The sequence below is a fragment of the Heterocephalus glaber genome, unplaced genomic scaffold, assembly GCF_053883595.1.
Source record: "Heterocephalus glaber isolate CG9 unplaced genomic scaffold, H.glaber_assembly_v1.0 deba00001553, whole genome shotgun sequence".
Lineage (NCBI taxonomy): Eukaryota > Metazoa > Chordata > Mammalia > Rodentia > Bathyergidae > Heterocephalus > Heterocephalus glaber.
The window spans coordinates 25,652,493-25,724,581 of record NW_028258344.1 but is presented as its reverse complement, the minus strand read 5'-3'; the positions used below and the strand labels follow the sequence as shown (position 1 = coordinate 25,724,581).

Here is a 72,089-nt window from a genome sequence, read left to right as displayed (position 1 = left end):
GATTTAGCTCAGTGGTTCTGCCACCTGCCTGGCAAGCTCAAGGACCTGAGTTTGATCCCTGGTACCAAAAAAAAAAAAAAAGAGTGAGAGCAAAACAGAATGTTAAAATAATATGATCTCACTTAAATATGTTAAAATTACAAATAGGTGATGAATGATACAAAGATGATAAAAGATAGATTGAGAAGAGATATTCCTATTATCCAATGATACATGTCTTTTGATTTCCTCCCCATGGCTTATTTTTTCTTTCTAAAAAGAAAACTAAGAAATAAACTAAGGGTCAAAAACTAAGAAATAAACATCTCCACGTCATCCTCACAGGTCTATTAAAGCTCCAGGACTAAATCCACTCCTGCCATATTAATTACAAAGTACATTTGACATTTACCATTTTAAAGCACTTTCACTAATTACCTGATCTGACCCTCACAATAACTACCATCTGTATGACTTAGAACAGTTCAACTCTATTAAAGTTATATCATCATTCCACTTTATACAGTCTACTATGAGCCAGGTTTTCAGAGTGTTATCACGTTAGAGAGATGAACTAAATTAGATAAAGAAGCAGCTAGAGTGCATTGCTGGTAGAGGTAGTTAAGTATTTAAATATGTGTATAAATAATGTTATTTAAAGAAAATGTGAGTAGGTGCTATTAGAAAGGTATAGAAAAAGGTGAAAACTGTTGTGTAAGTAATCTGTAAATTTTAAAGAGTCTTCTGTCATAGTTTAAACCCTGAATTTAAGTCATTCATATAACTGTCCCTGCTCATTTTTCAATAGTTCTTTTGAAATTTTATTGATTCTACAACATTCTGTGCTGCGAAATCAAGAGGCAAGGACATGTGGTTAGAGGCAAGTAGATTTGATTTCTGGGCAAAGCTGTTCCAATTACTAGCTCTTTCACTGGGAGAGGTACTTCTCTCCTTGAGCTTCTGTGTGGTAAACTATAACTTCTAAAAGTAGTCTCAGCAGAGTTTCTTTTCCAACCTTGCCAAACCTCCATTAAGTAAAATCGATTTCCCCTCTCCTTGAAATTGGCTATTCCTCATAGTCATTCAATAAATGGAATGTAGCAGAAGGTAATACTGCCATAATGTTTAAATCTGCTCCTAAAAACTGAGACCACTCCCCTCATACACCTTTTGTCTTTCTCTCTACTCTCAACATTAGTACTCACCTTGGTAATCCATCTGCTTTGTTTTTAGAGAATGAAAACTAGCCTATGTGAAAATATCACAAAGAAGCCTTAAGCATTCAACTAGCAGTAAGCTACTAGATTTATGGGAAAAGGAGCCTTCAGATGACCACAGACCCTGCCTTCAAGTCTTCCATCTGAGGTCTCTGATACTATAAAGAGACAAGCCAACGCTCTCTGAATTTCTGATTCATAAAAGTCACAACCATTAAAAAAAATCAGATCCATTTGTCTGAACTACATGGTTAGGTTGAGTCATAGCAACAAACCTACTTCTGTAGTACCAATTTTCTGTATTATTTTCCCTTCATTAGCACCAACTACTTGACACATACACTAGCAAAAGTCTAAAATAATGCAAGCAGTGCCTGAGACAAGGTTTATTATAGCTCATAGTTTCAGTCCATAGGTTTGACCAAGGCAGAAACATCATGTTGGAGGGGCATGGCAGAGGAATGCCACCCACCTCATGGTGGCTGGGAAAAGAGAGAGAAAGAACAGAGCCAGGGAGCATGAGAGAGTGGAAGCAGCAGGGGACAAGAATACATCCTTCTAGATCATGTCCTCAGTGACCATATCTTCCATCAAGACTCTAATTTTTTTGGCAGGGTGTGGTGACACATACCTGTAATCCCAGCACTCAGGAGCTTGAAGCAGGAGGATCTCCATGAATTTGGGGCCAGTCTGGGGTATATAGTGAGTTCAAGGCCAGCCTGAACTACATAGGGAAACCCTGTCTCAAAACAAGAGATTTTTTTAAGTGAACACCATTAACATAAAGGTAGTTTGATCATGACAAGGATGAGTCAATATCTGTCAATTATAACTATCAATGTCAATGGGCTCAATTCACCAAGCAAAAGAAATAGACTGGCAGAATGGATTAAGAAGCAAAACCCAACAATATGCTGTATACAGGAAACACACCTAACTCAAAAGGAAATCCATAGACTGAAAGAAAAGGATGGAAAACAGTACTCCACGCAACAGGAACCCAGAAAAAAGCAGGCAGAACAATCTTATTTGCAGACAAAATTGATTTCAAACCAAAACTAATTAAGAGAGACAAAGATGGTCACTACATTCTTGTGAAAGGAACAATCCAAGAGGAAGAGATGACAATCCTAAATATATATGCACCAAATACAAATGCCCCCAACTATACAAAACAAACATTAATGGACATGAAAAACCAAATAAGCACTAATACAATTGTAGTGGGGGACCTCAACACCCCTCTATCACAAATAGACAGATCATCTAGGAAAAAAATTAACAATGAAATTCTAAAACTGAATGAAGCTATTGAACAAATGGACTTAATAGATGTTTACAGAGTGTTCCACCCCACAAAATCAGAACACACATTCTTTTCAGCTGCACACAGGTCATTCTCCAAAATAGATCACATGCTAGCTCATAGGACATATCTAAGTAAATGTAAAAGAATCAAAGTTATCCCCTGTATATTATAAGATCATAGTGCAATACAATTGGAGATCAATAACATAAGAAACGGCAAAACACCCACAAACACATAGAAATTGAACAACACCCTCCGAACAACCAACGGGTCACAGAGGAAATTAAAGAAGAAATTAGACAGTTTCTGCAAGTAAATTAAAATGCCAGTAAAACATACAGGAATCTGTGGGACACAACGAAAGCAGTTCTACGCGGGAAATTCATAGCAGTGAATGCCCATATTAGGACAACAGAGAGAACTCAGTTAAATAACTTAATGCAGAACCTCAAGCTCCTAGAAAAAGAAGAGCATAACAAACCCAAAGCTCGTACACGAAAGGAAATGATATAGATCCAAGCAGAAATCAATGCAATGGAGACTAAGAGAATGATACAAAAAAAGCAATGAATCAAACAGTTGGTTTTTTGAAAGAATAAATAAAATTGATAAACCTTTAGCCAACCTTATCAAAAAAAGGAAAGAAAAGGCACAAATACATGCAATTAAGAATGAAAAATGCAAAGCCATAACAAATCCAGCAGAAATCCAGAGAATCATCAATACCTACTTTGAGAACTTGTACTCTAATAAAATGGAAAACACAGAAGAAATGGACAGATTCGTAGATACATACAAATTGCCAAAATTAAATGAAGAAGATACAGAAATTCTAAACACCCCAATTACAATGAGTGAAATTGAAAATGTAATAAAAAACTTACCAACAAAAAAAGAGCCCAGGTCCAGATGGCTTCACTGCTGAATTCTACAAGACATTTAAAGAAAAACTATCGCCACTACTATTTAAACTCATCAAGAAAATTGAAAGGGAAGCAAGGCTTCCAAATTCATGCCTGGAAGCAAGTGTTACTTTGATTCCAAAACCAGGGAAAGACCCAACCCGAAAAGAGAACTACAGACCAATCTCCCTAATGAACACAGATGCAAAAATCCTCAACAAGATACTGGCAAACAGAATATAGAGGGTCATCAAGAAGATCATACACCCTGACCAAGTCAGATTTCTCCCAGGGATGCAAGGATGATTCAACATCTGTAAATCAATAACTTTAATACACTATATTAACAGAGTCAAGGACAAAAACCACATGATCATCTCAATAGATGCAGAAAAAGCATTTGACAAAATCCAACACCAATTCATGATAAAAACGCTACAGAAAATTGGAATAGAAGGTCTTTATCTCAACCTGATTAAGGCTATCTATGAAAAACCAACAGCCAACATCATACTAAATGGTCAAAAACTGAAAACTTTCACACTAAAATCAGGAACAAGACAAGGATGCCCACTATAATCACTCCTGTTCAATATTGTTCTGGAAACATTAGCCATAGCAATTAGACTAGAGAAAGAAATAAAAGGAATAAAGATAGGAAAGGAAGAAGTGAAACTGTCATTATTTTCTGATGATATGATACTTTACATAGAAGACCTAAAAAACTCAGTCAAAAGTCTTCTAGACCTAATTGACAGATTCAGTAGAGTAGCTGGATACAAGATTAACACTCAAAAAACAATAGCCTTTTTATATGCAAATAGCAGAACCATTGAGAGAGAAATTCGGGAAATAATTCCTGTTACAATTGCATCTAAAAAAATGAAATATTTAGGAATCAACCTAACAAAGGAAGCAAAAGACCTCTACACTGAAAACTACAGCACTCTGATGAAGGAGATTGAAGAGGATATAAGAAAATGGAAAGATATCCCTTGATCCTGGGTAGGAAGAACCAATATAGTGAAAATGGCCATACTTCCAAAACTACTATATAGATTCAATGCAATGCCAATTGAAATGCCAACAATATACTTCAGAGAACTAGAGAAAACAATTCAAAAATTCATTTGGAAACAGAAGAAACCTAGAGTAGCAAAAGCAATTCTAGGCAACAGAGACATGGCTGGGGTATGACAATCCCCAACCTGAAACTATACTACAAAGCTACTGTGATAAAAACAGCATGGTACTGGCAAAGTAATAGACCCGAAGATCAGTGGAATAGATTAGAAGATGCAGAAACAACTCCAGACATACTCAGCCACCTCATCATTGACAAAGGAGCCAACCACCCTCATTGGAGGAAAGATAGCCTATTTAATAATTGATGTTGGAAAAACTGGATTTCAACCTGTCAGAAATTAAAACTAGACCCATACCTATCACCGCACACTAAACTAAGATCAAAGTGGATTAAAGATCTAAATATTAAGTCAGAAACACTAAACTTGCTGGAAGATAAGTTAATTAGAACTCTTGATGACATTGGCATAGGAAAAGACTTTATGAACAAATCTTCAGTAGCACAGGAGCTAGCACAAAGAATCAACAACTGGGATCTCATCATATTAAAAAGCTTCTGCACTGCAAGAGAAAGTACCAACAGAGCTAAGAGACAACCTACAATGTGGGAAGAAATATCTAGCAGCTATAGCTCAGACAAAGGTCTACTATCAAGAATATATAAAGAACTGAAAAAAATCAGACCTCCCAAATTCAAAGACCCAATTCAAAAATGAGCAACCGAAATGAACAGACACTTCTCAGACAAAGAAGTAAAAACAGCAAGTAAATATATGAAAAAATGTTCAACATCACTGGTCATTTGAGAGATGCAGATGAAAACAACACTGAGATTCTACCTCATCCCACAAAGAATGGCTGCTATCAAGAAATCAACCAATACAAATCCTGGCGGCAGTGTGGAGAGAAAGGAACCCTTCTCCATTGTTGGTGGGAATGTAGATTGGTGCAACCACTGTGGAAATCAGTATGGAGATACCTCAAAGAACTAGGACTACAGGCCCCATTTGACCCAGCTATTCCCCTACTGGGAATCTTCCCCAAAGAATTAAAAGAATCATACCACAGCAATATATGTGCACCTATGTTTATAACGGCACAATTTGTAATAGCTAAAGCTTGGAAACAGCCCAAATGTCCATTGACTGGAAACTGGATAAAGAAGATGTGGTTTTTTTATAAAATGGAGTACTACTCAGCCATAAAGAATGAGAAGCTGGAGACATTTATAGCTAAATGGATGCATATTGAGGCCATACTCTTAAGTGAAATAAATAGGACACACGTGTAAATACAGAATAGTTTCTCTAGTGTGAGAAATTGAAAGTGTAAATAAGGATGAAAATGATTAAAATGAATAATTGATAATTTGAAATAAGAAAAGGTCCAAGCATTTGGGAATGGTGGAAAGGAAAGGGAAAAGGGAAGAAGGGGAAAAAAAACATTATGAGAAAAAAAAAATGGAATCAAACTCTGTGTAGATAGGGAAGGGTGGAGGGGGTGAAGGGTGCACAGGTAATGGGAGAAAAGATAAAAACTAAGTTGCCTCACGTCCTGGTACAAACACCCAATGATAAATGTAAATGTATTTTATACCTAAAAGTACCAATAAATATATATATATTTTTAAAAAAGAATTGAAAAAAAAATAAAGGTAGTTTGGGGAAAAACTAATATATATATACATATATATATAAATATATATATGTATATATATGATGTGCATGCACATGTGTGTGCTTGAGACAGAAATTGAAAGAGAGATTATTACCCTAATTTATTTACTTTTTAATAAAATGCTCACTTCCCTGAGTAACTATAGTAGAATATGGTACCTGTTATGATTCCATCTAAAATGTCCCCCCAAAGGCTCATGTGTTCAGAGGTGGGGATTTGAGGAAGAGATTAGATTATCGGGTGTCATACATGTTAGTGCATTGAGTTCATAGCTGGATGTGCTGATAGGAGATAGAGTCTCTGTCTAAAGTGGAATGTCATGGACCCTAGAAGGGGGTTGTAATTTTGGGGGGAGTTGTTTTGAGACAGCATCTCATTATGCAGTTTAGGCTGGCCTCGAACTCACTATGTATCCTAGGCTGGCCTCAAACTCACAGTGATCTTTCTGCCTCAGCCTCCTGAGTGCTGGGATTACAAGCATGCACCACTACACCTGGCCCTAGAAGGGGTTTTAGGCATTACATGTGTTACTGGCATGGTCAAATCAGCTAATCAACTGTAGACAAAATATAGAATTAACAGCCTCTAGGCAAGAAGAGATAAACACTATAAACACATTTAGAATATATAACCCAAACAGAAGCATTAGGAATATGAGAAACAGGGGTCCTGGAAATGGGAGGAGTAAAGTCAGGACTTCCCTAAAGAGACTGGGTGGAGCCAATTTATTTCCTGTGACCTTGTCAGCTCACTCTTGGTGCTTTTTGAGATTTTGTTCTATTTGTACTGGATGATTCACATAGAAACAACACTCCATTTGTAGAGACACACAAATTTTTCCCTGAGCAGCCACTAAAAGATCAAGTGCTCTCTGGTTTTGTAAAATGATTGGAGCCAAGGAATTAACTTTTTGGTCTAGTGAGTCTAAAGCCCAGTGGATGATGCCTAAGGACAGGGCTAACTCTTGGGAGAAAATTGAACTGAGAGTTATCTCAGCAATTCGAGTGCCTGCCACACCAATGACTGCTATCCGAACAAGAGTGGGAGTTAAAGTAGGAAGTCACTTGAAACAGAGTAATATCTCACCACTGGCATAGCATAGGAGTTGCATCATTAGCAAGCATTAACATAGAAGTCACTGTGCTTATGGAGCTCACCCATCTTGGAGGCAAGGAAGAGTAATCCTGGATTCTAAAGATGAATTTAGTCCTGATGGAGGGGGGAGAACTGTGGTGAGTGGAATTTAAACTACCACCGTGTATTTGAGGCTTTGTTCCTCCTTGATGACTATGAAAGATTTGTAGGTGTTACTTGTCAGTCCTATGCCTCAAAGGTGGATAGCCTGACTGACCTTTCCTTGAGGAAATTCTGGGAAGGATTTTAGGTGTAACTACCTGGCCTGTTGGAGCTATCAAGAACTATACAATGATCTTCCCCAGGCTCCTAAGTTAAGGTGAAAATCCAGGGATATGATTATCATGGGAACTTCAACAAAAGTATTTGTTAGAAGAGTCTTTAGAGTAGGTAGCTTTACCCAGAACAGTGACAGTGTAAGACTTGAGTTTGTGGAGAGGTCATGTTTAGACACAGGGTACCCAAATTTGGGGTTGAGATGCTGGAGAATAAGGGACACCACAGGCTAACTTGGGGCTTGGGGTCCAAGGTGTGACTATGTAGGGTCAAAAGGTATAAGACTGGATAGGAGGTGGAATTTGCAAGCGAGCACAATGGGAAACCTGGAGACAATAAACTTAGGAAATCTAGACCATAACTTTTCTTGTGATTTTCTCTCAGATCCTTGCTGCTAGTTTCTTGCATCCAGCTCATGTCTGGCTCACCCACTGTATTATATTCTTGTCCCCAGTTCCTTGCTCTTTCTCTGGTTCTCATCTTGCTTCCAGCTACCATGAGGTAAGCAGTTTTTCTCTGCCATGCCTTTCTGCAATGATATTTCTGCCTTAGACCCAACCAACCATGGACTGAACCCTCTGAAACTGTGATCCAAAAGAAACTTCTCCTCCTTCAAGTTGTATATGTTGATATTTAGTCTCAGATATGAGAAAGCTAACACAGTTCCCAAAGCAGTTCCTAAACTGAAGTTACCTTAAATAGGTTCTCTCATAACCTACCTGGAAATCCATGTTTGCTCCTTTTCTCTTATACAATAGCATTTCTTCTGTTCATATTCAATGTAGGGTAGCATATGCAATCATTCCCTTGGTTTCACTAGTATCTGATGGAAACTAAAAATATAAAACATGTCTTAGTTACTTTTCTCTCATTGCTGTGACAAAATATGAAATATCAAATTAAAAGGGGAAAAGGTTTATTTAGCTCACGGTTTGTAGCCATAATCCATAATCAGCTGGCTCCAAGACAGGGTGGCACATGATGGAGGGTCAACAGTTCACAGTGGCAGAAGACACCAAAAGCAACAGGGGAAACCTAATAGTGTATTTCTGCCCCTTTTATCTTATCCATTCTACCAGGATTAGGGTGGTACTAAACCAAGCAGTGGACTGAATTAGTAATCACACACCTTTAGTCCCAGCATCACACACTCTTGATTCAGCTACATCAGAAAAAGCCCTACGACTGCAGGAGTCTTGGGGGAACATCTAGACACAGGCCGTAACAAAACATTCCCTTATTCAACCAATATATATTAGTCTAGCCTATACTACAGATACTAAAATAGACAATATTGTATAGTAGTTAAGAATATAAAGCCTGGAGCCAGATTGTTTAGACTCCAATAGTGGTTCCATTTCTTATTATCCACCTAATCTTTTGTATAATGCTTGTTAAGCCTAGATTTCCTCATATGTAAATGGATAAAATAATGTAACATTGTCATGGAGATTAAATAACTCAAAATAAAGGTCAGAGAAGAGTGTGTGCTATATTTAGCTATTTTATAAGGGTTGGCTATTATTAAGATCATTGTAAGGCTAAAATCATATTGGCAAGTTCCTTAACATGTTTCCTATCAGAAATGGGCTGGCCTTAGGGAAGCATTCTTAATGGATAGAATGTGGTGCCTTTCAAGGCTGGTTAGAAAAAGTGATACAACTTCATTGTATCCTCCTTCTCTCTTAAGATGTTCAACTTTGTAACCTAGTCATTATGTTATTAGGAAACAAGAGACAGGCACAAGGAAACGTCTACTCTGCCCAAAGGCCCCAGCCAAGTTTCCAAGGAACTTGAGCATTAACTGGCTGACATGCATGTGAATGAGCCTCCAGGTACCCCACTCCCCAGACTCCAAACCATCCCAGGTATTGCTGAGAACAAGGCTGAGCTGTGATTCTGAACTTGGTTGAGTTCATTGATGGGAAGCACATAGACAAGAGGCCTCACAAATCACCTCTCTTCCTTCAGTTTTGCCTCCCTACTATTTATTCATTACCTCAGAGACAGAATAATCTACCTGAAATGCGAGTCTGATGCTGGGTGTGTTTCCTTATTTTCCCATTGAGCATTCCCAACAGGTAATATTTAAGCTTCTCAGCCTAGCTTTCAAGGCCCTTGATGCTCTGATCCTCTCTTACCTCTGCTCTATTCTGAGTCTCCACATTCTATGCTCTGTGGATGCTCTGAACTTTTTTTCTATTTCTTTACTGATAGTTTCCATGTAGTGTTTCAGCCATGGACATGTGAGTTTTGTTTTCGAATGTTTGAAAATAGGGTAAATCTTTAAAATAGAATTATTAAAGGAGTGGCACAGGAATGATACAGGGAATCTCATAGAAAGCTACCTAGGCATCTCATTTATCTAGCTTCTTTCTCTGAAGAGCTGGTAAAAAGAATTTTCTGAGTAGCTGGCAAAAAACACTCTCTCTCTCTCTCTCTCTCTCTCTCTCTCTCTCTCTCTCTCTCTCTACCCCTCCACGATATCTAGTTCCCATCATTACTTCATTACTCCCCCTGGTGAGCCACCTCTCTTTTACCAAATTATGGTGTTTACTGCATCTTACAATTAGTGCACCATGTGATTAGTGATCTAGCTCTTCCCAATTATACTGTAAATGCAATGACAATAACAACTAATTCTGTTTTGGCCATCACTTTATCACTTAGTTCAGAGTGTGACAGCTACATGTGTTCAGTAAACACTTGTTGATAGTGGGAAAAATGAGATAATATTATCTTATTGACTATCTCAGTGACTACCACTGAAGCCTGACATGTAATCTTCAAGTACAATTGCTCCTCTCTTCATTATGCTGATCAGGTACTTTTTTGACAGACCTATCCTAGTATCTAGAATACATTCATATTTATTGATTTAAGTGCCTACCTCTACTTAACTGCTGACTGAAGTCAGTAAGTATAAAGCGTTTGTTTTTCATATGGCCAGGACCTGGAATTGTTCTTCACACATACAAGGTGCTTGAGAAATGTGGGCTGACCAAATCAATGGGGAGACAAATATGGAAACAATTTCAGTACAGTGTGATAAAGGTGAAAATCATACAAAGGTCAAATAGAAGCACATAGAAAGAAATGCCACATAAGCTTGAAAAGATGAAAAACCATAAGGGAGATTTAAAATGTGAGCTTTATAAATGGGGTTTGTCAAAGGAAACAGCATGGACTAAGGAAAGGAGGCATTTCACATTTATGACAAGTGATTCATCCAGGACCTGAACTAAGGGGAGAGAAAAAGAAAAGTAGGAATAATGAGATCTCAGACTAGTAGGCAGGACTAAATCATAAAGATCCTTGTATGCCAGCTACCAGGCTAAAGGGCTTTGCACTTCATCTCAAAAGTGACTGAAATAACAAAGAATATTTTCATTTCATCAAGAAATAGAATACTGAGAAGATGGATTATAATGCCTGCAGGCATGTGTTCCAGAATGGTCACTGTAGCAGCCAAGTGGAGAACAGATGTGCAATGCCGAGGAGAGCAATGTGAGTGTGAATGCCTAAGGGATGTATTCAGAGTGATGACAGAAGAGAAAGCAATTTTAGAAGATATTTAGCAAACAATCAACAGAGATTTCTTTTGACAAGGACTAAGGCATGGAAGAGTGGAAATCTACAACAATTCCTAGATTTTGGACTTTGGGTGGCCTGGTAGGTAGCAATACATCACCAACCAAAGTAGAGGGGCAAGGAACATCGAGGTAGAAAGGAGGACAATGAAGAAATGGTGACTTTAAAGTGCTAATGGGAACTATAGTTGGAAAAATTAGGCAACTTTTGGAAATAGACATAAGTGATACACTCTGGTTTCTGTTTCATAAGGTACATCTCTTCACTTCTAAGGAAGAAGGAACTGGGGGTATAGTTAATGTTACCATTTCTCCTGCTGAACTGTTATCAGCAGGCAGGCATTCCTTATCACGCAGCCACGATTAAGTCAGCCTCTCTGTCAATGAATCACTAGAAGGAGATACCTATCCTTAACCTGTTTTGGAACCAACTAATTTGATTTCTACAAATGAATACAGATCCCAATGAGAGTGTAAGAGGGTCTTTAATGATAAAGACTTCTCCGAAGCTATACAACCTTTCTTTCAAAGCTGCACATCTTTATCTATCAACTGGGACACTGTCCAAGTTCTTCTGCTTCTTATGTAGGATTCAAATACATCACCATTATTTATCACCTCTCATGAAGTCATCAACTCTCCTTGGAGAAAACATTATTGATTTTTTTTAGCATCCATTCCCTGTTCTTTCTTCTAATACTTTCATACTTTAACTTAGATATCCATCTCCATGCGCCATGCAACCTTGGGATAAGCTGACCCCAAGGCCCCAAACTTGGACACAGATAATGGTTGACTCTAGGAAGCAAACATTCTAGTTCTTTAACCTCAGTCACAGTCATTGTTGGGCATGTGATTTAAACTCAATCAGGATAAATGTCAGGATTCTTAGTTGGGATATTCAAGATGGAAGTTTTTCTTCCATTGGAATAAACAAGCAAAGACTTACCATGTACTAGATGACTTTTAGCAGCTGTCCTCACTCCATGAGGCTAATTAGCCTAATGCCATAGAACACAGAACAGAACCATTAAGTCTTTTTTTTTTTTTTGGTACTGGGGATCGAACTCGGGTCCTTGCGCTTGCGCAGCAGGCGGCGAAACCACTGAGCTAAATCCCTGGCCCCAGAACCATTAAGTCTTGCAATCACCCAAACATGAAATCTGTCCTCCTTCTGTCTTATCAGGTAACTGAGCCAATAAATTTCCTTATTTACATTTCAGCAAACTTCAAGCCATTGTTTCTCTTACTTATATCTCCTCAGTATGTATTAATCCACAACCTAGTTTCAGTTTTTAAAATATATATGAAATAAGCTTACTTATTAAAAAACAAAGTTTATAACTACATGGCTGTATAGTTGATTTATGTACTGTTGAAAAAAGATGCATAGAAACAAGAACATATAAAAACCAAAAGTCAATGAATACAAGATATATATCAACTTTGTATAAATCAAAAGGAATTAATGAACATCAACAGTAATATCAGACAAAATTTAAGGTAAAAAATAGGAGATAAAAGAGGATCTATACATGAGAAACAACTTGTGGAAATTGTAATTCTAAACTTAAATACAATAACCAAGCCTCCAAATAAAGTGAACTTTGGCAGAAAAAAATAGAAAATGAGAATGAGAACTATAGTTCTTAAAAAGCTATTAGTGTACTGAGAATAATACATTATTTGCAAAAACTATTAAAAATCCTATTTGCAAAAAAAAAGACAACTACAGTAAAAATTTATTGTTAAAGAACTGATGTTGTTATATAAGTTGCATTCATTAGTCACATGTAACCAAATTTGAAATAATACTGGAAAATTAACTAAAAAAGAAACACCTATAAATTTTATAAAACTTATAAATAACTCATAGATGCAAAGAGAGGTCATATAACAAATAGAAAAATAAAAATGTGATATGCATTTACTTTTTTATATTTGATTACATCACAACCTAGTTTTAAGATGTAAAATCTGGATGAGAGAAGAAGCATGGTTCAGTACGACATCTCCTGCAGAGTAGCTGGCCATCCTGATTACGAGTTGAAAAAATGCTGGTTAAACTATTAGTTGTGATAGGACATAAATGGCCTCTGTTCACAAACATAATGTTCTTCAAAGGGGCAAACCATCCTCCCTCCTCAGGCCTCCTTTGTTAACGTCTAGGTGCTCCCGGTGAGTGGGCAAGTTCACTGAACTGGCACCTCTCGAAGAAGAATTTTAGAGAATATTGTGGCTTCAACTACTTCTCCACTACATCCTTAAAACATGTAGTATTTAGCAATTTGTATCCTCAGCTTTGAGTTTTAGCTGCCCTTTCAAGACAACATAGAAATCTCATTTGTTGCATAGGTACACGTTTATATTCATACCTATAGCGACATCAATAGCCAAACCCATAGCTATACCAATAACTACATCTACGATGTCTGTACATCTGTATAACATATATCCATATATGTGCCCATGTCTACATCTCCTTACATATATGTAGCAATATCTATGTCTAACTACATCCAGCTGCATATGTAATACTTTATTTTTGTAACAGAGTTATTATGATGATTAAATGAGTTAATATATGTAGGTGCTCAATAAATATTTGTTATATAAAAAAAGTTTCTTCATCATTTTAAGTTTTCAATATACTCCTATTTGTACTTATTATAATAAAGCTATTATCAGTAGAAAGTCCAAAGCAATTTAATCTTGTGTATCATTAAGAAGTTGTAAAATGACTACCAGTGGCAATCAGAACTGTGTTTTCTTGCATAAATGTAATTAAAAAGAAAAGAATATTTTCCCCAAGCCCAAGAAATAAGTCCTTTCTCTCTCATGGTCTTTTTTCTTGAGCTGTTTCTTCTCATGTCCACGTGACAAGCTGTATCCAAATTTAAGAAGGATTTTTTTTTTTTAATATTGATAAGCTTACAGAAATTCAAGGAAGTTTGGGGACAAAGATTAAAGCCAAACCACAAAATTGGTCTCCATGCAGATGTTCCTACCACTAACCACAGGATCCTGCATCCCAGGTAACAGTGGGAAACCGTTCAGCTGATTAGCAATGCTTGCAGCATTTTTTCATACATTAGCTTTAAAGGGGGCCAAGAAAGTGAGTATATGATGCTTGAAAAATTTATAATGGGACATGAGCTTAGACTTCTCACCAAGACTTGTAGGGCAGGAATGCCCAGACACAGAGAGACTCAGAGAGTTGGCAGCCAGTAAGGTCCTCTATGGAACCGTTACCCAAGCTTCTGTCACGTGAGCCTCCCACATGCTGTGGCCCTCCCCGGGGAAAAGAGGACTGAGAACAAAACTGAAAAAGGCTAGGCCAGCATATTCTATGGCACTTCAGGATTCAAACAAAAGTGCAGGAAGCTTCTTCATTTCAAGTAGCAGCAGGTTGCTGCACTGTGGGTCTCTGGTTCAGCAGAATCAGGTAGCATTACTGCAAGATCTCCAGCTTGCAGCTGTGGAGTCAGAGCTTAAGTCAAAAGACACTGTACACCTAATCTCTGTTAGGGCAAAGGCTAGTGTAGAGCTATCAAGGCAAGCATGACTCAGCCAGCAGCAAAGGCAGTGACAGCAGCTCATCCAGTAACACAGACAGGGAACAATAACCAGAACAGGCTCCCTGGAGCATTAAAAGTACCTGTGGGAATACCAGAATACTTGGGAAAGGGAAAATTTACAAGAGACTACAATTTCTAAGTCAGGATTTGAAACCAGCAAGAACTAAGAATCAATGTTAAAAATCAAATATCTCTGGGACATATGGATCACATATATGATCCACAGGGAAACATCTGGCATTTTGTTTCCTGGAATTGAAGCTCTTAAGAGAAGGAAAAGGGGGCTGGGGATTTAGCTCAGTGGTTTTGCTGCCTGTTGTGCAAGCACAAGGACCCAAGTTCGAACCCCGGTACCAAAAAAAAAAAAGAGACGGAAAAGGGAGTGCTTTTGCTAACCAGTTTGTTCATTTTTTTCTACTGTGGAACATGTGAAGTAATTTTCCTGGAAGGCTCAGTCACCAGATTTTTGTAAGGGTGCTTTCCTTTAGACATAAAAATCTCAGCAACTAAAGATATTCTTGGAACCATTTGATGTGATGTCCCAATCTATAATTGCTTCACTTCTTCCAACACACTTATTATGTATCCTATTATACTGTCTTCAAAGAACACAAATTTAACTAATTTTTAAAAACTTATTTCTCAGGTTTATTGACTATCCCTGCATAAATATTTACCAGAATATTAACTCCATTAGAACAATGACCTTCTATATCTTACTCATAAATTCCTGCAGATTTAAAACAATAACTAGCACATATGGTAGGCACTCCACAAACATTTGTGGAATGAGTATTAAGATCTGACTCCTCACAGAGATGAGGTCATTTGACACTACTATATAAAAATTCAAAATTTTTCTCTGCAAAGCTTTATTTCAATTCAAACAACATTGTCTCTCATTTTATTTTAAGAAGTTTCTATAGAAAATCATCTACATCTTTCTGCCTGGGATAATCCTCTATTCAATTATATCCAGTTGTCTCTGCTCCAGAAACAAAAGTTCACCCCATCTTTCCAGTCCATCTAGTCTTTCAAGAAAGAATGCGAAAAAAACAACCATCTGAACCAAAACCAGAGAGTAACCTGGAATAACAATAGAAAATCTGGGGACTGAACAAGCACAAGATAACATTAGTTTATCAGAGAAAATATTTTTAGGAGCCATAGTTAGAACTCCCATTAGAACTAGCTAATAGGGGCCAGGAATTTAGCTCAGTGGTTCTGCCACCTGCCTCACAAGCACAGGGTCCCAAGTTCGATCCCCAGTACCAAAAAAAAAAATAGCTTATCATCCCTAAGAAAAAAAAAATCATTTGGACTAGACATTTTGTGTATTAAATGATGTGAAGAAGCTAGGAATTCCTGGCACCAAGTCTGGAGAGTTAGTTTTCGACCAATGTCTCATCTTTGAAGATCCAGTCTCTCTCCACCCTCCATGGTGGCAAAAAATATACAGTGGAGTGGGAATCTGAGGACTGGTTTTGGGGATAGAACTAAGTGTGAATTCTAGCCATGGCAAACAAGATAACCTTTCAGAATAACTTTCCCATTTAAAAAAATCAGTAAAATATCAATTATAATCAATACTGGCTCCTAGGATTATTGTGAGCATTAAGTAAACTAATGTAATGTGTTAACTATCTTTATTGTTAATCATTTCAAATATATACAAATATATACAAATATCAAATCATCCCATTGTACACTTTAAGTTTATATAATTTTATTTGTAAATTGTATCTCAACAAAGCAGGAAAACATAAAGTGAGTAGGGAAAAACATATAAATATGGGTCAAAATATTGATTAATTAATGTATATAAAGTCATTATAGCAGTTCTCCATATAGTTAATTGTTAATCATTCATTCAACATATATCTAAATGCATCATTATTAAAACCGTTCACATCTTTTCAAAGTAGCTGAGCTAATTTAATTCAAGATAGATAATAGTTATCATTCCTTTTGCCAGTCACTGTACTAAGCACCTAACAAGTGTCTTACATACTTTTCTCATTGCTGAGACAAAATACAGAACACCCAAAGTTAAAGGAGGAAAGGTTTATTGTAGCTCACAGTTTTTAGAGGTTTCAGTTCATAGTTGGCTGGTTCCAAAGCAGAGTGGCATGGCAGAGGGGCATCATAGCGGAGAAACAGTTCATCGTGGACAGAAGGCAGGGAGGCAAGAAAGCAGTGAGGCAGCAAGAAAACAAGCAGCAAGCTGCAACAGCAGCCCTCTTCCTGTCCTTTATATTATATCCAGGCTACATGCTCTTAGGGTGGCTAGCACTCACACCCAGAGTGGCCCTTCCCATTATCCACATTGAGAACTATGCCCAACTAATCAGTGGACTACTTTAGTAATCACACACCCTTAATTCCAGCATCACACACTCTGGACTCAGGCACCTCTGAAAAAGCCCCACCTATGACAGCATGAGGCTTTGAGGGGACATCTAGACACAAGCTATAACAACAAGGATGATCATTTTTATTTTTCACAATAGTCCTATAGGAAGCACTATTATTACCCATATTACAAATGAAAAAAGTCAGAAGTAACCCAAACAAAGTGCTCAGGTGTAACACAGTTGTTTAAGTCCTCTCTGAGAAGGTATTATTCTCTCCTAGAATAATGTGGTGTTGACAGACTGAAGACTTGTTGCCCTTGCAAGTCTCTGCTTTTTACCTGGAAACACTTTTTCCTTTTGGCAGGGTCCCTTACAAACTAAGGTGTTGAAAACCCTGGCACTGAGAACTCAGAGAACAGATTTCATTCATCATCCATATACCAGGAGTTAAGTATACCTCAAACTTGCTTAAGACAAAGACTTAAATGTATAATAATGTCTGATTCACTTTTTTTGTTTAATTTCAGGACTTCAGCTTTTTTGTTTTGTTGTGTTTGGTTGTTTTGTTTTCATTTTTGCTCCATGGACTATCTTTTATGGTGCTTAGTGCTGCTAACTACACTATGGTATTTGTTCTAGTATCTACTTTGGATTTCAAGGAATACATAATAAGCTCAGAAAGCGTTATGTCTGAAGTGGACCTTAGAAATCATCCATCTAATCCAGTGGTTTACAAATGACTAATTAAAGGAATTCTTTCTTTTTAATCACAGCTGCTTCACTTTCATTTGTTTTACAAAATTAGGTTCCATTTAACGTTTCCTCAAACAAAATTCCACTGAGAATGTGTGTGTGTGCATGAAACCATTGAGCTAAACCAACAAAATTTTATTCACTCATTTTCATTCATTTATGGCTTCAATCTAGCCCCACCATGCTTCAGCCAGCAGAGAAGAAAAACACTATCTCAGTCTCAAGAAGCTTGAATTCTTGTCAGAGAGGCAGAGAGAGAGAGAGAGACAGACAGACAGACAGACAGACAAATGACCACATCCAGTGTAGGAAATCTATAGCAGAGGCTAGAAGATGGGACTGTGAGGACATAGTGGAGAGGGACTGGGACAAGGTTTCAGGGAGGAGATGATCTAGAGCTGTGCTTCTTAAAAGGGATGTGGGAAGTGGGAGAATTATAGACAAAAACATCAGTAAATGCTAGAAAAAGAAAAAAAAGAACTCAAAAAGGGCAATAATTGGTACATCTTGACTTTGAAATCCATTGCTTATGGCAGGTCCTCAATAGATACGTGGTTAACGGATTAACCAATTATTCTGGAAGAAATAAAGCTATAAAAGCCAGTTCATGAAGGAGTTATAGGCCTACTCAAGGTATTAGGACTTTATTCTCTAAAGTATAAGCTGAAAATGAAAATGTCTACAGGGATCTTGTAGAAAATATAAGTAAAGGAGGCCAAATGTAAAACAACAGTAATTGTGGGTGTTATCTTACTCAGGTATCAAATGGGTACTATCAGCACACTGATATCTAATACATAATCCTGGCTATTAGGTTGCACAATTAAGTAAGTATTCATGATATAAATGATGAATGTTTCCATTTATAAACCAAATACTATGTAATAATACAGGATGAACTTATTTAATTCCATGTGAGGGGAGCAGGAAGGTATTACTTATGAGATTATATTTAAGGTAGATTCAAGAGATAAACAGAAGCTCATCTTTCTATTTCCAGCTACCTCAAACATACTCCTTTCAGTCCAATCAAGTTATCTCACCAACCTCCACACTGTGCATGTCCTTTCTCAAATCTTCCACTTTGCCTGGTGTCTCTAGCCTTCCTCCTTTACTTATCCAATTCCTATTAACCCCTAAAGGCCCAGTTCAGACAGATTTTTATCATATATAAAACCCATAAGACTACCTGGGGTCAGATGATAAGACTATAAAAATGACTAGTCACATCAGAAAGCTGAAACACATTAAGATATGAAAAAGTATGCTGTGCTCAAGAAACATGTGCTATTAAGTGTAGTAAGAAAGTTGCTACTTTGGGAGCAAGAATTAATCAAATCTGTGACCTCAGATAGAAGGTTTAGCTTGTTTTTCTCAATATCCTTAGCTATAAAATGAAACAGAATTCTTATGATCATTATACTTCCTTTCCATTCTAAGATTATGAATTTGTGATTTTGAGGAAGAATTTTATCAATTTCTTATGCTCACAATAGGATTTCCACAATGCTATCAAGTTTCTTTATGTAACATGATGAATGAAAAACAAAATGGTAGCAATACTCAAGTGTGTCACTCCTGTGCCATTATAAATATCATATAATTCCTACCCTGGTTTTAGTACATTGTATAGATCCCAGGTTCATTGAGATAAATTCAGCTGTCACGTCACTGTGTTACTACTTTGGTCATCTCCTATTACTCAGATGATCTAACAATACACCATCTGTGTTTTTCTCTTTGGGCTCAGAACTTCATGGCAGTGAGAAAGTAGAGGGCAAGGAGAGTATGGATATTAAATAATAAGATTAAAGAAACACTGTCCATGGAGACAACATCTATAAATTAGAGAATCTATGAAATTACATAAAAATAATGGAGTTATTTTATAGTGTTTTGTTTATAAATTATTGAGGTATTATTTGTTACAAACAGACAGCAGATTATTAAATACTATATTTTAAAATAATAGGTTATGAATTATTAACTGCTATTTGCAAAATAAAAAACAGGAAAGTATTTTATCACCATCTCACCATCTAATATTTTCAGTTTGCCTCATTCCAAATTGCTATATTAGTTGTACTTTGGTTCTAAGCAAAACAACCATCTTTGGTTGGATTTAAGCAAAAAGTTAATATAATTAAAGTACACTAGGTTATGTCATAGAGTCCAAAGAGAAATCAAGTAAGAGGGATCAGATCACTGCCAGGAAACTTACCAATGGAATTTTTGGGACTTCTCACCACAGAATTATTCTGACTTTAGCTCCAGTGACTTCCAACCAGCATCTTTTCTCAAATACCCTGCTTTAATTCCTAGGAAAAAGCACCTGTTGGATACAATTTGGATCAAATGTTCTACTTGTGCACAGTCAACTATGATGAAAAACATGATTCAAGAGTGATATATTATGAATAGGCACCAGAGACCCAGCCTTATAGAAGACAGACCAATTTCAGAGGAAATGTTGGGATCCAGACAGATGCCTCAAGAGATGCCTGCTCACTTCATGTGTTTTTTTCTGTTGCTGTGTTTACCTCTTCCTTCCTTGCACCACCACCTCTGAGTATCAATATCTATATACATATGATTATAAAAATTATACCTTGGGTGAACTTCAAATCCCCTCCTAGGGCTACATAATACAAAATTAATGGAAGAAGCAGAAAAAATAATCTTGTTATTCCACAAATTAAAATGTAAACAATTCATTTGGATTATGGGCACATTACAGAGGCATCCAGGAACTGAATTAAAATAATGAACAGAGACTGGCCATCAAAATTGGTCTATGATAATATTTTAACTTTTACTTTGACTAACCACAGGACTTTCTTGATTCTTGAAGCAGTTTAGTTATTTCTTAAAAGTAAAATCTAAACATTTATCAACATCAGATATTCTGGAAGATAAATAAAACTTGTACAGTAGTATGCATATTCTGTTATGCTCCCCCTAGTTTCTGAAAGAAGTTCCTCCTGAGTAGTTTCAATAATATTTTCTTCATCCTCCTAGTTGTGGTATCTGTACACTCTTAATTCTTGAAAGTTTAATTTTCTTTGGCTTTCTAAATATTGAACTAACAGATTTTACTTACCACGGGTCTCTTTTGCTACCACTGTCAGCCTTATCCATAATCTAGAGAAATCTTCCAAGGCCCCTTTTTCTTTGCCGTACTTTTCCCTTATTCACATAACTCAAGTATATAGTCATCATGTCAAGATCAAGACTGCCAAGCACATACTGAAAACTGTTTTACTTTCTTGTTACTATAGAGCTCTATTTTCATGTTTCACTCTTACTGAAAGGTCAATATTTCTCAAACAAAAACCAGCAGTATGCCACAAATGAGATTAACTTCCTATATTCATTTTGAAATTACCACTGTCAACTTTTCCTGTTCTTAGCACTACTCTAAAGCTCTACAAATCATTGAATAATCTTTAAATCAAACTGCACCATTCTAAGGATGAATGGTCCTGTGTACTGGTCTAAATCTTCGTATTTGACTATCAAAGAATGCTTTCTGGACACAGGTTTTCCTTTTTGTTTCTGTATGAGCAAGTATAACAAACCTAATGGTGTATCATTTGGGATACATTACTTTCCAGATAGAAAATAAATACATACTAAAGAATTTCAGGGGTCTCTGTCAACAAAGATTTCTGAATTACACAGGAAGGATAAACAATAATGTAGTGTTCTATCTTCCTACACTTCGGATCGTCATCCCCTAAAACACTGCTCATTCTGGAAAACAATCTATAACCTAATAGAACCAGCTCAAGCAGGTAATGGACTACAATCCCATGATGAAAGCACGTGCCCAAACGCTGGCCATGGTTCCTCCTGGAAACCGAAGACTTCTAATCACCTGCTAGGAAAATTAGCCCATTTTCTCTGAAGTTCACTTCGAAAAATAAAACTAGCACAAAGAATGTAACTACTTGTCACAGGATTAGATATAACTTTGCTACCAGAAACCCAAAGGCAGACTCTCTAGTGGGCACTTCCGGGGGCTGGCGCGTTGCTAACGTCACTTCCGGGAGCGGGGTCCCAGGCCAACCCCTCCCTCCTCCTCGCCGGGATCCCTGGTGGGTTGGCCCGGTAGTGTGGGAAACGTGCTGAGCTGCTGCTTTCGGAGTGGAAGGTCACGTGAGGCATTAGGTTGTGTAGTGGGAGGCGAAAAGCTGCAGATAGGAGCACTGGGTTTTACAGTCCCCGGGAAGCGCGCTCCAGCTGGATCGTGGAGTACGCTAAGGTAAGGACCGGGTGGGGACGCTGTGCTGGGCTCCGGTGCGGGTGACAGCTGCACTCCGGCTGCCTGGCCGGAGGCGCGGGAGGGTGGAGAGACGCCGCAGGCCCCGGACCCCGAGCCCCGCCACCGTCCGGCCAGTACACTCCGCCGTGCGTCTGGAAGGCTGTGGCCGCGCGCGGGGTGGCGGAGGCAGGAGGGTCTCCGGCACCCGGGAGCTGCAAGTCCTGCTGCTCCCAAAGTTGAAGACCCCTACCCCGCGCAGACCTCGACGGCACCCTCCTAGGCTTTCTCCAGTTTCCTCTCTTCACCCAGTCTCGCCCACCTCGTTTCTCCGAATCCGACCTCGTCACCTGACAGAGGTGAGACTGAGGATTTTTCCTGGCGCAGCTCCATGCAAGGACAAAAGTCTCGCACTCTTCTAAGGAGCACAGTGTTTTCCTAACGCCTGGGTAACTCTTACTGCTTTGGATATTAGTGGCTGTGTTGATAAGCTACCTTTTCCCCACCTGTGGCCTCAGGTAATGGGGTTGGCAAAGAGTAGGGCCGTCCCCTTGGCCTTGAGAAGGTTACAATTTCATTTTTATTTACTTCTTTTGGGGGAGGCCATCAGACGGGACGGAGACTCAATGAATCAGCAGCTCAAGTTTCTTGAATCTTTGATAATGAGGAAGGTTGCCGAGAGCCACGTGCTGAGTTTAAAATACTCCTTGCAAGCCCCTGGGACTCATTTCCAACCCTTCTCACCAATACAGTTGCATAGATGAAGTTGGACGGGCAGATCCTTGGTTGCTATGTGTAGTCCTGTCATTTTGTTGGTCTAGGTATTACAATTTTTTATAAGTTGCTATTTAACAATTTAATGATAAACCATTATTGTTATAATGAACTTTTTCTGATACAAGATACACTAGTTCTTCTGATAACAGTTTATTGAGTATGAGTTATAAAGATTTGTTAAATCCTCTCAGTTAATTAGAAAGCAAAACTAATATCCGCCCGAAAACTGAAGTATACTTTTAAATCATATAATCGTGTTTAATATGTTTAATATTCATTGGATTTTATTTGATTAATTTGATCAGGTTTGTCAACTATTTGATTCTGCATTTCTGCCTTTTTCTCTTCTTCCTAGTGTATATAGTATTATCAGGAAATTCTAGAAGAAAGCTTCAGGAGAGTTTCCCACTCTTTTCTCCTACTTTTCTTTTTTCTTTTTTGGCAGTGCTGGAGATCAAATCAGGTTAAAAATGAACGTTACAGAAATCCTTCTCAAAGAAATACAGTGGGTAAAAAAGGTTAACATGACACAAGAGTCAAGAAAAGGGATGTGAAATAGTTTTGATCTTTTTACCTTGTGAACAAGAGTCCTTAGAGACACTGAGATTTTTAAAAAGGGGTTTGAAGTGTGTTTTCATTCCAAATAAAATAATAGTCATAAAATTTATAAGAACATTTTGTTTTCTTTTGGATTGTGCTTCAGATTAAAGACTAATCTTTCAATATGTCCTTATTTTTAGATAGTGAACTCCTAAGAAGAAAATGGATTGCCTAGTAGTTGTTTGCTAATCGTTTGGACTCAGCAGTGTACAGATTTGTTGCAGAGGCAGAAAATGGCAACTCCTTATGTCCCAGTTCCTATGCCCATAGGAAACTCTGCTTCTAGTTTTACAGCCAACAAAAGTCAAAGAAGTTCTTCTTTTGGCAGCATCTCAACAAGCTCAAACTCCTCCAAAGGCCAGTTAGAAGATTCAAATATGGGTAATTGTAAACAGACAAGTGTTCCTGATCAGCTGGATAGAACTTCATCTGTCAGTAGCAGTCCTCTCATTAGGACTAAGTTTACAGGTACAGAATCATCTATTGAGTATTCTACTAGACCAAGAGAAACTGAAGAACAAAATCCTGAAGCAGTGAATTGGGAGGATAGACCATCTACACCTACTATACTGGGTTATGAGGTGATGGAAGAAAGAGCCAAATTTACTGTAAGTATTAACTTCTGCTCTAAAGCAGTAGAAAGTGAAAGATTGTCTAGCCTGTGTATTTAAATTATTGTTAATTAATGTAAACCTGTACTTAAAATTTCTTAATATAAAATTCTATGATTTTATACCACTAAATTCTCTTATGCTGTAGTAAACTTTTATTTTACCTTAGTGGATTTTCACAGAGAAACACACCTGTGTAGCTAGTGCATCAATAGAGGAACAACATTGCTGGCATCTTGAAAGTCCCCATGCTCTCTGCCAGTCAGTACCCACTCACCCAACACTTCTGGTAGCTAGATTATTTTGTACTATTTTTGTACTATATATAAATGAAAGTGTTGAGTATGTACTCTTTTGGGTCTGATCTCATTTCTTCAGCATTCTAAGAGTCATCTTTGATCTTGCATGAATTATAGGTAGCTCATTTTTATTACCGATAATGTTCCTTTATGTTATGTACACAATTTATTTTTTGAGATTCTTACTGGTACTACTGCTGTGACCATTTTAGTACATATCACTTGATAAACACATATATACGTATTTATGTTTGTTATCTACCTAGGAGTAAAATTGCTAGTTCATAGGCCCAGCTTTAAAAGACTCTAATGAGCAATGTTCCAGGGTGGCTTCACCAGTTTATACTATATAAGCAGTATGTGATTTCCACTTCCTCCATACCTTCCAAACTTAGGATATTTTTCCTGTTTTTTAAAAAATTTTCCTATTCTAATGTAAGTCTGTGCTTAAAATTTCTTAGTATAAAATTCTATGATTTTTATACCACTAGATACCATAGAATGTCACATTGTGGTGTTGAATTTTCTTAATGATAAAGTTTTTTTTTAACTTTTTGGACATTTGGATATTCTCTTGTGAAATGTCTATTCAAGATTTTTGTGTGTTTTTCCATTTGGGAAATTTCTGTTTTTCTTGTAGTTCTTCTATGTATTCTGGACATGTTTTTTTTTTTAATATATGTATTGTTACTATCTCCTTGTTTTTTGCCTTTTACTTCCTTAATAATACATTTGATAACAAAAGTTCTTAATTTTGATGTAGTCTAGTTAATTAATATTTTCTTTTATAAATAACACTGTTTAAAATCTTTGTTCCATTTTTTGAGACAGGGTTTCCCTAAGTAGTTCAGACTGGCCTTGAACTCACTATGTAGCCCAGGCTGTTCTCAAATTCATAGTGATCCTCCTGCCTCAGCCTCCCAAATCCTGAGATTACAGGTGTGTGCTATCATACCCTGCTTGAAATCTTTCCCTACTCCAAGTTTACAAAGATATTATCGCCTACTTTCTTCTAAAAGATTTTTTGGTTAGCCCTTTCACATTTAGATCTGCAAGCTGTCTGGAATTGATTTTTGTCTGTGGCGTAAGAGTCAAGGCATTTTATTTTTTTCTGTGAGAGATCAGTTAGTCAAGCTTTCATTTAAAAAAAAACCAGCCTTACTCTTCATCTGCAGTATTGCTTATGTCATAATTATGTAACTGTAAATATATGGGGCTGTTGTGCTCCATTTCTCTATCCATTGCCAATTCCAGAGTCTTGATTACTGAAACCTTTGTAATAGGACTTGATACCCAGTAGTTTACTCTAGCTTTGCTGTTCTTCAGGATTGCCGTGGCTATCCTTGGCCCTTTACATTTTGTTAAATCTATAAATTATTCTGGGAAGAACTGACATCTTTTCCATACTAACTCATTAGATTTATAAATTTAATTCATTGACTTAAGTTTTTAATTTTTTCTAATAATTTTTTGTCATTTTCAGTGCAGAGGTCTTTCCTCTTGTTTAGATATATTTCTGTGTGTGGTTGTGGTTTGATGCTCTTACAAGAAATATCTTTTTTTGTTTTCTATTTTGTTCATTACTAATTTATATATTTTGACCTTGTATGTTTAGGTATCTCTCAACCTTGCTAAAATTATTAGGTAAAGGAGTTTTGGGGGTTTTTTCCTGGTTTAGTTGCAGTGAAGTTTTTATGTTTGCTTCAATGTTTTATGCTATAAATTTATATCAGGATGCTAGGGCCTTGAAGAAAAAATGTTGACATTATTTGTGAAGCTCATGAGGTGACAGTCTTTAGAAATAAGTTATCAGTTATAAGACTGATGATATAGTGGAAAATCTACATGGAACTATCTTTTTGAAGAGCAATTTTAGAACTATAGAACTGATGCCACATTTTCTTACATTCACCTACCTTCCATATGAAAGAATGAGGATTCATTGAAGTGATGCTGTATTGGGAATGTTTGTGTCCCTCCAAAATTCATATGTTGAAACCTAACTTCCATGATGATGATATTAAGCAGTAGGGACCTTGGGAAGTGATCAGATCATAGGACAGAGACCTTATGAATAAGATTAGCATCCTTATAAAAGAGGCCCCAGAGAGCTGCCTTTTGTGTCCATACCAGGACACAGCTGTAAAGCACCTTCTGTGAACCAGAAAGTGAGCTCTAACCAGACACCAAATCTGACAGCATCCTGATCTTGGACTTTGTAGGCTCTCAAACTGTGAGAAATAAATTTCTGTTATTTATAAGCTATCCAGTGTCTGATATTTTGTTAGGTGGCATGTAGGCCATTATTAGGACCCTAGATTTTACCCTGCATAGGATGAGAATATTTGAAAAGGTATTTTTAAAGAAAACTCACGTGATCTCACTTAGGTTTAAAGGGCTCATTCTGGCTGCTGAGTTGAAACTAGATTATGGGGGGAAGGAGTAGAAGCAGGAAGCATTTAAGTTCTTGCAATAATGCAAGAGAGACATGATAGTAGTGTAAACTAGGATGCAGAGGAGATCTTGAGAAGTTTGCAGGTTCGAGATCTATTTTAAAGTAAGAGCCAGCACTATTTTCTAGTAATTTGGAAGTGGAGTGTGGGAGAAAGAAGTCAAAGTAGACTTCAAAGTTTTGCCCTGAACAATAAGGGTAAAGTTGCCATTTAATTACATGTAAGATTCTGAGAGGGCCATTAGGATTTGTTTTGAGGCATGTTAGATTTCAGATGTGTATTAGACTTCCAAATAAAGATGTCAGGTGTGTGTGTGAATGTGTACAAACACACACCATACATATATACATATGATGTGTATACATATATATTGTGTGTCTATATAAGACTGGAAGCCTTAGATTTGCAAAATAATTTTTTCCTAAATATGTTCCTTTGAATTGATCTCTTAACCTTAAAATTGATCTTTTAACTGAAGAAGATATTAGGACTGTCAAGATCCAATAGTAAATATATCAAATAGTAAAATATCAAGTCGCTGAAAAGAGTATTTAAAAATAAAGTGACTGGGATAGGTGGTGATTAGAATTGGAAAAGAAGCATGAGGACTTCTTCAATTGGTATTTTTTTTCTTTCCCTTAGTTCTACTTAGATGGGTGTGTTCACTTTGTAAAAATTCATCAGGTTGTAAGCCTATAGTTTGTGTACTCTTCTGTATATATCTTTTTAGCTTAACATATAATTCACTTAAAGGCCCAAAAAGGACTACATAAAATGTTAGCACAAAGTAGTATATATAAAATTTCAAAGAGTAGTAACAGTAACTGCTGTTAAAACTTAAAGAAGAGAATGGATTAGTACTATACACATGGAGTTTTCATTGAAAGTACTAAACAAGTAGAAAGGTTGAAAGAAAGCTTTTTAGAAAAGGTAAGATGCAAAGGTCTGCACTTTTATCTTTCTTAAAGAAATAGGAGTGTTTAAGAGGCCACAGCAGAGAACAGCTTAGCTTGAGGAAGGGAATATTTTCTAAAACAGAAAATAAAGTCAGTCTGAGTTATTTGTAGATAAACCTAATTATCACATGAAATTGATTTCATCATTCATCAGTCATTCATACTTAAAATTTTGAATTAATCTCTGTTTTAATGACTAATTCCTAAAAACTAATTTTCTTCTGTATCCACATTGTGACTTTCTTAGGTCCCGACTTTTTTCAGTCTTTAAAAGATATCCAGGTAATCTTGTTCCATACCCTTATATGTTACAAAGATAAATTACATATTTTTTACTTCAGAGCTAAAGCATTTATTTTTAACCCTGTTGATTCTCCCATGTAAAAGCGGAAAAAAACAGTCTGTATGGCAGCAAATGCAAATGGGAAGGACAGTCTACAGTCCTTAAATAATGACTTGTGCCCCAAGCAGCTGTCCATTAGAAATATGTGAATCACTGTTTTTGAAATCTGATGTGTATTTTGCACTCTCGATATTTGTCAGCTTGGACTAGTCATGTTTCCAGTGTCCAGTAGCCACATGTGGATAAAGTACAGCTCTAGAGTGATAAGTGAAAAGTAAAAGTTTTATTCATTTAGCAGATATAGAGTACCTTATATGTTAGCTTAACAGAGTCCTCTAGTAAAAACCACTAGGTGTTTCTTTGAGATTCTGTCATAAATAACACTTCTTCATAGTAAATTCTAAAATTATACTTTAAAAAAATAAGATCTGTGTTTTTCTCCGTATGTTTTTTAAAGAATATGTTGACTTGCTTCAACCAAATTTTTCTACTCAGTATCCTGGATAATTATACAAATATACAGTGGACACTAGAAAAACTTATTACAATAAAAGATACATTGCCACTGATCCCCTTCAGAATACTCCTCCTTGCTTAGAATATACCTGTCCCATCTTTCTTCCCATTTTCTGAAGCAGTTCTAGCAGTCTTCTTCATGAGAGTCTTTATGAGGCATGATCAAAAACACACCTAATAAATGCTGCTGCTCAGCACCATCCAGTGGAAAGGCAGGCTCATAAAAATATTGCAGTGTGTCTGCATCCTACTTATTCACCAGCTCCAGCACCGTGTGACTTCTGACTCGTCCCAAAAAAGGGAAACATTTTTAATTTCGTCAGGACATCAAGGCAGACCCAAAAGCACAACTAAAGATATAAAAGAGGACTTGCAGAACTGCTTCAGAAAATGGTAAGAACAATGGGATAAGTGTGTTCACATCAAGGGAGGTGGCATTTTGAGGAGGATTAAAGCAGTATGTCTTTTATTGCGATAATCTTTTTTAAAATTTAAACATTTAACATATTTATCATATCACATAATTATAGAAGTTGAACTTTTATCTAGTATGGATTTGTTTTAATATTTCAGGCTCATATTTCAGCCTTGGAGATAAAAATAGTATTGAACTAATTTAAAAACATAGCTTTGACAGATATTGAATTTGCAAATTATATAGGGCAAAATAGCTATTTTTATAGCTTCTTCGCACCCAATTGATTCTTTTATCAGTTTTAAAATATGTTGCCATAAAACATTTTAGAAGCTGATGAGTTAGCTATAGTGTGAACAGAGAAAGCTTGTAGTCTTAAATTTATCATATTCCTATTTCTTAAAAAATTTTTTCTTTGGTACCTCCTTGATTATTTGTACCTCCTTGATTATTTGTACATCTGATAATCTAAATGATTTCTGATGCTTTTTGCATAATAAGTATAATAGTTCGCATTATCAAGTAGAGGTTTTTAAAATATTTGGTTTGAATATCTACTTTTTTATATCTATTTCTCTGTCTCTCTCTGTCTTTCTTTCTCTTTCTCTCAATCTTTCGGTCTTACTCTCTTTCTAGGTATATAAAATACTAGTAAAGAAAACCCCAGAAGAAAGCTGGGTAGTTTTCAGAAGATACACTGACTTCTCTAGGCTTAATGACAAAGTAAGTACTTCAGTAAATCCCAAACTGCCTTTTGAATATGAGTTATTTATCTGTACGCTATACATATTCTATATTTGTATCTTTTTCCCTTGTTATCTGAATCAAATCAAATCTCTGCTAGTTCATAAGAAAATTAAATGTTTCATTTCACTTTAATACCCTTAAATCCTATCTTGATCATTGTATGCAAACAAAAAGTGTAGTGGAATTTGTGAAACCTTTAACATTGAATTTGTAAAGTTATTTATGTAATCTTGTAAGTGTGGGGAAGACCTATAGAAGATTTGGTTATTGTAAAATCACGTGGCTGTGAAAATGAACAAAAAAATATTTTAACATATTAGTTTTGTTGCCTATCATTATCACAAGCCTGGTTACATGCAATAGCTAATTAGTGGTTCAGATGGGTTCAGCTTGGTTTGCTTTTTAGGATCAAGCAAGCTCAAAATCAAGCTTTCACTGGACTGGGCTCTTATGTGGAGTCTCTTATGTGGAATCAGCTTCCTAGTTCATTCTGGTTGTTGGCAGAATTTAGTTTGTTGAAGTTGTAGGACCAAGGGCCTTGTTGTTTTGCTGGCAGCCAACCAGAGATCGTTCTTAGCTCATAGAGACTGCTGTGCATTCCCTGCACATCTTCAAAGCCACCAACAGGGGGTCATGTCCCCTCTTGTGCTTTGAATTCCTCCAGCTTTCACTTCTGCCACTGGCCAAAGAAAACATGTAAATGGCTCATGTGATAAGATTAGGCTCATCCAGATATCTCCCTATCTTAAGGTCACCTGATTAGTAACCTTAATTACAGATGCAAAATCCCTTTGCTATGTAACATAACAAAAATTACAGAAGCAATAACAGAGGCATAGGTCATGAAACTATCTACAATTCTGCCTGTTGCACATATGAAACCGGTTGACAGTAAGCCTCAATATATTAACTCTTAAACATGAACCCAAATGCAAAAACATCACAAATTATAAGAACCAGGTAATTTACAGAAGAAATATAAATGACCAGTATGTCTGAGAATATTTAGTATCACAAGTACTCTAAGAAAAGAAAAATAAGAAATCCATTTTCACCCAGCACACTGCCAGACATTTAAATGATATTTTCCAGTGTTGGAAATGCAGATCTTCCTAGAGGAAACCATTACATTTTGCAAAATTTTGACACAGTAACCACATTTGTAGGATTTATCCAATACATAAGCAGTCACAAATATTGGAAAGCTTTAGCTCTAAGAATATTTATTACAGTGTTTTATATATAGTGCTCTTCTGCTTTGTTTTTAATAATGAAAAAGTAGAACCAGCCTAAATTTCTAACAGGAATTAGTGAGGAATTAGTGCATTTAGAAAATGTAATAGAGGAGGAAGAGCAGAATTTCCCACAGATGTTGAGGAAAATCAGATGAGACAGGTGGGAGGTGATTGATACTTTGGAAACCAAAAGAGAGCATTGTTCCAATAGAAGCAAGTGATTTATGATGCTTTTAAGCGGACAAGTAAGATGAACTTAGAACATGGAGAAGCTATTCCCCAGTTTTGGCAGGCATTTAGTAGAGAAAACTGGTCCTGTTCTCTTCCATTTGCTGCCCTCCCTTTCTTCTCTCCTTGGGTTACTTAAAACTTGTAAAGTTAGTATATTTCAGTGTTTAGCATTGGGAATCCCCATTTATGTTACTTCACAGCTATCTAGCTGCCAAAAAGTTTCTGCTTCTCTGAAAACCTCAATTTATATAAAAATGTAAACTATAGAATGCTAAACTATTTTTTATTAAGGTGTACTCTGGATACCTTTTTGTACAGGTTAAGCATCCCTAATCCAAAAATCTGAAATTTATAATGCTCCAAAATCCTAAACTTTTTGAGTGCTGACATTATACCACAAGCGAAAACTTCTGACAGGTTACAGTCAGAATGTAGGCACACTAAAAATATTATATGAAATTACCATATATATATGTGTGTGTGTGTATAAGATGTGAATGAGTTGAAAATATTATTTCTAAACTATCTCTACCATTTACACTTACATTTTCTCTGCTATTCCTAAACCTTATATATTATACTGATGAATGAAGAATCTGTAATTCTGTATCTTATGTTGATTTTTAATGATTAAATAACAGGAAGATCAAAGCAATTTATATAGTTTGTAGATACTTAAGTGGAATTCTTAGCTTTCTTATACAATCATTTTATTCACTCAGACTTATTTTGAACAGTTTCAATTTAGAGCTATTTAATCCTTTTAGGCTTACCATTTTTTTTTTCAGAGCTCAAATGTTACTTAGTTCTTACTTCTCTTTATCTCTCTAGATTGACCTTTATTACTAAAATGTTTCTTCTGCAAACTGAGATTGATATTACTCAAGCACTTTGAAGAAAGATATTGATAGAAGTTTAAGTCCACTAAATATCTCCTTGTTCTCTAAGTTGTGCACTTGAAATTATTAGTAAAAGTCTATGTCAGTCTTACACAAGGCCACCCCTTATCCTCTGAGGATTCATTCCAACATACCCAGTAGATGCCTGACAGCAGATGGTACCAAACCCTATATGTACTGTTTTTTCCTATATGCACACATCTTGGTAAAGTTCAATTTATAAATTAGGTGTGGTAAGAAATTAACAATAAGCTAGAACAGTTATAATAATGTGTTATAGTAAAAGTTATGTGAGTGTAGTCTCTCTCAAAAGACCTTCTTGTACTATATTCAACCTTCTTGTGATGATGTGATACCTCCACAAGATGCAGATGAAGCAGAGTGAGTGAGATAGGCATTGGTACAGAGTTTTGGGCTACTATATGAGAGATACTTGAATAGAGTCCTGCAATACCGTGATAGTCCATCTAATAATCAAGAGGGCTCCTAAGTGAATTAACTGGCAGGTAGGATATACAGTGTGAATATGCTGAACAGAGGGATGATTCACATCCCACTGGAACAGGATAGAATGAGATTTTTATCATGGTCCCCATAGCAGCACATAATTTAAAATTTATGAATTTTATTGATGGAATTTCCCATTTAATATTTGGTATCACAGTTGACCATGGCAAACTAAAAGCCATGGGAGGCAAAACCATGGATAAGAGGAGACTATCGTAGATAACAAAGAGACCTCTACCCATTACCTCCTTTACTTGCAAAATCAAAAAAACTTTATGTCACATACCACCAGGAACACAGTTAAAATTAGGTTATTTTTATAATTGTTAAATATAAAGTAAAATCTTGGAATCTTACAGTAGTCCCGAAGTATTTATGTAATAAATAGAGTTTACATCCAGCATTGTGCTAGGAATTTGAGGTAATATAAAAATCCTATAGATAACACCCTAACTTTAAGAAGTTTAAATTCATCGGTTACATATCTATGAAGAAAAAATAGCCAATTGACAATATGAAAAGTATTGAACATAGTTCAAGTAACACTAGTTAGAGAAAACTTTCTGTAGGACACTTTTAATTCCTGGTTCAGTTTCTCTGGGAGTTTTCTAAGCACCTCAGATGAGGAAGTCAGGGCAAAGTTTTGAGCAGGTTCTGAAATGTGTCAGTCTTTTCTGAGTTGAGACAGTGGGCAAGGTTGTAGGATGGCCTGGATGAAGTATTAGTTGCAGAAATATGGCAATGAGAAGTGGGTTTTTCTGTAAATTCTGCTTTAGAACTCAGTATTTTCTACTTCTAGGTCAAAGCAGTAGGTCAAAGTGATAATTTCTGTGTGATAAAATGAGTGTTTTCAGTCCAGGCAGCAAGACTGAAAGGGAAGGAGGGAGCAGGAAGTTACCAGCTCACTGTCAAGATAAGCCAAGCTCCGATATTTCTCATATTTAGTTCTCACATTGAAAAATTCATGGTAGTCCGGCCTCAGTATGTCTGTCTCCTGATTCACTGCTCTGTTCTGAACTATTTCCCCTCGATATATGGTCCATAAGTGGCATCCTATCGCCTCTCACTGTCCTTCTGGGAATTTTTTTTCCTCTTCTTTCCTTTGTTGGATTTTGTTTCCTCTATCCCAAGTCTTTTCTTGAATCACTCAATTTTACAACTCCTTTTCTCCATAGATACTTTTTTAGAGGAAAAAATTAGCCATGTATTTAGACATAAATGACACTTAAATTGTTAAGCTTAAAACTATTAAAGACCTATTTCCTCATCACTCTCACTATTTTCTTTGTAGATATATAAAATAACAAGACTCCAGGCCCAAAATATCCATTTATATTTTGAAATCAAATCAGTTTTCAGTTATCCAAGTTGCTTTCTAATTTTTGTCTCATTTATTTTTTCTTCAACTATTTATAAAAATAGAGCATGTTATATTTTACATTTTTTTTATTTTGCCCTATGCATTTTCCCCCCTTTTTTTTTTCATTAAGTTTATTGGTACATTTTAGGTATAAAATACAGTTATATTCATCATTGCAATCTTCTACCATTACATGAGTTTCTTGGTTCTTTTTTTTTTCCCCCTTCCCCTGCCCTCCCTTCACCCCCTCCACCCTTCCCTATTTGCAAAGACTTTGTTTCCATTTTTTTCATTTTCTCATATTTTTTCTTTTCCCTTTTTTCCTTTCCCCTATCCCTCCCACTTCCCCTGCTCCTTTAGACCTTTTCTTCCTATTACACAATATCAATTATACATTTTTTAAATTATAATATCAAGATCTAGGAGACATTACCACAGATTTTACAGAATTTAAAAGGATATAGAAAGCATATTTCAAAAATTTAGGGCAAGATACTTGCCAAGAGGATTAATGTGCGTATTGAGCATATTAAACACTCAAAGAGTTGAGATAGCTTCCTGAAACGGGTCAAGGAAAATGATCAAAAAAAGAAGGAAGCCAAAGAGAAAGGTACCTGCACTCAACTGAAGCGCCAGCCTCCCCCACCCAGAGAAGCACACTTTGTGAGAACAAATGGGAAGCAGCCTGAGCTGTTGGAACCGATTCCCTATGAATTCATGGCAGAAGTTGGGGTGTAACTCTGCCACACAGCACCTAATTAGTGGCTGAATGCCCTAATCCCTACTTCAAAATAAAAAATCATCCTGTGTTGTAAGGATGGTTTCCTTAATTGAACAGGTGTGTGGTGCCTTTACCTCAGAGAAACAAATAATTGGAGCAGATTCTCATTATACCCAGTTAATTGTGTCAAGTCTTTACTCTTCAGTGTTTTTCTTGCTGAAAGATGTGAGGTATTGTGCAGATGTATACTCATATGGCCAAATATTTATGAAACATTTATATTGGCTTGAAGATCCTCTAAATCACCTTGGGGACAAGATGTATCAAAATAAATGGAAGTCAGTATATGGCATTTCAGTTAAATAAATTGTTTAAAAGCACCCTTAAAAAAAAATTTGTTTTGAAATAAATTTGACACCTTCTAAGAAGTACCTTGGACGACAAATTAATGAAACTAACTCTGGAGGAAATATAAAATTTGAATAGCACCTATTAAAGAAAGTATAATCCTAGCTTGAAAACCTACCTATATAACAACAGCAGGCTCATATACATTTTAACTGATAAATTATATCAAACAATTAAAGCAGAAAAAAGAAGGAACACTTCTCCCCTCATTTTAGGAAATCAACATTGTGCTAATCCTAAAACTGGATAAAGATAATAGAAGAAAACAGTATGAACATAGATAGAAATTTGTTTAATAAAACAAACTATTAGAAGTCAGATCTGGCAGTATGTAGAAAGTGGTTTTGTTATGGGAGTGGCAGTGTTGGTTCAGCATTGGAAGATCCACCCCCAAAAGTCATCATTTTAACAGAGGAAAGGAAAAAGCCATATGATCCTGTCACTAGTTGGAGAAAAAGTATTAGACTAAATTCTACAGCTGTTCATGGTAAAAGCTATCAGGAGACTAGAAGTAGAACAGAATCTTCTCAACATATTAAAGACATGTACTCCTTCCAGTGAGAATGCCTTCTATGAGTGGAGAAGATACAATGCTTTCTCCTTAAGGTGGGGAACAAGGGCAGATATGCTTACTCTTTATCTGTCCATTAAACTTTGAAACCTAGGCCCCACCAAAATAGTCTGGCAATAAAATGACATAATTAGGATAGGATTGGCAAGGTAGAAGCAAAATCTTTATATGTAGATGAAATGATCATCTACAGAGAAAATACTAAGAAATCTCGAGGAGCCCCTAGAACTTGTATTTGAATTTAGCAGGATTAGAAAACATAAGGTATATATAAAAATTCAGGTCTGTGTATACTTGCTATAAATGAAGAATTGTATATTGAAATTTAAAAGTTATGTAGGAGTACAAAGAACCTAGAAAAGCTAAAAAAAAAAAACAAAAACAGTGTTGGAAGACGTTTAGTACCTAATTTTAAGACTTCTTCTAAAGCTACAGTAATCAAGACAGTGTTGGTGTAAGGAAAGACATTTAGATCATTGGAATAAAACAGAGAATCTAGAAATAGAACCACACATATATGGTCCACTGAGTTTTGAAAGATTATTTAACATTAGCATTTTATAGAATATAAATTCAATTCAAGAGCTGAGGAAGAGATAGTTTTCAGCAAATGGCACTAGAACACCTGGTATTCGTATATAAAAAATTAACCTCAACCTTTTATTTCCCTACATGGAAATAACTTGAAGGGATCTATGAACCTAAATATGAAAGCCTAAAAGTATAAAACTTTAAGAAGCATATAACCTATGACCAGAATATATAAAGAATTCTTAGAGCTCATTAATAGACAACCCAATTAAAAAGTAGACCTAAGAAGATGATAAATAGCCAGTATAGCACAAGGAAAGGTGTGCGACTCTAGAATCAGAAAAATACTGATCAGTACAATAACAAGATTGAATTATACACTCACTAGGGAGATGAAGTTAAAAGTCTTAAAAGCCTTGTCATGACTTTCTTTTTGTTGGATTCTCCCCCTTTGCATTTAATTTGTCACGCCCAATGGATTCATTCTGCTGTGTTTCCTGGGGTTGTGATCCTCATTGTCTTTCCTAGGGTATTGTCTAAAATTTTTTGGAGTGCCGGTTTGATATTCATGAAGTTCCTGAGGTGCTCTTTATCATGAAAGTATCTTATTTCTCCATCAGTTTTGAAAGATAGTTTTGCAGGGTACATCAGTCTGGGTTGGAGGCTGTTTTCCTTTAGGGCTTGAAATACATCACTCCAAGCTCTTCTTGCCTTGAGGGTTTGCATTGAGAAGTCTGCTGTGATTCTGATGGGATTTCCTTTGTATGTGATTTGTTTCTTTTCTCTCACTGCTTGTAGAATTTTGTTCTTCTATTGGATTTCTGGAATCCTAACTATTATATGCCTATGTGTAGATTTTTTTTGGTCAAGGCTAGTTGGAGTCATATATGCCTCACTTATCTGTATGTCAAGTTCTTTTTCCCTCCTTGGGAAGTTTTCTGCCATCACTTCTGTGAACAGTTTTTTTTATGTCATCTGCACTCTCTCCTCTTTCTTCATTGACTCCAATCAGTCTTACGTTATTCTTCTTTGCATCGTCTAGTAGCTGCTGGATTGATTTCTTGTGTTCCTTTACAATTTTAAAGCAATTTTTCTTTTCCTGGTCACTAATTGCAATCTTTTCTTCTATATGTGAAACTCTATCCTCACATTGGTTCATTCTGCTGCACAGACTTTTGATGGAGTTTTTAATCTCCTGGAAATCTATTTGCATCTGTTTTATGGATTCCATTTGTTTCCTGTGTTGGGATTCCATCATGTTCCTTAGACCCTCTATTTTTTTATATGTACCCTCTCTAGATTTATTAATCATGTCTTGCACCATGAGCAAAATCTTTGCTGTTATCTGAGTAATTATTTCTGATTTCATTTTTCCCAGATCCTCTTTTATTGCCAGTTCAGAGAGTCCAGGTGGTTGAGTATCAGATTGTTCCATCTCGTTTCCCTTTGGGGTTGCTGTAGGTGGTCCAGAAGTCTGTTTTTGAGACTTGTTTATGTGTTTTCTCATTTCCACGGGGGCCAGGGGAGTGTGCTTCTGGCGCCTGCACGGCTCACCTTCTCTGCCCTAGGAGCTTGGGATGACAGCAGGGGAGCTTCCTTCTTAGGACCAGCTCAGCTTCTGTGCCCTAGGAGCGTGGGATGGCAGTGGGGGAGCTTCCTTCCAGGTGCTGGGACTGGCTCAGCTTCTCTGCCCTAGGAGCATGGGATGGCGGCAGGGGAGGTTCCTTCCGGGTGCTGGGACCAGCTCAGCTTCTCTGCCCTAGGAGCTTGGGATGACAGCGGGGCAGCTTCCTTCCAGGTGCTGGGACCGGCTCACCTTCTCTGCCCTAGAATTTTCCCCTTTTACTGGTCTTTTTTTTTATAGCTGTGATACTTAGTCTTATACTTAAATATAGAAATGGTGACTATACATGGATTTATTTATTGAATCATTGTACATTCATTTATTGAACATATATTTTTGACTCCAACCACTATGCTAGACATTGAGACTGCAACTAGAAATAAGGCAGAGTAATTGCAGTGTACTAAAATGGTTCTTAATCTGAGTTGCACTTTGGACTTCCCTGGAAAGCTTTCTAAAATTACAATGCCCAGGTCACACTCCAACTAATTAAATTCTAATCTGTAGAGGTAGGTTGTAGTCATTAATATCTTTCAAAACTTCTCAAGTGACTCCAGTGTACACCTAAGGTTTAGAATCATTGACCTAATAGAATCCAAAATTAAATAAATATTATTTACATTGTGATAAACACCATTAAAAGATGCATTAATAACTTGACAGTGTATGGCAGAATGTCTGTCTTAAAAATCACCACAACAGTGCCTTTAATTCCCTATGCTTTTCCAGAATCTTGTGATTGCCCATCAAGAGGTAGAATCTATATCCTCTGCCCTTGAACCTGGGTGAGCTTGGGGCTACTTGACCTAGTGGAGAATAGTAGACATCATGCCATGGGACTTTGACAGCTAGATCACAAGTATACTGTTTCATCCTGGCTGTCTTTTGGGATGCTTGCTTTTGAAGTCTACCCTCCATGCTATGAGGAAGTCCAGGGCACATGGAAAAGCCAGTGTTAGGCTTGTGGCTGATGGCCCCAGAAGGTTTCGGCCAACAACCAGTATCATGCACTTACACATGTAAGTGAGTGATCCTCAAATGGTTCTTGCTCCCAGCCTTCAAGTCTTCTAGCTGGGTCCTTAATTCACTGTAGAATAGAGATAAGTCCTCCTCACTGTACCTGCGATGAATTATTGGCACATACAATCCATTTCTTTAATGAGTAGTTATTTCTTACTACTAAGTTTTGAGGTCATTTGTTACACAGTTACAGTATCTTAGAATGTATACAGGGAGGCTTAACCTGGTTTCAAAAGTCATGAAAGTCTTCCCTAGGCAAGTAAAATTGAAGCCAAATGTGTAGAATGGATTGTAAACAAAAATATGTTAAAACTATAAACTTCTAGGAAAAAAAAACTGAAGAACTCTTTGCAGCCTTGGAATGAGCAAAAATTCTTAGCTTAAAAGGCATGAACCATAAAAAGAAAAATAGATGAATTAGCTAAATTAAAATTTGAAACATTTGCTCTGATAAGACTTAAAGGTCAAGCTTCAGTCTGGGAGAAAATATTTAATACATATATCTGACAGAGGTCTTATGTGGACTCAACAAAGTACTCTCACAACTTAATAAAAAGACAACCCAATTTTTTTTTAAACGGAAGGGGATAGTTGAAAGATTTGAGTAGGTAATTCACAAGAGAAGACATACAAATGCAAATAGGCAGATGAGAAAATATGTGGCATTGTTGATCAACAGAGAAATGCAAATTACAGCCACCCTGAAATACTACTACACACCCACTAGAAAATGGCCAGCATTAAAGATGAACAATGCCAAGTTTTGACAAGAATATGAAGGAGTTAAAACTTATATATACAGGTCTGATAGAAATCAAGAAATAAAACAACACATTAAAAAGCTGAGCTGAATTTAGTTTTTTAAGCTTATTTTCTAATCACATAGTGAACGGGATAGATTTTATGGAATTGGTGTAATTGAGTTAAATATTGTCCTTTCTCTTTTCTTTTTCAGTTAAAAGAGATGTTTCCAGGCTTTCGATTAGCACTTCCACCAAAACGCTGGTTTAGAAATAATTACAACGCTGATTTTTTAGAAGATAGACAATTAGGATTGCAAGCGTTTCTTCAAAATTTAGTAGCTCACAAGGACATTGCTAACTGGTATGTAACAAACTGAAATAAGAAATTATAAAAGCATTCTGACAACTGGCTTAAACTAAAGAATAAATCTAGGACCGTAGCTATTTAAGCATATAACATAGTGTCATTACTTGTCTTCTCTAATAAAATGCTTCATAAGATTTTCTTCCTTTCTTTCAATTAAGGATTTTATTTGGCATTTCATTTTTGTTAAAGCTTTTAAAAAGTCAGTAGAGTGAAAATTTCAGTGTACCATATACTCATAAACAATCCAACTGTAAATTTGATTTTAATTGCCATTTTTGCAGTCATGTAAACAGAATGGCTGACATATTAGCCAATTGTTGCTTAATATATCATGTAATTTTGAGACTAAGATCTTTTGTATTTCTCCAAAGCAATGCAAAAATATGAAAATTGTAAAGCTGGGTTGGTTTATCTAGAAATTAAAGTGAAAATGTGAAAAACAATTAAAAGGAAAAGGATCTAAATGAAATTTTTGCTTCTGGATATATTTATAAGAAAATTGCTTAATGACAATATCAGCTGGGTATCTCATTTGGGAACTTTTATCAGATAAATTAGAACTATTTTGAAAAAAGTAGGGAGTATTTATAATACAGTAGCATATTGTACATGTCTCTGTAACTGTCTTTATCAGTTTTTCCCCAAAAAGATGGAAAACAATTAAGAAAACCATTCTACCCCATTTCCTCAGTCTGTTTTTATGGAACCTTAAGTTATTCCTAAAACACCTACTATACATAAATATCTTTTTAATGTGTGCTGCCTAGGCTTAGTAGCTTTTTAAAACCCTACCTTATCCTTCATCTTCTTAATGGAAAACTACAAGCCACACCTTTCTTTATACTCCAGATTCATACACTTGTCTCCTTGACATCTCCCTCAGGTAACTCAAAACTTACCTCAAACCTAGAACTTAAAGGCATTGTCTCCAGACTGTCCTTTTCAGCAGCAGCATCTACCTGAAACATGCAAGTCATCCTTGACATTCCTCGTTACCCTTGCCTTCCTTTTCATTTGAGGTCACACTCAAGCTTGCCTACTTTTCTACATCCCTGCCATCACTCCAGTCCAAGTAGATGGCTCTGCCTTAGGCATTCCTACTGATTTTCCTCATACACTCTTATTTCTGTAGCCCATTAGAGCCATAGCAATCTTTTGTGACACAGTTTGATAAGTCTGGTCCCTGCCTGCCTTCATGTCATTCCAGCCTTGGGCTTTGTTATTCCTTCCCATTCTACATTCTTTTTACATCTGCCATATTAGTTTTTCTTTATCCACCAAAATCATTGTACCCTTTTGTCCCTCAAATATGCTATTTGCCTGAAAGGCAATATTTTACACTACCATCCCACCTAGCCCCTTGCCTGGCTAACTCCCATACATTCTTTAAATTTCAATGGAACTTCTCTCCTTTAGGTAACTGACCTTGGCCTACCCTTTTCCCATCACCACCAAACAGTAGGTCACTTCTTTTTCACAGTATTTGTACCGGCTTGTCTCCTCTGGTTTGAGAGTTAATCCCTAAGTCCTTGAGATAATATCTCCTGTACTTCTAGGTTGATACTAGTTATATGCCTGTTTTTAAGAGAATCTAGACAGTAATCACTTAAATGATCAATAGGTTTTAATTCTCTCTTGGACTCCCAGCTGAAAAAGACTATTTGGTACCGTTCAGTTCATAGTAATTTCTGTAATTATTTGATTGTATTTCTCCTACTAAATTGTGAGATATGTAAGTGCAGGTCACGTGACTGTTCACCATTCAGTGCCCAGTACTTATTATCACAGTGGTGACCCAGTCACCTCTCAATAAGTACTTGAATAAAGGATATCAAAATTCATGATTGTACTATTTATCAGAAAAAATTAAAGCAAACATGACAAACTTGGTGATCATGTGTCTAGGTACACTTGTGTTCCCCGTTTTTCTTTACGTTTTTGCATCTCAAAATAAAAAAGGAAAGGTTAGTTTTTAATTCAGGCACACTAAATAGAAATGAAAACCAACAAATTTTAAAATAACAAGGGAAGACTTTGAAGAAAATGTATTTTATACCATACAATAAAAGAAGACTTACAAATAAGTCAGCACATCCTTTCCCTGTTCTCTTGTCCATTATTCAGTAAACTTTTGTGTTGAAAATATTGTGATGACTTAAAATCAGATTTTTTTCTAGAGATGACTATATTTTTATCTAATCAAATATTAAATATGAACAACTTTAACTCATTTTGTGATTTTTTTTATTTTTAAGTAGTATTTTAGTTAAATATTCATATGTATCTTTTTTAAATTACAATAAATCTCAAGTTAAACATCACTAGGGACATTCAAGATGCTTCTAAACTGCTTACCACAAACATTGGTGGTGGTATTGCTCAATTCGTAAATAGGTATTCCAAGAAAAGAAGTGTGTCTTAAATAAGGTGGAGAAAGGTTTCATTTATTATTCTTAGACTGTAAACGATTCTAAGAAGTCTTAGATGAAAGAATCTAGTGTGCTTTGTATTTATTTGCCTATATAGTCATATATATCGTCAGATGTTTAGGGGATCCAGTGATATAATTTAAATTTAATTCAAAACAGAATATTTTAGGTTTGAGTACTTACTAACTCTTTATGGGTAATAGGTAGTATTTTTTATTTCACAGAATAAGGGATTTCTTAATAAATTATTATTTATCAAAAGTAGGGGGAAGGAAAGAAAGAGTTATTCATCAGTATCTTAAACATTTGCCCTGTATCGTGCTAACAGTATAAAAGAATCAAGGATATACTCACTGGCCTTAAAATTCATTCAAAGAAATTAGGCTTCTGTATGAACAAAATAAGGACTTTATGCATTGTTTTGCATGTTATAGGATCAGGTGTGTCCATCCTGTGGGCATGCAGCCCTGGACAGCCAGTGATGTGGCCTCACAAGATCATAAACTTTTAACATCATTATGTGATGTTTTAACAATATTTTTCATGACTCGATTGCATGTGCTGGAGCATGGACTACATAGGCGACAACAGACTAGGAGAAGGCGCAGTGCAGTACCAACCCTATCTCCTGCACCTGCCACATAGTTAAGTTGAAACTTGCATGTATGAGACATTACATGTGTTTGTTTAACTTGGCGATTAGAACACGGCCATTATGGATGATAATATTTCAGTCTACTACAAATACCATATATGTGTGTGCCTGTGAAGATGGGCATTTGTTATTAAGGAGATAAACTTGGGCAGCCAGAGCCTACAGTGTTGGACTAAGATTGCAGAGAATCCAAGATTATCAAGAAGTAAAGATCAATCATTAAAACTTGCCTACTTTTTTGTTTTGGAATTACAGTACTGTATATCACCTTATCATCAGTACTATAGATGATTCTCAACATGTCAGGGGCCGAATTACTGCAGATTCTGCTGTCAGTGTTACTATTCTGCTGCACCATGCAGCCAGGATTTTCACTCTCTGCAGTCTAAATTCAAGTAGTGGTTGGTTCATAAGATACTTCACTACACAAAAGCTAGATTGTATCTAAAATTCTAAAAGAATGGATGAAAATGGGGTGTTTTTTAATAATAGAAAAGGGAGGATGACAGTGATCTCAACACTTCATGAAAACATAAAACATCAATTAGTTGTACATTACCTGTTATGGTGCCTGTTAGTATCCTGTTACATTTAGAACAGCATTTTAAAAGTTGCTATCTTTATATGGTCAAATGTAATCATGGAATATTAACTATGTATTAATTATTCTTTCACTTTCCTTTCTGATATCCTTAGCACCTTATCACATAGTTCTTAGTTAACCTTCCTGAGAATTGGCTAAGAGCTTGCCATTACACAACTGTCAGCTTGCAGTATTTCAGCTGCTCTAGTTCTAACAATGCAGAAGTGCAAGAAAGTAAGAAGTGAAAGGACATTAAGGATTGTTAGTTTGACTGTTTCAAAAGAATATTGTTTCCAGATACATTTAGAAAATACCAAGTAAGAAAACAGATAAATGCATTTCAATATTCCCATGATAAAAGGATTTACTTAGATTTTATCTGGTCAGTGAATATTTATTTAGGGCTAACTGTATAAAGGATGTGACTATGCAAAGATGAATTAGACACTAATCAACTTTTCAAAAACCTGCATAAGATAGAAACATGCCCCAAACAGTGATAATGGATATAGCAGTAGATCTCTTTGAGAAAAAGAAATGACAGAAATTTTTTCTTGGGAGAATTAGAGAAAGCTTCATAGAGGATGACACCAGAGTTGAACTTTAAAGAAGTACAGTTGACCCTTGACTTACAAACTCAGTTAGTTCTTGAGGGCTAGTTGTAATTCTAGTTGGTCAGCTGAAGGCCCAGGCTCCTGTATGCAGCCTTCAAAGTCTTTCTCCTGTGTACAAGCAGATCTCAGTGTCCATAGAGAGACACTGGTCCAGGATTTCTCAATTAACCCCATATAGGAAAGAATGTTGTAATGTTCCTTCCAGAACTTTTTAAGGTTAAATCTGTATCTGAGACCATCTGGAAGCACAAGCAGCCAGCATTTGGGCCGTAACTCAAGACTTTGTTCATAAATTAAAACTAAAATTCCAGTCATAACCCAAATTGTACATATGTCAGGCCAGCCATAACTCAAGGGTCCACTGTAGTGATAATTGTATCACCAAAGAAAAACTTCCCAGATGAAAGATCAAAATACAGCAGCAGCAGCAAAGTAAATGCCCTGTATTGAAACAGCATGCAGCTCGGTTTGTCGAGGTGAATGATACGTAATAATAGTCTTATACTGCACAATCTGCCATAGTTAAAATGCAATTATTTGTTGTTTTATGCTTTATTTATTGCTCTAAAAACATTACATTATACAGCCCAGTAATGTTTTACTAGGCTATTATTTTTTTAAAATATTCCATATATATATTATTACCAATATTTTTCTTTTTTTAATTCTTTAAAATACAAGCTAAAGCAATGTATTTTCTATAATTACCATTCATCTATAAGGGCTTCTGTGCCACTGTTTTAAATCCCACATCTTCAAAAGCAAAAGTTCAGAATGGGTCTGGATTAGCAGCATTTAATGGTATAAAAAAAATGACTAGTATTCACTCATTTACATGAGGGAACAATTCAAAGAAATGAAAGTATTTACCCTTTAAAAATAAAAACTAATAGGGAATATGGCAGCCATCTTCACATATTTGAAGACTTTAATGGGAAGAAAGTTTCATTGAGTATATTTAGCTTTAAAATAGTTTACTATAGTGTGCCTGTGAATCACTTGGGGATCTTGTTAATATTGAGCTTATTCACTAGTTTTGGGATAAAGATTCTGAATTTCTATCGTTTCTAGGTGATATCAATACTTCTGGTCTTGGGACTTCATTTTTAATAGCAAAGCTAACAAATTATAACTAGCAGTATCAGTGAGAAGTTAAAGGAAGGCTCTGTCAGCTCAGATAAGAAAGAGGTGCCTGTCATTTCAACCTGTCCAATATAAAAATGGTGACCCTTTTTAAAAAGTGAGTTCCAATGGTATTAGAAAATTATTAAACAAAATACATTTGATTAAATAATGTAAATCTCCTTTATTGATAAAAATTTAGTCTATACTTTTTTAATAAGAATACTCAAAGGTAACTATTTTATACATTTAAACTTGACCTATCTTCTCACTGAAAATTTTATTGTATATGTCTGTAAGTTTTTGTATAATAAAATATTGAGAGAAGTTGGGTTAATTTTAATATTTTTATAAAATGAAAAAAATAACTCAAATATGCTATAGCTCATATAATGTCATCTCTTGAAAATCAACACATTGCTAAGGGTGGTTGAATGGTTTTTGCCACAGAATGTTAATTTGATAGAAGTTACATTTTGGACAATTATAAAATATGCAATAAAGCCAAATATTTTGTATTCAAATATATGTAAACTCTTACTGATGAAATAGAGTCTCAGAAACCTTATGTAAAACTTAAAATAATTTTAGACAAATTGTTTAGCTAATTTAATCCTGATTTTCAAAATGCCCTGATTTTCAAAATAAGGTATTGGGCTAGATGTTCTCTAAAAATCCTCTTTTAACTCCAAATTTCTGCTGTCTTCTTTTTGTTTTGCTTCTTTATGAATCTTTATATTTCTTGAAGACATAGCATCACCAGCAGAGTCTGACATTCTTTTAACTCTTAAGAGGGCTGCCCTGAGCCTACTTTTTGTAAAAGCTAAAATCTATCTTGTTTCATTATACTGCTGATATCAGTGAATCTGAAGTCATATTCTTAAAAGCTTCATACATTTCATTTCTAATTGCATTACTCTTAAAATTAATTGATTAATTGTTCAATTTTTATTCTGTGCTCTCCTGATTGATTTGGATATAGTCTGTACAGTCTAGTTATTTATCATCTACTTTTTAGTGGAGTAGATTGCTTGGTGAACAAAGAATATAGTAAAATAAGTTCTGTGAAAAGGATCTCTTCAAGAAGCCATGTAATTCATAGAATACCAAATACAGTAGAGGATAGAGAAAGGGATTTAGAAAAAGTTTTCATGAATAACTAATAGGCTGAGTCATGAAGAGTCAGAGTTAGCCAGATAGAGGTAGGGGATCTGGAAAATAGCAGCCAGCATAAGTAGAGGCATGGAAACATGAACCAGCACTGTATGCATAAGGGTGTGCTATTGCTGGAGTATCAAATAAGAAAAGTTCAAGAGCCTTTTGGCCTGCCATACCCCTGCCCCCAACACAGAGGAGCAGAGGCCCCCAGCACAGAACAGCTGAGCCTTTCAGGCTGCCATACCACTGTCCCCAGCACAGAGGAGCAGAGCCCCACCCAGCACCGAGGAGGTGAGCCTTTTGCCCTGCTGTACCACCACCCCCAGTGCAGAAGAGGAGAGGCCCCCTGCGCCAAGCAGCTGAGCCTTTTGGCCTGCTGTACCACCACCCCCAGCACAGAAGAGGAGAGGCCCCCTGCGCCAAGCAGCTGAGCCTTTTGGCCTGCTGTACCACCACCCCCAGCGCAGAAGAGGAGAGGCCCCCTGCACCAAGCAGCTGAGCCTTTTGGGCTGCTGTACCATCACCCCCAGCTCAGAGGAGCAGAGGCCCCCAGCACCAAGAATCTGAGCCCTGCCCAGCACAGAGGAGGTGAGCTGCGCAGGCACCAGCAGCACACACACCCACCCCCCAGCTCATCCCACCCCACAATGAAATGAGAAGACACATAAACATGTCTCAAAATCAGACTTCCAGATCACCTAAAGCAACCCCAAGGGGAAACAAGATGGAGCAATCTGATGCTCAACCACCTGGACTCCCTGAACATTTCATTTAGCAACGAAAGAGGATCTGGTAAAAATGAAAACAGAAATAATTTCTCAGATAACAGCAGAGATTGTGCCCGTAGTTCAAGACATGCTTAATAAATCTAGAGCACACATAGATTAAAAAAAAAAAAAAGAGCTGTGGAACATGATGGAATCCCAACATAGGAAATAAATGGAATCCATAAAACAGATGCAAACATTTCCAGGAGACTAAAAAACTCCATTGAAAGTTTATGCAGCAGACTGAACCAATGTGAGGACAGCATTTCAGATATAGAAGATAGATTGCAATTAGTGACCAGGAAAAGAAAACTTTCTTTAAAATAGTAAGGGACTGCAAGAAATCAATCCAGCAGCTGCTAGATGATACAAAGAAGAATAACATAAGACTGATTGGACTCAATGAAGAAACAGGAGAGAGTGCAGATGACAAAAACTTCACAGAAGTGATGGCAGAAAACTTCCCAAACATGGAAAAATAACTTAACATACAGATAAGTGAGGCATATAGGACTCCCATTAGCCTTGATCAAAAAAAAGTCTACACATAGACATATAATAGTTAAGATTCCAGCAACCCAAAAGAAGAAGAAAATTCTGCAAGCAGTTAGACAAATCACATACAAAGTAAAGCCCATCAGAATCACAGCAAACTTTTCAACACAAACCCTCAAGGCAAGAAGAACTTGGAGTGACATATTTCAAGCCCTAAAGGAAAACAGCCTCCAAGCCAGATTGACGTACCCTGCAAAACTACCTTTCAAAATTGATAGAGAAATAAGAGACTTTCATGACAAAGAGCACCTTGGGAACTTCATGAATACCAAATCAGCAGTACAAAATATTTTAGACATTATTCTAGGAAAAGACAATGAGGGTCACAACCCCAGGAAGCCCGGCAGAATGAATCCATCAGACACGATAAGTTAAACACAAAGGGGAAGAATCCAACAAAAAGTAAAGGTCATGACAAGGATAAGTCACTATGGATCAGTTATAACCATCAATGTTAATGGTCTCAATCCACCAGTCAAAAGAAATAGACTGGCAGAATGGGTCAAGAAGCAAGATCCAACAATATGCTGCATACAAGAAACACACTTAATTCAAAAACTCATGAGACTGAAAGTTAAACAGTGGAAAACAATACTCCATGCAACAGGAACCCGAGTAAAAACAGGAGTACCTATCCTTTTTGCAGATCAAGTGGATTTCAATCCAACACTGATTAAGAGAGACAAGGACACTACATCTTTGTAAAGGGAACAATCCAAGAGGAAGAGATAACAATCATTAATATATATGCACCAAACACTAGTACACCCAGCTGTACAAAACAAATATTAATGGACATGAAAAATCAAATAAGCACTAATACAATAGTAGTAGGGAACCTTAATACCCCACTGTCACAAATAGATCAACTAGAGAAAAAATAAACAACAAAATACTAGAACTCAATCAAACTCTTGGACAAATGAACTTAAAAGATGTTTATAGAATGTTCCATCCCACAAAATCAGAATACACATTCTTTTCAGCTGCACATGGGTCATTCTCCAAAACAGACCACATACTCACTCATAAAACATGTTTAAGTGCAAAGGAATTGAAGTTATCCCCTGTATATTATGAGACTATAGTATAATGAAATTGAGCATCAATAGCAAAAGAAATGGCAGGGCTGGGGATTTAGCTCAGTGGTTTCGCCACCTGCTGTGCGAGCGCAAGGACCTGAGTTCTATCCCCGGTACCAAAAAAAAAAAAGGGGCAAAAATTTCATAAACACATGGAAATTGAACAACACACTTCTGAGTAAACTGGTGGGTCACAGAGGAAATTGAAGAAATCAGACAGTTCCTACAATTAAGTGACAATGACAATACAACATATTGGAATCTATGGAAAACAGCAGTCTTATGAGGGAAATTCATAGCAGTGAATATTCATATTAGGTAAACAGAGCAAGCCCAATTAACCTGATGCTGAACCTCAAGCTTCTAGAAAAAGAAGAGCAGGACAAACCCAAAACTCATACAAGGGAGGACATTATAAAGATCAGAGCAGAAATCAATGCAGTGGAGACTAAGAGAACGAAACAAAAAATCAATGAAGCCAATAGTTGCTTATTCGAAATAATAAACAAAGTTGACAAACCCTTAGCCAACCTTATCAGAAAAAAGAAAGAAAAGGCCCAAATCTATGCAGTTAGGAATGAAAAGGATGAAATTGCCATGGACCCAGCAGAAATCCAGAGGATCATCAATACATACTTCGAGACCCTATACTCCAATAAGCTGCAAAAAACACAGAAGAAATGAACAGATTCCTAGATGCGTATGAATTACCAAAGTTGAACAAAGAAGACCTAAAAATTCTAAACAACCAATATCAATCAATAAAATTGAAAATGTAATTAAAAATTTACCAACTAAGAAAAGCCCGGGTCCTGATGGCTTCACCACTGAATTCAAGACATTTAAAGAGTAAATACTTCCACTACTATTTAAACTCTTCAATGAAATTGAAAAGGAAGCAATACTCCGGAATTTATTCCTGGAAACAAGCATCACCTTGATCCCAAAAGGAGAGAAAGACCCAACTGAAAAACAACTATAGGCCAATCTCACTAATGAACACAGATGCAAAAATCCTTACTAAGATACTGTCAAATAGAATGCAGAAGGTCATCAAAAAGATCATACACCCTAACCAAGTGGGATTCATCCCAGGGATGCAGGGATGGTTCAACATATGCAAATCAATTAATGTAATACACTACATCAATAGAGCCAAGGACAAAAACCATATGATCATCTCAATAGATGCAGAAGAAGCATTTGACAAAATCCAACATGCATTTATGATAAAAACCCTACAAAAAATTGGAATAGAGGGTCTCCACCTCAATCTGATAAAAGTCATCTATGAAAAACCAGCCAATATCATACTAAATGGTCAAAAACTGAAATCCTTCACACTAAAATCAGGATCAAGACAAGGATGTCCACTATCACCACTCCTGTTCAACATAGTTTTGGAAACATTAATCACAGCAATTAAACGAGAAAGAAATAAAAGGACTAAAGATAGGAAATGAAGTCAAATTGTCATTATTTGCAGATGACATGATACTCTATATAGAAGACCCTAAGAACTCCACCAAAAGTCTTCTAGACTTAATAACCAAATTCAGTCAAGTAGCTGGTTACAAGGTCAACACACAAAAATCAATAGTTTTCCTCTACACAAACCATAGACTCACTGAGACAGAAATAGGGAAACAATTCCTTGCACAATAGCATCCAAGAAACGAAATACCTAGGAATCAACCTAACAAAAGAAATCAAAGACCTCTTCTCTGGTAACTATAGCAGTCTGAAAAGAGAGATTGAAGATGTTATCAGAAAATGGAAAGACATCCCTTGCTTCTGGGTAGGAAGAATCAACATAGTGGAAATGGCCATACTTCCAAAACTGTTGTATAGATTTAATGCAATCCTAATTGAAATCCCAGCAGCATACTTCACAGACCTTGAGAAAATAATCCAAAAATTCATTTGGAACAAGAGGAGGCCTAGAATAGCAAAAGCAATTCTAGGCAACAGATATGGCAGGGGGTATCACAATCCCCAACTTGAAACTATACTACAAAGCTTCTGTGATAGAAACAGTATGGTACTGGCAAAGAAACAGACCTGAGGACCAGTGGAACAGATTAGAAGATGCAGAAACAACCCCAGACACACTCAGCCACCTCATCTTCGACAAGGGAGCCAAACACCCTCACTGGAGGAAAGATAGCCTGTTTATTATATGGTGCTGTAAAAAATGGGTTTCAACTTGACGAAGATTAAAACTAGAATTTTATCTCTTTTTTTTATTTTTTGGTTAAATTCTTTTATTGGTACTTTGTAGGTATACAACACAATTACATTTCTCATTGGGAATTGTACCTTTACATAATACATCTTGGTTCTTATTTTTTCCCCATTCCTAGCCCTCCCTTCACCCCCTCCACCCTTCCCTATTTACAAAGACTTTATTTCCATTTTTTCCATTTCTCATCATTTTTCCTTTCCCTTCTTTCCTTTCCCCAGCCCCTCCCACTACCCCTACCCCTTTGGACCTTTTCTTCCTATTTTACATTATCGACTATTCCTTCTAATCATTGGTACATTTTAGGTATACAAAATAATGACATTCATCATTGGAAATTTGCAACTTTACATAGTCTTTCTTGGTTCTTATTTTTCACCCTTGCGCAGCCCTCCCTTCAACCCCTCCATTCCTCCCTATTTACAAAGATTTTGTTCCTATTTTTCCTTTTTCTCATATTAATCCCTTTCCCTTCTATCCTTTCCCCTACCCCTCCCACTTCCTTCCCCTTTGAAGAACTTTATCTCTCACCATGCACTAAACTAAAATCGAAACGGATTAAAGATCTAAATATTAAAACAGAAACTCTGAACCAGCTGGAACAGAGGTTAGGTAGAGGTCTTGAAGACATTGGTATAGGAAAAGATTTTATGAACAAAACCTCAGTTGCCCATGAACTAGCACAAACAATCAACAAGTGGGATCTCTTCTTATTAAAAAGCTTCTGCACAGCAAGATAAACCACCAGCAGTGTGAAGAGACAACCCACAATGTGGGAAAAAATTTTCACCTGGTGTTCCTCAGACAAAGGTCTACTATCTGGAATCTATAAAGAACTTAAAAGAATCAGACCTGCCAAATTTAAAGACCCAATCCAAAAATGGGCATCTGAAGTAGACATTTCTCAGACAAAGAAGTAGAAATAGCAAACATGAAGAAATGTTCAACATCACTGATCAATCGCTGCATGCTGATGAAAACAGCATTGAGATTCCACCTCATCCAAGGAAGAATGGCTATCGTCATGAAATCAACCAATAACAAATGCTGGCAGGGCTGTGGGGAAAGAGGAACCCTGCTCCACTGCTGATGGGCGTGTCGACTGGTGCAACCACTGTGGAAATCAGTATGGAGATACTTCAAAGAACTAGACCTGGAAGTCCCATTTGACCCAGCTATTCCCCTGCTGGGTATCTTCCCCAAAGAATTAAAAGAATCATACCACAGTGATATATGTGCACCCATGTTCATAGCAGCACAGTTTGTTATAGCTAAAACTTGGAAGCAGCCTAGTTGCCCATCAGCTGGAGACCAGATAAAGAAAAATGTGGGTTTTTAATAAAATGGAGTACTAAGCCATAGAAAATGAGAAATTAGAAACATTTTTAGCTAAATGGATGCATATTGTGGCGATACTCTTAAGTGAAATAAGTAGAACACACGTGTAAATACCAAATAGTTTCTCTAGTGTGAGAAACTGAAAGTGTAAATAAGGACTAAAAGGTATAATAGATAATGTGAAATAGGAAGAAAAGGGGCAAAGGGGAAGGGGAAGTGGGAGGGGTAGTGGAAAGGAAAGAAGGGAATGAAATTAATATGAGAAAATGGAAAAATGGAAACAAAGTCTTTGTAAATAGAGAGGGATGGAGGGGTTGAAGGGAGGGCAGGGGAACGGAGAAAAATAAGAACCAAGAGATTATGTAAAGGTGCAGATTTCCAATGATGAATGTCATATTGTATACCTCAAATGTACCAATAAAATTAATTTTTTATAAAGGATTTTAAACTTGAGTCAGGCAGGTTCTTTATGCCAAGTCCAGGAGTTTGGCTCTGTTTCCTCTTGCTAGAGGAGGCATAGGTGAAATTTTAAGATATTCTGGATTAGAGGGATAAAACTGATGTTTAGCAACACTAGTGGGCTAAAATTACCTAGGTGAATGATGATCAAGGGTTAAAGTAGGCCTCTGCTGCCCAGCTTTCCATCTGCCATAGGAAACTGGTCATGAGCCCTTCTGCCTCACCCGCACCCACCCATCTCATGCACCGCCCCCCTCTGTTAACAGCCTTGATCCCTGGGTCCTTAGCCTCAAGGTTACATTCAAAGTCTTCTTATTTTCTTTAACTAGTGGAGAGTACCAAGAAGCAGTATTATCCAATATAACATTTCTATCTAAAATCCCTCTAATGTTTTTATGCAATGACTTTTGTGCTCTATTTGGTTTTGACAGAATTGATATCTAATATTTTTATTTCATGTGTAATTGACCTTTTAATGCATTGTAGGTCTTAAGTCTTGGCTTTTTTTTCTTTTAAATTACGCACTTCAAAATACATCTAGCCACTAAATTGCTGGTCTTTTAAAAAAAATTGTGCGGTGTAAATACCTGTGTATGAAAGAAAAGAAAAACAACAGTAAATATAAAGTGAAAGCTCAGTAGATGGAACTAGTTTATTAGGATCATAACTTGAAAATACAGTTTTTCCAAAGAATATTTTTTCTCAAAAGCAAGGAGTTGAATTATAGTGCAACTTTGCTGTAAAAATAAATACAATACTAAAATATACCATCTGTGGTCTCATTTATCTTTGAGCAGTTTAAGTCAGTGATTGACCTCAATTTCAAGAAACAGTTTTCTCAGACATACTAAAAAGTTACTCCAAGTAATAAAAGGAATAAAGTAATACTGTATCTTCCCTTGCCTTTTTTATTCCAGATTGTTGAATTTTTCATCTGAGAAAAAAATATACATACGATCCTGGTGTTTTTGTTGTCCACCGTCATAGTCAAATAGAAGCAGAGTTTAGGGGCTATATTCAGCTTCTCAGTGAACAACTTGAAAAAAAATAAGGCTTTAAAAACATGATTTCCATTTAAGCCATATATCATTTAATAATGTAGACCTTTCGGTGTTTATTATTAGAATTCACTTAATTTGTTTATAAATCATGCATTAATAATATATAGAAAATTACTGAGCAGAACCATGGCACACATAAACCATCAATAAATATTTATTGAAGCTAATTAAAGTTTTCTAGTCAATGATTCCCAAGCAGCAGTTAGGGCTTCCTTTCCTAGGGGGAAAAATGTATTGGAATTTCTGTGTTTTCTCAGACCCCACCATTTCTCAGAGATTTTTGTTTGGCCTGTTCTCCTTGGATAGGAATTTAGTGTAAGTGTGTGGACTTCTGTACCCCCTGAGTTCTGCTGAAGCAGAAGAAACATAGTGAACCACTGAAAAGTGTTCTATAAAATAAAATTGTAGCCAGTTTCAAATTTTGTTCTTAAGCTGAAGTAGGGCATGCAGTATAACCTGGGAACTAATATATTGGAAAAAAAACTCAAAGAATGTGCTAAATTTTATTTTAAGAACTCTCATAAGCCATAGATCATAAAAGAAAAAAAATAGAGATGGAGAATGAAATAGAAGAACCACTTACAAAAAAAAAGAAAACGATTCCTTCAGCAGGGTACTCTGTCAGCATCACTGTTGATTTTGGCTAAATTTCTACTATAAACTAAAGATACTAAAAAGGATATACACTCCTTCGCACACTTTTCCCTTCCTAGCTACAATAGTCTAAGTGGTGAACATAAAAAATGTCATTAAAGTAGGGGAAACCTGTAAGAAAATATTTCGCATTGGTTGTTATATACTGAAAGTATTAAACAAGGCCTTTCCATATGCTTCTTAGCATTTTGCTTTCCATTTTAAATGCTGTTCTTTTAGTGTTTCATCCATACTTTTTTTCCTGAAAGCCAAGATCAATTCATTTCCTATGGCTCATTTTTATTTAATAGGTGGGTGGAATTATATCTGTAGAAGGTGACTATATATGGTCTTCTGTTAAACGAATTGCAGTATCCTAAAGGCCATGTGTGATTAAAGAGGTATATAGACAATTTGAGTGTGTTTAGAGAGAAATGGCCTACATGGAAAAGAATATAAATGAACCGAAACATAAAAGAATTTAAAGATAGAAAAGGCCACGTTTAGACTCAGAAGACAGATTAAAGTTTAGCTATGTCACTTGTTCTTTGAGATATTAAGCAAGTTATTTTACCTCTGTGAAATCTGATATCATTTATAAAATGAAGATATAATTCCTATCCTAACTTCTCATGATTGTTGTGAAAATTAAATAAAATAAGGTATGTGAAAGTCCTGAGTGTGCAATGTACTTGGAAAATATTAGTGTATTACTATTGATTCTTAAAAATACAAGGGTACAGGAAATAGCCTAACATTGTTGACATATGTTTAGCAGTATGTGAATTTATTCACACATGGATTGGTTTATATAAAAACCAAAGATACTCCATTACCTCTGGCGGTACTTAAGTATATACACTTGGCTGAGCTTTTAAAAGGGACAAAAAAGCATACTATGGATGTTTCAACTAGATCACATTTATGATCTCTTCCACCTCTTACTCCATTATTATAAATATTCAAGTGTTTTCTGTTTCCCTGAATGTGTATCCTTTTATTACCTATATTAGCCCTTTATAAGCCATAATTTGCTTTTCTGGATGCCACTTTACCAACCTTTGTTCTGCCCTTGGGATATTCTGAATTATTTTCTTAACATTACTTCTCTGAATTAATTTATATTGGTTTTCTTTTGGAAAGATTCCACTAAAAATCTATTCATCTCTTTATGACACCCTGTCATCATCAACCTGTCTGGCCCCACCTGAACCCAAAAGCTCATTTTTTTAACATAGGTTGACATCTCCTTTATGTAGTAACTACATCAACCATGTTCTTTTCGCTTTACAAATGAAAAGAATTAAGGCTCCACATTTACGTTTTCACATACACATAGAGTTGTCTCATAGTCCAAAATTGCTTTTTAGAAATGGAGCTTATTTTTGTTATAAGGACATTTGGTTATCTGCCTTCTTCTTAACCTATTTTGGACTGCAAATTGTGAACATAAGAATGACCTTATTTCATTATTTTTAAATTTTTGGTGATTCATAAGTCAGATTTTTTTGGTGATTCCGAATTTTTTTCTCTTAAACTATCTGGGAAATACTTAAGTAAATTATTTTTGCTTAAATTATTATTTACTTTTAAAATATTTAAGTTAAATAGCAAGGACAATCTTTAAATTGCTTTAGAGTAAATACTTTTCATTTACTTTTGAAGCATCCACCAAAAAACAAATGGGGTATGAATTGAATGTTATATTTATTCATAACAGGGTAATGACTTCAGTAGACTAGCTGAGACTAATATTTCTTTGAAAGTCATAAAGAAGCTATTCACTACTTAGATTGGTCTCTTGTACCACTGTTCTGAATTGTGTTTTGTTTCTCTAGTATGTAATAATAAATGTGATTTTTATTTATTTTCATAAGACTTTAGAAAACGTCTTGAAGATCTTTGCATCTTCTATAGTTTAATATTTGTTATTTGTACCCACACTAATTTTTTTTTTTTTAACTTTGAAAAGCCTTGCAGTGAGAGAATTTCTTTGTCTGGATGATCCACCGGGTCCATTTGATAGCCTAGAAGAAAGCAGGGTAAGTGCTGTATTATATATCACATGAAAGAGGAACAAATAATACAGTACAATAACTATATTGTTCCTCAAATGGATTAGCACACAACAAAATATTTCAGACTACAGTAGTTTTGCACAGAAAGCTTTTAATATTTCAGCCAAAGGTTTCTTTCATTGAAATATGTGGAAGTTATACATGCTGTGTAGTCAGTGAAGGTCTAAAATTAGTCATTTTTTTTACCATTTAAAAAAAATAAAAATTATTCTGGAATTTAGTTTTGTCATTTAATAGTATTATTTGTGTGTTGAGTTTTCTTCCATCTAAGTATCCAAGCACCTACAATTAAAACCAAACACAAAACTCATCCTCAGAAGTAAAAGTGATTTTCTATTACCAATTCAGCTCATACTTGACACTACTCAAATTACATTAGTTGACGTGGTAAAGTGACCTACTTCTTGAAGCAATGGGATAGATTCACAAACAGATTTGGTAATATTAGATTAGCTTGGATCTTATGCAAGTTCTCCCCCCAAATAGTATTTAAATGGTAAAAATACAGCTGGTAGGTTTACAGTGCTTTTCAGTTAAACTGAGATAGTTCTATTTAAATGGTAAAAATATAGCTGGTAGGTTTATGGTGCTTTTCAGTTAAACAGATAGTTCTTTGTGCTGGCATTTTTTGTTGTAATTTTTTTAAAAAAAAACAATAGCCTATTGAAGTAAAATCTTCATAAAACTAATCCATTTGTTATTTTATTCCATTGTAAATATATATTTTAGTAAATTTATATGCTGTGCCACCATCATCATAATCCCATTTTAGAGTATTCTCATCATCTTAAAAACAAAAATTTCTATAAGCCATTTTGCAGTCAGTCTGCACTCCCAGCCCACTAATCTTTTCACTCTAATTTGTCTTTTCTAGATATTTCATATAGAGAGAGTTATATATGTCTATGTGTGGATACGTAGATAAAGATATAAATATAAAACTAGTATGCAGTATTTATACTCTTTTTCATCTAGCATCATTCATTGAGGGTATTTATAGCCTTTATTGCTATTTCATTATTTTTCATTACTAAATGGTTTTCCATTGTATGCATGTACATGTACCACATCTTCTTTATCTAATTATCAGAGAAATTTGCATTTCTAGTTTTGCACTGTTATGAACAATACTATATGAACAATTTCATAGAACATGTTGTTTATATGTTCTTTCTTCTTGGGTTGATCCCTAGGAAAGGAATTGTTTCATCATATATTAAGTTTATGATAGACTTTTAGAAAATGGATAAACTGTTTTCTAAAGTGGCTATATTGTATTACATTCCCACTAGTAGTACAGGATTGTTTCACTTTCAACATTTGATTAATTATCCATCTTCATTTCTGAATTATAGCTTCACTGATGGGTATTTCCTTCCAGCACTTTGAGTATATCATCACACTGCTTTCTGGCATCAATTGGTTCTGATGAAAAGTCAGTCCTTAATTATATTGTTGCTTCCATGAGTCATTTGTCCTTGCTTCTTTCAAGATCTTCTCTGCCTTTGACTTTCAACAATTGGATTATGCTATATCAAGGTGTGGATCTCTTTCTGTTTTTCATACTTTGGCTTTTGAGCTCCTTGGACTTCATAGGTTAATGGTCTACATCAGAGTTGGAAATTTGTTAGCCATTATTTCTTCAAATATTTTTTCAGTTCCATTCTCTCACCATCTTTGGGACTCCCATTACTTGGAAATTTGTGTGCTTCATGTTGTACCATATATCTCTGAAGTGATGCTCATTTATCTTCACTTTTTCACTCTTCTGGAGATTAGATGATTTCTGTTTATCAATCTTCAAATTCTTAGATTATTTTTCTGTTGTGCCAGATCTGCTGTTGAGCCCCTGTTGTTAACATTTCATTTCAGTTATTTTTCAAGTCTAGATTTTCCATTTGCTTATTTTTGTCATTCTTTCTCTTTATTGAGCATCTCTATTGTATGATAAAAGTTTCTAATTCAGGTCAGGTATGTAGCTCAGCAACACAGCACCTGCCTGGCAAGTGCGAGGTCTTGAGTTCAATCCCTGGTACCTACCAAAAAAAAAAGTCTCTAATGCTATTAGCTCATTTAGTATATATAAAACCTGCTTTAAAAATCATTGTCCAATAAACCTGATACTTGAGGAAATTTCAAGATAACCTCTATTAACTGCTTTTCTTCGTGAGTATCCTTAGATTTACCTTGTTTCATGTCCCATAATTTTTTGTTGAATACTGGACATTTTAGGTGATATATTTTGGCAACTCTTGATTCTGCCCCTACCCCCAGACTGGCTGTATTTGTTCTTCTTATTTGTGTTTATTTAGTAACTTGCCTAAACTAAATCTCTGATGTTTGTTTTCCCAGCAATACGTGGTCATGCTTCTGAGTATTTTGTTACTTTGATTTGTTTAGAGAGTTAGCATTCTATTATAAGTGTACATTGGGATAAAGAAAATAATTGCTTATCATGCCTTTTCCACTTCATATATTCCATGATCTCATTACTTTAAATATAGTATTCTTTCTTCCTGCAAGAAATTCTTACATTTACCCTTTTTAAGGAATTGATTATATTTTCAGTATCTTTTAGTTCAAAATATAGTCTAGCAGGGCCAGGGATTTAGCTCAGTGGTACTGCGCCTGCCTTGCAAGCACAAGGTCCTGAGTTCTATCCCCAGTGCCGCAAAAAAAAAATATATACACACACACACACACACACACACACACACACACACACACAAACTCTCAGACATTATGACTAGATGGGGGAAGCATGGAAGTTGATTTAAGCTAGAGTTTCTCAACTTCCACACTATAGGCTTTGGGGGCTGGGAAAGTCTTAGAAGAGGGAGAAGTTCATTGCCAAGTGTGCTGTGAGTTTCAAGTTACCCACAGTTGGAATAACTGATTTAGTAATCATCAAAGCTGTTTCTCCCCAAATCTTCCTCAGCACTTTCCAAAACTTTACTTGAAAATAAATGTTCATTTGAATAATAAATTTAAGGAAATTCTGTGCTAGCTCTTCTTTAAAATAAAACTTACAATGACCTTGTAAGGTATATATCTATATGGTATGAGACTTTCTTAAGCACACTCTCATTTTAAGAAAAATTCCAAAATGACTTAATCCATATCCCTTGGAGTATAAAATTAAACTTATTCAAAGGATAATGAAATTTCAAAAATCTAGTAAATCTGTCTTTAACCTACTTCTCCCAGCACCCTGTTGAAGGCAATTGTTGCTTTCCTCTCATATACATGTTTTAAAAGAGGAGATTAAAGCTAGGGACATAAATTTAGTCTGCCTTCTTTTGGGGAAATTCAAATCTACTATTATACCAGTATAGTATAACTGAAAGAAATGAGATTTTACTAGACCAGCATTAATGAATAGATTATAATTATAATTAACTTTAAAGAAACTTTGAGTACAGATAACTAAAGCCAAAATCCTTAAACTTTTCTATTCTACACTTAAATTTCAATCTTCAGTTATTCTTCAAGAACTTAATTTTCTTGTTTTTAAATCTGAGAAATTCAGAAAGTAATTAATGCAATCTGAGTTATATAATGAAGCTGGTTTTTAGAATCATTTCCTAGCAGATTTCCCACTGATGGAACAGTTTGAACTCTTTATCACATAAGAAAATTATATAATCATAGATTTTCCTATAGTTAACAGTTGGAATATAAAACATTTTATAGTCTCATTATAAAGGCTAAATACTTCCATCAACATATTAGAAAAACTAAGACTAGGGCTGGGGATTTAGCTCAGTGGTTCTGCTGCCTGCTTCGCAAGCATAAGGTCCCAAGTTCGATCCCTGGTACCAATAAAAAAAAAAAAGAAAAAGAAAAACTAAGACTATTCTAAAAGTACAGCTTCCTACTCATATATACATCTTCCCTAAGATACCTTACTAGGATGGTTTTACTCTTGGAAGAAACCCAAGGATTTATATACATATGCCCTACAATTTAGCAAATAGTTTCTAAACAATTCAACTCAGTAGAATTACCTGGTGGTTAAATATCTTCTTCAACTTCATAATATGTGCTTAAATTACTCCCCAAATTTGATAATTAGTTTGTACTTTTACCAACAATACACTTTCTCATTGCTCCATATCTTCACAAATAGTACTATCAGCCTTTTAATTTTAACCTAATTTTCTTGATTACCAGCTGATGTAGAAAGTAGCTCTTTAAGACTTCTCTTTTGTAGATTTCCTGTTTGTATACTTTGTCATTTGTTCTGTGATTTCTGTTTTTCCCTACAACTCAGAACATAAAGATACTCTTCTGAATTTTTTCCCTATTGGCTTATTTGGCTTTTCACATCAGGTTCTTTAATAGAGTTAGCCTTTTTTGTGTGGATGGCAATCCATCCCAACATCATTTATTGATCGATTCCTTTACTAGTTAGAAACTCTTTGTCAATCATAAATCATTTGTTGTGATTATTTGTGGTCAGTCAGCTCTGTTGCCATAGTCTGTTTCTCTGTTCTTCTGCCAGTAGTATACTGCTAATTATTGTAGCTTCTTAAATTTTAGTGTCTGGCAGGGTTCTCTGCCTTCCTCTTCTTCAGAATTCTAAATTACAATCATATATAAGTACTCATTGGCTTTAGAACTCACCGTACCCAGTTCCTGTAGAATTTTGATGAGAAAAAAATGTTTCAGTCTTCAGTGCTTGCAGCGAACCTGTTGCACTTGCTAGAACTTGACTGAGTCACCACACCACCCCACAAGAGAAAATCCTTCATCACATTTTTATGTAATCAATTACTTTTCTGTCTTTAGTTTTAGGTTCTGTATTATAAAACAATCTCCTTAATATTAATCCAGTAAAATGTGAAAGTTCACATTTGGGAACTTTCACAAATTATTTCCAATTATATTTTTTCTTTTGGGAAAAATTCATTTGCTACTCCTTGGTTTTGGCAGTGCCAGAGTGAATTAAAGAAGAGTACCACAGTACCACGGTATTACTATTGCGTGGTTGATTTTATGCATTTATTTTTCTATGTCACATCCTTACTGAAATCTCTCCTTAGTTTGTAGATCCTTTCAGATTTTCTATATAGTCATATTCCCTACAGTATTGACAGTTACGTTTTTTCTTTCTGTTCCTTAATATCTGTCCTTTCATTTTCTTGTGTTGCTATGCTAGCTCAGACTTTTGGAGTTAAATTAAAGCCATTCTGGTGGGCATCCTTTTCCTCTCTCCCTGACTTTAAAGGAAATGATCCTGTGTTTCACTATTACATGTGGTATTATCTGTAAGTCGTTGGTAGTTGTCAGTTATGTTTGTTTATTGTCCTTGTTTGTGTTTTTAGATTAAGGAAGTCATCTATTTCTAGTTTGCTAAGTGATATCTGTGTTACTGATGCTTTTGCTTGCATTCATAAAGATGATCATCTAAGTTTTTTTCTTTGATCTTAGTGTGGTAAATTATATTCATAGATTTTCAGATGATAAAAAATTATTCATTTGTGTGATTAATTCAGAAATTCAACATATCTTTAATTACTGAATGTGGATTATTAGCAATTTTACTTAAAAGTTTCCAGTCTATAATTTTCCTGTTACTGCCATCATTGAAATTTCTATCATGATATACCAGTTTTCTAAGTTTTTGTTCTCCAGAAGTGTTTGAGTAGGGCTACAGTGATACTGTTTGTTCTTGAGCATTCCATAGAACTCTGAGTCTGGTGTTTTCTTTAGTTTTCAGATTTTTAATAACTATTCTTGTTTCTTTCTTTCTTTTTTTTTTTTTTTTGCTTGGTTTTTTTTTTTTGGTATTTTGGTTTTTTGCAATAAGGTCTTGCTATATAGTTCAGGCTGGCCTTAAACTCACTATGTAGCCCAGACTGGCTTCAAATTCATGGCAATCCTCCTGCCTCTGCCTCCCAAGTGCTGGAATTCCAGGCATGTGCCTCCATGCCCAACTTTGTTTCTTTAATGACTACTCTTCATTCAGATTATGTTTTGGGAGAGATCAATTTTGATAACATATCTTTCTGAAATTGACAGTACTGTCTATATTTTAAAATACCTGTATGTAAAATGGTTCATAGTGTATTCACATAAATTTTTACAATATTACTATGTCTATAATATATATCTGCTTCCAGATTCATTGGCTTACTACTGTAATAATTATCAAGAAAAGGGACTTGTAATTATAAGTCCATATGGTGCATAGGGACTAAATGCCAAGATAGTAGTGATCTAAAAACATGAATGTAGAGAACAAATCATTTTGATTGCATACATAATATTTTATTATGTTCCTTGATTCTTCAGTAATGCTCTTCAGAAAGACACTGCATCAGTAATTTTATTCTGTTCTTGTGTGTTTTTAAGGCTTTCTGTGAAACTTTAGAAGAGACAAACTACCATCTACAGAGAGAACTACTTGAAAAACAAAAAGAGGTAGAATCCCTGAAGAAACTGCTTAGTGAGAAACAACTTCACATAGACACTTTAGAGAACAGAATCAGGTAGGTTGTGATTCTTGTATTTGTAGTCTTACTAATTTAATTCCCAATGCTCTGGACTAAATGCCCCTCATATTTTAATATGATTTACCATGTTTCTCAATCTGAAAGTTGTACAATCTTGGCCTTGTAAATTGGAAAAATTGCCTTTTGATTTAATTTAGGAGGCTGCACTTTTTTTTTTCTTTTGGAGGCTGCACTTTTGAAGGATGGGAAACATCAGGAAAATCAATATTGCATTGTTCAGCCTAAACACTAACCATTGTAAATAGCATTTTTGTTTCTAGGTATATATGCCAACTTTTCACATGTGAAAGTTCTGGTATATCTATATTAGCATGTATTGAACTGATGCTGAAACTCATTTTAAATTAATTACAGCTGCGAATTTCCCTGTTGTCTCCCCTGGGGAGCAATTAGCCTTGTGACTACATTAGACATAACACCTGAAGACTACAAACACTACATGTATTCACAGAAATGAAAATATAGCCGTTTTATTAATGGAAAATAACTTTTTTCTTTTAAACATACTTTTAGAACATTGTCTGTAGAACCTGAAGAATCATTTTATGTATCTGAAACAGAAAATGGACAGATCCTAAGGGTAGAGTCCTCTGCACTCAAAATTGACCAAGACGTCTTGGACGAAGAATCTAGGTATATAATGTTAACTTTATTGTAGCCTAATCATTTAAATAGTTGCAAGAAAATTGTTCTCATACTCTGTATTTTTTATGAACTCAGTATTGTTATATTATGAATCTGCTGAGCTAATGAACTGTATAAGCTAGGTTCTCTCTAAAAATGTGTCTTTGGCATCAGCCTGTAAATTTTGAAGCAGTGTCTGGATTAACTGGGCTCTGATTAAGTTAATTTATTAGTTTAATAAATCTCAACAAATTACTTTAATCTTCTTCAATATCGCCCATTTTCCATTCAAAAAGTAAAATACCATAATAGCAACCATCCTGCCTATTGCGCATAGGAATGATGAAAAAATAATATATTTAAAGCACATAGAACTTTTATTGCATATCAATCCAGGGTAATTATTAATACTTTAGTGGTAATGTTTGAGCTATAATTATGAGAACAGTTTTATGTTGGTAAAGGTAACTGCACACTAGATTTTTTTATTGGTAAATGGTAATTTGGAGAATTAAGTTTTTTAAAATCTCCAAAAATATTACCTGACATATACAATTTAAAAAATTTCTGATAGAATATTTGATTACCTGTATATTAAATATTTAAGCAGGCTTTCCATGGGTAAAAGATTTTCAAAAGCATTAATAGTGAAATAGCATGCATCCATTCCTTCACTGACATGTTTCTCTCTTTTTACAGAGCTGATAATAAGCCACACCTAAGTTTTAGTGACCCTGAAAATGCTATATCAGAAGTGGAGGTGGCAGAAGTGGCATATAATGCTGAGGAAGACTAACACAACACAAGCAGTTCCCTCTCTTTTGACACGTCAGCAAATTTAGAATAGAGTGGCAAATGCCATTTAAAAAGAAAAAGACTGAAACAGTTACAGAAAGGAACAAGAATTTAAATGTATAATGTTTACATAATTTTTTTTAAGTTATTGGAATCATAAATATATTCACTGCTGCTTTTGTCTTTTATTCAGCCTTGTATTTAATACACTGAAAAAAATCTAGAATTCTGTTATCAATGCGTACATTCTTGAGTATTGTGCATAAATTATTATGGTGTTTTGCCTGTAATGTTGCTTCAGACTAGTGTGTGTGCCTGTGTGTGTGTGTTGGCGCCTGTTTTAAATTGCCAGTTATATTAGTCCAATGGAGTTAATTGCATGTTACTGTCTCTGTGATACATACTTCTTTGGTTGCTGACGTGACATAATTTCCTTAATGGTTTAAATCAGTGAATATCATAGTAAAAGTAATGATGAAATGAGTATTAAATGTTGACATGTTTATCACCTCTAAATAAAAATGACTTATTTGAAATGTTAATATATAAAAGAATAAGATGCTTTTTAGTACCAAAGGAAAATATTTTAAAGAGCTGTCGCCATACAGCTAAAGTGGCAAAATAGCCTTGATGCTAAAATCCAATCCATAATACCAAGATACTGTAAGTATCCTAGTTTCTTAATGTTATAGCTGATTATTTCCCACATAATCTTCATTTTAAATTTCTACCTGTAGATTCGCTAAGTTTGCCTCTTTCAGAAGACTACCTCTTTTTGCTAATCAAGGCATATTCTTTTGAAAATTAGAGTCTAAAGAATAAGGAGTTAAAGAAAACACAGTAAAAAGCCATATTTACTACAAAATTCCTGACTAGCTTGACACTTGACATTGCATTTTTATTTCTGTACATATGTAGATGTTGTTATATGTAGTATGGCTGATTTTCTTTTTAATATATTTAGCCAAGTGATGCACTTTATAATTAAACTATGTTGTGCCAATTGGTGAATTTCTTTAGTAAAGGTAGTGAACTGGAAGAATTATGTAGTGCCTTTACTATTTCACTTTTTACAAACATCTCTGAGGGTGTGAGTCAACTTCACAAAAAATGTTTATGTTTGTTTCAGCTCTGTGTATATTTATCGAAAGTGCCTTGTTTCATTTTTATAGTATGAAGTTATTTGTTGATTCTCTATTTCTACTGTTTTGCATATTGCTGTTAATATGCAGCGCTAGCATTTTTAAATCCCAGCTGGTGTACTGAATTAAATAAGCTTTATAAAACCTGAGAGAATTTTCCTGGGGAAACAGAGTAACAGTCTTTGGGTTTTTTCCCTTTATTATCTAAAAGTTTACCAGTATCTTAGTGCATAGTAAGTTGTGGTTGTTTAAAATTCTATTAACAAGGGCTGAGGATTTAGCTCTGGTTCCGGCGCCTGCTTTGCAATTGCAAGGTCCCTAGTTCAAACCCCGCTACCAAAAGAAATAAAATTCTGTTGACATAAATCAACACATCCATTGGCTGTTGTTAACTTTTGTTCTTAAAAGGAGATTATTTACCAAAGTACCTAAATTTTAACTCTTTGTCAGAATACATGGGTATTCTGGCTAGAAACATTTTCCACAAAGTATATTAGAAATGTGTTTATTATCTTTAGAGGCAGAAATAAATATAATAAACTAAAGTGCTTATTCATTTTTAAATTATTATTCTAGATTCTTAAAAATGCTTATGATGGGCCGGGGATTTAGCTCAGTGGTTCCACCACCTGCCTCCAAAGTGAGAGGTCCTGAGTTCAATCCCCGGTACCCCCCCAAAAAAAATGTTTATGATGAACAACCACGTAAATTAACACTACTTTTGGGCTGGGGATTTAGCTCAGTGGTTCTGCCGCCTTCCTCGAGAGTGCAAGGTCCCAAGTTTGACCCCCGGTACCAAAAAAAAAAAAAAAAACAGACAACACTATTTTCAGCCTAATAAAACAAGATGATCTTTGCCAAGTTCCATATGCTATAGTGCTACATGATTATCTTAAAGGGAACCACATATTTTAAAAATCCAGCTTTTCAGAAGACTGTATTTAAAGTTTTGAATCAGGGAAGAAAATTAGGTATTTATATTTAGAATTTTTTACTTTTGCATTTTACTCCCAGTATTATATTCATTTAATCATTTTTTTTCATTTACAACAGTAGCTGTGTTTTCCAGTGTTGAATAGCATTTCCCTTCTACTTTCTATGTTCTCCCTGTTCCTACAATTATTGTAAATTGAATTGTATTTAAAGGCTATATTTCACAGATGTGGAATGAGTCTGTGATTTTCTAAGTTTATATTTTATTTCACTCATCATCTTTCAGAAGCATTTGTGAATAGGTGCAGTGCATTTCATATGTAAACAATATTAATAAAACATTGAATGTAACTGAAAACAATTTTGTCAATAATCTTGTAACTTAAACTTTTAAGACTTAAGTTCATGTATAGGTAGTGCAACCATCCAACATAGCATTTTAAAATGTGCTTCTGTCTGCTACTCTGAGACCAGCCACTTAAAGTGCATTTATTTAGAAAACTGTTCCTCTTAAATCATCTATATAGTCTGGCTTAACAGTCTGTGATATTAGAAGGGAAGCATGGCCCTGGGTCCTGAAAATAATTTGTCTTGTTTTGAAATAGATTTTATTACTTATAGGAATAGAAGCGTTCAGAAATTATGCTGAAAGAAATTCATATGCCCAACTACTAGAGAGAGGAATCTCAATTTCATCTTGGGTGATCTGCAGAAAGTTACGTATTGAAGCACATTCCTGCTTATAGTATTACCTTTACTGCATTCTACTTTGTTTTTTGTGCCCTTGACTTTGAATGGCAAAAACAATCATTGAAACTTATATTTTCAATACATGTGTTTTTAAGATTGACAGCTGCTATATCACAGAAATCCCCTTTGTGAGGACCCAAAGGAAGAAATTGTCTTTGGGCTCACAAGTAGTAAAACCTGTGCTTTTCCCAAACAGTGAATTTGTTTTTAATCTTAAAAACTGATACTCTTAAACAATTTTTATTGTCTTTTGACAATAGGATATAGGTATATAGGATTGTATGGGTTGTACTTTTGTGTGGTAGACATGACCTTATTTTTTTTATCTTTTAAACTCCAATATTCTTTCCTATTTAACTTATTCCATTAGAACACATCTTTTTTATTCTGATATATTTGAATAACATGCAGCCCACGTAGGTTCAGTAAGTGAAAGGCAATAGGTGCTTCATGATAGTAGATACAGGTGAAAATAAGTATTAACTTTCAATAATACCATGTTTACAGTCTAATTGTAATCAAACTGGTATTAGCATGGGTCACATTATAGCTGAAGTCCTTCGCTGAAGTGTGACACATGAAACTTTCCATGGAGTTAAGTCTAACTGGAGGATTCTGCCTCCAGAATTAGCCAATCTGCCAGTCTAAACTTCCAGATCCTTTGGACAGCCACCACTGTTCGTTGGCTAACCCAACAAATATTTATTTGCATCCCTCTTCTGCTTTACCACCAACATGGTAGGAATTTGAAAAACTTGTCTTCTCAGCTCCTCTTAGAGTTAGCTTTCAGTCTGTGTCACTGCTATGGCCGATGAGACAAATAGGAGTCTGCAGGTAGATTCTGGGAGATCTTTTCTCCTAAGGAGAAGTTCTACTGTAGCTACAGCCTATCCTCTTCCTCTTGTTTTGACCTCACATGATGTTTAGAGGTGCTACAGTAACCATTTTGCAAAATGAAGTGTGACCAATAGAGAAGAGCAAACAAGTCAGTCTCCAGCCACTCATTAAGCCATTGAGTTTGCTGTTAATTATACCAAGATAAAAACTTTTAAGTTTGGTTTGTGAATTGTAAATTCAAGGGGGAAAAGCTTTTTTTTTAAAAAAAAAAAAAGTTTTCTGGGGGCTGAAAATGTAGCTCAGTGGCACTGCACCTGCCTGGCAAGCACAAGGTTCTGAGTTTGATTCCCAGTACCCCCCCCACCCCGCAAAAAAAGGATTTCTGACTATTAATGATACTGTACATTTTGCCAGCAAAGAAAACTTTTCCTGAAAGTTAAAGAAAAGAACATCTATTAGATGTATCAAAAGTTCCTTCTGAGACTCCTGGAAAATGAAATGTGTATGAAACAAAAAACAATTTTTCTATACACATACATATATTAGTCACCTTGAACTGCTATTAAAAAATACCACAGACTAAGTGGCTTAAACCACAGAGATTTTATTTTCTTACAGGTCTGGAGGCTGGAAATTCAAAATCAATGTGCTGGAAAAATAGAGTTCATTCAAAGGCCATTTCTTTTGGCTTGTAGGCAGCAACATCTGACATTTGTTCAAATGACCTCGTGTAGTTTTGAATGAGCATTCTGATATCTCTTATAAGACCAATCAATTCAGATCAAGACTTCACCATCATGACCTCATTTAACCTTGATTACTTAGAGACCACATCTCCAAATAGGACCACACTGTAAGGTTAAGAATTCAACATATGAATGGAGGGGTTGTGCGTAAACATGCAGATCATATTAGTATACTATGGCAGTAACATCATTAAATGTTTGCAAAGGAATCATCCACTTCAAAGGATTAGACAACCTATTCTTTCATCTATTCATTCAACAAATATTGACCCTCTACTCTGTGTTGGCCCTGAGTTATAAAAATTATTAAAGAGATTTGTGTTCTCTTCAAGTTCAAAGTGATCAAGCCTTTTATATAGGCTGGTCTGTATAGAAGAAGGGGCATCCATCTGGAGCAAAATTTACATTTTGTTAGCAAAGGAAAAGGAGAAAAGTTGTTTCTCTTTTAAGCTAAAGGGGAGAGAAATGTCTGTTCATCATGTCAAAGACTTCTGAACTCCTAGACTCCTTCAGCAAACCACATATGTGATTTGCTGTGGTAAATACGGGGATAGAGTTACTCATGGTGAAAGCCAGGTGTAAAGGCAAAGATTAGCAAAAAGCACAAGTCTACACTTTACCCCTTAAAAGCAGAAGAGAAGGCATGCCAAGCAGAAGGGTGGACTTCAGCCTGTGCAAGTGACAGCTATCATCCTGACCCGGTCCTGTACCTCCATTCCATCCAGCATGCCAGTTCTAGCTTCAGAGTGGGGCAGAAGTTCACCCACCCAATGTTATGAGTCAGAGAGGAACACAGCAATCCTGATACCTTCAACATGGTATTTTATTTAAGCATATATTCACTTGCTAATATTCTGCTAAAAGTCTAAGGGCTTTCTGTGAGTACTTTCACTAATGAGCATTTCTGTCTTTTGGTAAACCATATCCCTAATGCATTTTCTGATTACCAGCTTTGGTGTCTGCCACCTGATGACAGAGACATGTACGAAGAAATCTGTGACAGGCTCAGTTCTTGCTTTTTCTCCTTCAGTTTTGTACTGCAAACTTGCCCTTAATTTTACCAAGTCGTTAAAAATTCCTTGACCTAGTTTTCCATAGAGATGATGTTTTGTACTTGTACTTCATTACTTCATAGGACTATAAATTCTTTAAAATTTAATTTTAAATCTAGCTGGTATACACAGATTTGGAAACAAAATTGAGTCTTGGTAATCATACATCTCCTTGTGGGTCAGAAAAGTGCAAGAACCCACCAGCCATGAGCACTCAGGGTACAGTGGTTCTTGGCATGTTTTATAGAGAGGACAGAGGATCAACTAAGTGTGTGTGTCCCAGGGTTGAGAGTGGGGACGTTTGCCTCATACTTTAGATCGATCTAATTTTCCTTATCTCCACTGGCATCACCCTGGTCCAAGCATGAGTGTATCTCATGCAACCACTACAACAGTCCCAACTGACTTCCTGCTTCCACTTTGTCTACACTAGAATCTGTTCCTTCGTTGTAACCACAGTGTTCCCTCTGAAAACCTTAACTTGTATCTTGTTTTCCCTCTCCCTAAAAATGTTAATAATGTAAAATTCAGACTCCTTTACAAGGTACCTAAACATGGTTTCACCACTGCAAACTGGTCTCTGCAATGAAGAGCATACTAAGAACAAAGATGAACTCCTTCTGGCTTATCAAGCTCTCCCATCTCCTATCCCTGCCCATGCCCTGTCTCAGATGCTCTTTCCAGACTCCACCCTTCAAGTCCCAGGTTAAATTTTTCCTTTTCAGATTGCCTAAAGTAGTCACCTGAATCCCAAGTTTATTATTTACTTACTTTCTGTTTCACCTTCCCATCCATCACAACCTCCAAAGGGCAAGACTGTCTATTTTCCTCTAATCCTTGACCCCTTTTGCCTAGAAGAGGTTCTATCACATAGTAAAGGCTCAATATTTATTGAGTGATTAAGATTGTAACAGCCTGAATGAGTTATTAGAGAAAATAGAGGTCAATAGCAGAAGATACTTGTCAAGAAAATTCAAGTCTTGGGAATTGATATTCTCTGGGTAGACTGTTGTGCTACCAAGCGATACACTTACAGAGGGTAGGGGAGGTCTAGGTAGGCAAAATACAGTGCTGCTCTTTGGGACATGCTTGGTCTGCATACTACGGACAATCCAGGAGGAGATCTCCAGTAGGCAGGCAGAGACAACTGCCAAAATTCAGGGCAAAGGTCTGCCTTAATAGAACCGAAGTCAGATTAATGGTAAGGTCTTCCCCCTCTTGTGTGTCCTATCCCTTGCCTGTAGTACTGTGGTCTAGAACATATTAGAGCCTCATTTGTTATCAGAATAAAAACAAAGAGAACCAGAAATGCATGACACCATGTGTTCCATGGACAAGCATCATGGAAATATGCCTAATGGGCCCAGGTGTCTCATCCAGTTAATTTGTTTTTCATCCCACAAGTAATTTGTTATCACAGATTGTGTGTTTCTGCCTTCAGGAGAAATGTAATAATGGTACAATATCACAGTTTCATCCTTGTTCTTTGCTTATTTTAATAATAATTGGTATTTAAAGCAAAGTTTAAAAGGAAATTCAAATATAGTGGATAGTAAAATTAAAAACTTGGTATCAATCAGAGAAATATGAGAAATGAAAACTATGATCAAAGAAATGAGAAATCTATATCTACAAGAAACCAACATATTAGATGAGAAATTTTTAATAGTGATTTTAGTATAGTATGTGGAAATGAACTCGGTCCATTTTGTGTGGGGCTGAATTGATTTGAAAACAACACTTCTGGAGCTAATTTGGCCACAAAACTATTTAAAATGTTCATAGCCTTCAGCCCACCAATTACACTTCTAGAGACTGAAAGACATATATGTGATGTGTAAAGATTTAACTTAAAGGATATGCATT

General features: G+C 35.7%; 1 protein-coding gene across 3 annotated transcripts; it reads left to right on the top strand.

The window, feature by feature from the left end:
* Positions 1–21,895: 21,895 nt before the first annotated feature.
* Snx16 (sorting nexin 16) lies at positions 21,896–67,769 on the top strand. 3 transcript variants are annotated; one of them, XM_004841992.3, is made up of 8 exons: positions 21,896–22,119; positions 23,634–24,101; positions 29,723–29,809; positions 39,896–40,044; positions 56,721–56,790; positions 63,184–63,320; positions 63,858–63,977; positions 64,668–67,768. In XM_004841992.3, exons 2-8 carry the CDS (start codon positions 23,727–23,729, stop codon positions 64,762–64,764), a joined length of 1,035 nt encoding a protein of 344 aa, XP_004842049.1. In that variant the 5' UTR covers positions 21,896–22,119; positions 23,634–23,726; the 3' UTR covers positions 64,765–67,768. The 3 variants fall into 3 exon arrangements, with proteins under 3 accessions (XP_004842049.1, XP_004842051.1, XP_004842050.1); XM_004841993.4 differs by lacking the exon at positions 21,896–22,119 and adding an exon at positions 22,131–22,475 and having other exon boundaries at positions 64,668–67,769; XM_004841994.3 differs by lacking the exon at positions 29,723–29,809 and having other exon boundaries at positions 64,668–67,769.
* Positions 67,770–72,089: the final 4,320 nt, after the last annotated feature.

Excerpts from the sequence above, each read along its gene's own strand:
- Snx16 (XM_004841993.4), top strand. The coding sequence starts at position 23,727 with ATGGCAACTCCTTATGTCCCAGTTCCTATGCCCATAGGAAACTCTGCT. Across the intron at positions 24,102-29,722 it reads AAGAAAGAGCCAAATTTACT|GTATATAAAATACTAGTAAA; the intron begins GTAAGTATTAAC and ends CTCTCTTTCTAG. Across the intron at positions 63,321-63,857 it reads ACTTTAGAGAACAGAATCAG|AACATTGTCTGTAGAACCTG; the intron begins GTAGGTTGTGAT and ends ACATACTTTTAG.